Here is a 69,122-nt window from a genome sequence, read left to right as displayed (position 1 = left end):
TGGAAGGACAGATAAAGTGCTTCTCAGATAAGGTCAAGTTCAAGGAGTTCATCATCACCAAGCCCTTATTATATGAAATGCTAAAGGGACTTATATAAGAAAAAGATGATGAAAAATATTAACAGTGAAAGGACAGCAATCTCACAGTTATTAACAACCATACCTAAAACAAAAGCAAAGCTAGACAGCTAGATCAGCAGTGGAACCATAGAAATGAAGAACGCATGGAAGGTTAGCAACAGGGGAGCCCTAGGGGAGTGGGAGGAGGAGAAGGGGGGAGAAGGTACAGAAAATAGCATAGATGGTAGGTAGAAAATAGGTAAGGGGGAGGGGCAAGAATAGTGGGGGAAATATAGAATCTAAAGAACTTGAGACACGTGGTTATAAACTAAGGGGGGGAATGAAGGGAGGAATAGAACAACTGTAATGGTATAATCAATAAAATATATTTAAAAAAAACAAATTTAAAAACAAAAAATAACCAGAACTTCCAGAAAAGTGAACTGTATAGAAGCTTGACAACCAAGGAGTTAAAAAAAAATTCATCTAGACTGGTAGGAGAGGTGGAGACAAGTAACTGGGGCAGAAAGGACTGGTGGCCAGGCTGCGCCTGGCAGACCAAGCGGCCCCATATCTGCATGTGGAAAAACTGGGAGGAACAACTGGGGAGTAAGACAGACCCATAACCCAGGGTTCCAGTGCAGGAAATAAAGCCTCAAAAACTCTGACTGTAAAATCCTGTGACAGTTGTGGTGGCAGGAGAAACTTTCAGCCTCACAGGAGAGTTCCTTGGAGAGATCCACAGGGTCCTAGAATGTGCACCCCCCCCCCACCAAATCAGCACCAGAAGGGCCCAATTTGCTTGTGGGTAGCAGGGGAGGTAACTGAAGGCCAGATGGAGCCGAGCAAGTGGCATTGTTCCCTCTCTGACCCCTATTCCACATACAGTGCCACAACGCAGCAATGTGAGTTGTCCTGCCCTGGTGAATACCTAAGACTCTGCCCCTTACTACATAACAGGCATTCCAAGACAAAGAAATATGGCTCAAATAAAAGAACAGATCAAAGCTCCAAAAATAGAACTAAGCAATGAAGAAAGAGCCAACCTATCAGATGCAGAGTTCAAAACACTGGTAGTCAGAATGCTCATAGAAATGGTTGAGTATGATCGCAAAATAGAGGAAAAAGTGAAAGCTATGCTAAGTGAAATACAGGAAAATGCACAAGGAGCCAACAGTGAAGGGAAGGAAACTGGGACTCAAATCAACAGTTCCGATCAGAAGGAAGAAATAAACATTCAACCAGAACAGAATGAAGGAACAAGAATTCAGAAAAATGAGGAGAGGTTCAGGAACCTCTGGGATAACTTTAAACGTTCCAACATCTGAATCATAGGTGTGCTAGAAGAACTAAAAACTTTTCTGAAAAAATAATGAAGGAGAACTTCCCAAATCTGGCAAAGGAAATAGACTTCCAGGAAGTCCAGGAAGCTCAGAGTACCAAAGAAGCTGGACCCAAAGAAGGCCACACTGAGATAAATCATAATTAAACTACCTAAGATTAGCCCTGGCTGGAGTGGCTCAGTGGATTGAGCACTGGCCTGTGAACCAATGGGTCACTGGTTTGATTCCCGGTCAGGGCACATGCCTGGGTTTCAGGCCAGGTCCCTGGGGGCGGGGGGGTGCAGGAGAAGCAACCACACATTGATGTTTCTCTCCCTCTTTGTCCCCCCACTCCCCTCTACTTAAAAATAAATAACTAAAATCTTTAAGAAAATAAAACAAATCACCCAAGATAATGGTAAGGAGAGAATTTTAAAAGCAGCAAGAGAAAAGGAGACAGTTACCTACAAAGGAGTTCCCATAAGACTGTCAGCTGATTTCTCAAAAGAGACCTTGCAGGCATGAAGGGGCTGGAAAGAAGTATTCCAAGTCATGAAAGGCAAGGACCTACATCCAAGATTGCTCTATCCAGCAAAGCTTTCATTTAGAATGGAAGGACAGATAAAGTGCTTCTCAGATAAGGTCAAGTTCAAGGAGTTCATCATCACCAAGCCCTTATTATATGAAAAGTTAAAGGGACTTATCTAAGAAAAAAAGATCAAAACTGTGAATAGTACTCACAACTATCAACAGCTCAACCTAAAAAAACAAAAACAAAAACCAAAAAACTAAGCAAACAACTAGAACAGAAATCAAATTACAAAAATAAAGATCATATGGAGGGTTACCAGGGGGGAGGAGGGGGGGAAATGGGGGAAAAGTTATAGGGAATAAGAAGCATAAATAGTAGGTACAAAATAGATCATTTTGGAGGTTAAGAATAGTTGGGAAATGGAGAAGCCAAAGAACTTTTATGTGTGACCCATGGACATGAACTAAGGTGGAGTAATGCTGGTGGAGTGGAGGTGCAGGGTGGATGGGAATAAAGGGCAGAAAAAAAGGGGACAATTATAATAGCATAATCGATAAAATATATTAGAAAATAAAACCAATAAACATATAGCAGACTATGACTGAAGCTGATGTTGATTTCAAGATTACCAATGGTTATTTGTTTTATCTAGTCTGGGTTAGTTAAAAAAATTATATTTGGATAAACTTCTTATGCTCATCAGGTCCACCAAATGTAGAAGGAAGATTATGGAAATCATGACCTGTGAAACCTGTGACTTGCAGACAAATGACTTGAAGGAAGTGGTCAATAAATTGATTTCGAATAGCTTTGGAAAAGGCTTGCCAGTCTATTTGCCCACTCCATGATGTCTTTGTTAGAAAAGTCAAAATGCTGAAGAAGCCCAAGTTTGAACTGGAAAAACCATGGAGCTTCATGGTGAAGGCATCAGTTCTGGGAAGGCTGCTGGGGATGAAACGAGTTCCAAGGCTTAATGAGCTGATGGATATGTGACCCCAGTCCAAGAATCTGTTTAATTCAGACTTTTCATGGTGACACACAAAAAATTCTATTTGTGGACCTTGGCCATGTAGCTCAGTTGGTTAGAGTGTCTTCCTGATGTTGCCAAGGTTGCGGGTTCAATCTCTAGTAGGGCGCATACCAGAAACAGCCAATGAATACACCAGTAAGCGGAACAACAAACTGGTGTTTCTCTCTCTCTTAAAAAAAAATCAAGAAATAAAACATTTTAAAAAATCCTGTTTGTGATTAAAAAAAGGAATCTAGTCACAGCAGCTATCAACATAGTAGAGACCTTAGACATCATTAAGCCAACTCGCTTGACTTATAGAATAGTCCCAAGGAGATAAAATTTTCCAAGATGAGAATTAAGGAGCTGCTAGTCCTGTGGGCTCAGAGACAAGAAAATTGCCAAACAGTATCCTATGCACTCTACACATTCCTTCTCCTTGCCCAAGGCTCAGATCTCTCATCTTCTGAATCAACGCTATTGCATACTGTAACATACATTTTCTCTTTTCCTTCCAGACTCACTTTCCCCCACCCTTTCTGCTTCAGGAAGTTGTCCTGAATGGACTACATCAATGCAAATCAGTTTTTATGGAGGGAGCTCTCCCTATAGAACTGTCCCCTCATCTCATCTTTTTGGGCTTAGAGGTGATCACCACAGATCTGTACATACTGGGGTAATGCAACACTGTGATTCATCTCTGCCTACTTTTAACTTTCACTTTATTAAACTCTCTCCAAATGATTCTAATTTGACTGTGCTATTGTTTCCTGCCAGGATCCTGACAGATACATCACACAACTTGTTACAAACTGGGGAATTCATTGGAAGTGTAAGAAAAAACTTCCTGTTCCCTAGAAGTTTACATTGAGGCACTTAAATGACACCAGCCATGAAGTGGGAATGCTAAATGGGCCTACAGAGACAACAAGTACTAGAAGGAATTCCATGACCTCAAAAACATGGACAGTTTCACACAAATGAAGCTTTGAGTTGTGCAATGGGACTATAATTTATTTGGGTCCTACCATGTGCCACACCCACAATGGCCATGATTAATATACTGTATTAAGAGATTAGGAATAGTTAAAAGCCAGCAACGTGGCAAAGAAAGCCCATGCTATTTCTACTATACACAAGTTCTCCAAACTTAGGTATAACTTACCTCAGGAAAATGCACAGGATTAATCAACAAGGTTTTTCTTGGGACTTCCGCCAAGATGGAGGTGTAGGTGGAAACACTGTGCCTTCTCCCACAACCAAGTTTGAATACAACAAAGGTTTAATAAACAAAGACACAGCCAAAGAACAGAAAATTTAACTATACGGAAGTCCAGCAACAATGAACCCTTCAACCAGGGCCGGTAAGAGGGGCGGAGGCAGCAGCGGAGCAGGGTCGGGCAGGAAAGATCCCCCAACCCAGGCACACAGGCAGCCGAGGTAGCAGCACGGACCCAGTGAGGGTGCGGGGCAGACTGACCACGGTCACACATTCGCACACAGATAAACCAGCAGAGTGAGCAGTGAGACGAACTGCGCAGGCCCCAGCGGGCAAACCCAGTGGCGGAGGGCTGACTGTGGTTGCACATTCTCACACAGTGGGATGGAATGCGTGGGCCCCAGCGACGGTGGCAGCTGCAGCAGCTGCAGCGGCAGTGGGAGGTGGCAGACAGGACCACCATTGCTCCTCTTTGACCCTGCCCCCACATACAGTGTCACAACCCAGCAACTAACTTGCCCCACCCTGGTGAACACCTAGGGCTCTGCTCCTCATATGTAACAGGCACAAACAGTCCAAAATATGGTTCAAGAACTCAAAGCCCCAGAGCTGATAAACCTATGTGAAAAAGAAATAGCAAACCTCTCAGATGCACCTCTTCAGTTGAAAATACTGGTGATCAGGATGCTCACAGAACTGGTTGATTATAGTCACAAATTAGAGGAACATATGAAGGCTAAACTAATTGAAATGAAGGGAAATACACAGGAAACCAATAGTGATGGAAAGGAAGCTGGGACTCACATCAATGGAATGGACCAGAAGAATGAAACATCTAACCAGAAAAGAATGAAGAAACAAGAATTCAAACAAAAATGAGGAGAGGCTTAGGAACCTCCAGTACATCTTTAAACGTTCCAACATCCGAATTATAGGGGTACCAGAAGGGGAAAAGAAACAGCCACGAGTGGAAAACATATTTGAACAAATAATAAAGGAGAACTTCCCCAGTCTGGCAAAGGAAATAGACTTCCAGGAAATCCAGGAAGCTCAGAGAGTGCCAAAGAAGTTGGACCCAAGAAGGAACACACCAAGGCACATCATAATTACATTAGCCAAGATTAAAATGAAGGAGAGCCCTGGCTGGTGTAGCTCAGTGGATTGAGCGCGGGCCTGCGAACCAGGCGATCACAGTTCGATTCCCAGTCTGGGCACATTCCTGGGTTGCGGGCCAGTTCCCAGCGGGGGATTCACGGGAGGCAACCGTACATTGATATTTCTCTCCTTATCACCTTCTCTCCTTCCTTTCCCCTCTAAAGATAAATAAAAAATAAATAAAAATCTTAAAAAAATAAATAAAATGAAGGAGAGAATCCTAGAAGTAGTAAGAGATAAGGGGACAGTCACCTACAAAGGAGTTCCCATCAGACTGTGGATTTCTCAAAAGAGACCTTACAGGCAAGAAGGGACTGGAAAGAAGAATTCCAAGTCATGAAATCCAAAGACCTACATCCAAGATTGCTCTATCCAGCAAAACTTTCATTTAGAATGGAAGGGCAGATAAAGTGCTTCCCAGATAAGGTCAAGTTGAAGGAGTTCATCATCACCAAGCCCTTATTATATGAAATGCTAAAGGGACTTATATAAGAAAAAGAAGATGAAAAATATGAACAGTGAAAGGACAGCGAACTCACAGTTATTAACAACCACACCTAAAACAAAAGCAAACCAAGAGGACGGCTAGATCAGGAGTGGAACCATAGAAATGAAGAACACATGGAGGGTTAGCAACAGGGGTGTGGGAGGGGGAGAAGGGGGAGAAGGTACAGAAAATAAGTAGCATAGACAGTAGGTAGAAAATAGATAGGGGGAGGGCAAGAATAGTAGGGGAAATACAGAATCTAAAGAACTTGAGACACATGGTCATAAACTAAAGGGGGGGAATGAAGGGGGGAATAAAACAACTGTAATGGCATAATCAATAAAATATATATATAAAATAAAGAAAAAGTTTTTCTTATTAAAGACAACAATCCAGTGGCATTTAGTGCATTCATAATGTGTGCAACCACCACCTCTAGTTTGAAACTAGATATAGTTCCAAAATATTTTCATCTCCCCAAAATAAAATGCTGAACCCGTTTCCCCTCACTCAGGCCACTGCAATCACCAATCTACTGTCCGTCTCTATGCACTTACCTATTCTGGGTTATTTTGTAAGTGGAATCAGACAATGTGACCTTTTGTGTCTGGCTTCTTTTACTTAGCATAATGCTTTTAAGGTTCAGCCTCAAAGCACTGTAGCATAAATCAGTAGTATTTTATGCCTTTTTATGGCTGAATAATAATCACTTGTATGGGCATGTCACATTTTGAAACACGTTTCTCTCTTTTGGTTCTTGTGAAAACTATTTATATGAACAAGTGTCTACACTTGTCTACAAGTGTTTGTAAGCAACTGTTTTAATTCTTTCAGGTGAATACCTACAAGTGGAATTGCTGAGTTATTTGGTAATTATCTTTGACTTTTTGAGAAACCATAAAGCTGTTTACCAAAAGGGCTGAATCATTCTTCCTATCAGCAATGAATAAGGGTTCCAGTTTCCAATTTCTCCATATCTATAATCAGCCAACCTTTAAAACTTAAATTTTCAAAAAGCTTAAACTTAAAATATATATTTTAAAAATGCACTACAGCATGAGGCACAGAATGAATGTTTATCATAGAGGTTAAGCTGAAGCTCTAATTTTATAAATGCTGGAAAAACAGGCCAGAAAAGCACAGAGACTTGCTCTAAGTCAAAGCTAAAGGATGCTCTAACAAGATGGGGCCAGGTGAGAAGAAAATATTTTAGTAGCATTTTATAACTACACCTTCAAATTTACTTACTCCAAGCATCCCTTCAAGTTCCTGACATCAAAACTGTTTCCACTATGTTTTGGAGGATAAACAAGAACCCCAGTAGAAAACGAAAGAGAGAGATGGCTTCCAAAAGGGAGGCCAGCCACTTAAGATATCTGAGCATGAGATTAGCCAAATAAATGACCATTTAAGGAAATCTCCCAATCTTCCTATCTTTGTTTTCCCAGAAGCCTTTTCAGTCCCACTCACATTTCAAGACAAATCAGATTGGTATACCCCAATCCTTTTAATGCCCTAAATTCTTTCTCCAAATATTTTCTAAGTATTTATTGGTCTGGGAGGGGGAAAGGGTACTGGGGTGGATTTTCAGGTGCATGACATTTCCAGGGTGGAGAGAACAAAAGCTTCTGGTGTGGCTTCCTGCTTCAGCACTCCTGTCAGCAGGAACTCAGGTGAGAGGATGGGCAGCCCAGCCCGAATTGGTGTGTTGCATCGAGGAACATCCTGGGAGCATGTGATCACAACTCTCTGAGGCTGGGGAAGACAGACAGCACAGATAGAAAGTCAGGTGGAAAAAGAACCCTAGAAATAGGTTTAGGACCCACTCATCGGTCTAATCATCACTAAAATGGTACCTCCTGATATGATGCCGCATGAAGCATACTGCGTTGTCTATGAAGTACTCTTACCAGAAGAGTTGAACCAGAATTTATTCAAGCTTTTAAAATTAACCATAATTTACAGGAAATATAGAAGATAGAAGAACAAGATAAATGATACAACCAGGGAGCAAAAAGTCCAACAAAAGTCTAGACAGAGGAACATTCTAAAGGACAATTAATCTAGTTTCTGTAGAAAGTCAGAGGCATAAAAAAGGCTGGGTGGGCCCTGGGTGCTGTGGATCAGTGGATTGAGCACTGGCCTGTGAACCAAGGGGCTGCGGGTTCGATTCCCAGTCAGAGCACATGCCTGAGTTGCAGTCCAGGTCCCCAGTTGGGGGCGTGTGATAGGCAATTAACTGATCAATGTTTCTCTCTTACATCGATGTTTCTCTCCCTCTCCCTGACCCTAAAAGTAAACAACAACAACAAAAAACCCCTACATAACTAAAGGAAAAAAAAAAGAAAATGTACATATTTCTTAGAGATATGTACTTTAAGTATATAGGTAAAAATATGTTTGCAGTTTTCTTTAAAATAATTTAGTAAAGAAGATGGGGGGAAAGGGGGATAGAGTAAATGTAGCAACATCTAAATTAACCTCAGTGATTGGTATATCGAGGCCCACTGCATTATTCTCTCTTTTTGTGTATATTTGAAATTCTTTAAAATACAAAATAAAACTAAGTCTAATTGATATCAGCAGAGCTCCTCTCATTCCTATTCCTTTCTGTGCCATTCTTCCCAAACCCTCTCACTACTGTGTTCTCATGTGTACTTCCCCAGATCTAGAACATTCCTCACCCACCCTTACCTTGTAGGACCGGGGCATGCTGGGTAGGACAGTGCCTCCACAGCAACTGATGATCTCTGCCATCTGAGGTGGAGGTGGCTGGACTCCAGGGGTCACATGAATCTCATAGCCCTAAGAGGAAAAAAATGGTGGAGACAGTGGAGAGCATACCAAGAAGCTGTGCACTGTTCGGGAGAAGACAGTCTCTCACCTCTAGAAGCCTTCGCTCACGAGCCCGGCTCAGAGAGTCACGGAGGCTGAAGCCAAAGTTCTTTTCCTGCTCAGAATCAGTCACCACATATTCATCCGGGGGCAAGAAACAACCAGCCTTGTGGGACTAAGGGTGGCAGCAGTCAGTATCAAAGCTCAGGCCAGCCTGTCACCTAGTCCTGCTGCCTAGCAGTTACAGGGAGCTCACAATGTGTTTCTGAATGAAGTCTTCTATCTGACTCACCCTTGTGTTCCTGCACCCCCTCCCTTGAGTGCTATGTGAGCAGTCTTCTATGGTTACTTTCTCTATAGATCTATCATCTCCTGGCCTCTTACCTGGTGCAGCCAATCCAGGGAGAGGATAGGGATCCCCCGCCCCAGGGCACACAGGAACTTGACTGTCCGGCAGATTCGATCAGTTACCAGGTGGGAAGCTTCTGCTACTGAGCTGGCCAGACTTCCCCCCAGGGCCAACACTGCCTGCTCTCCTCGGGCATCTACCACTCCCGTGAAGAGCACCTGTGGAAGGGATTAGCCTAAATTGGTCACAGCAACCCATGCAACAGTGCTTATCTCCTAAAATCCCCTAGGTCTCCCCCATCCCCCACTTCTGCTCCCATAAAGCACAAGGCCCCTTCTCTCCTACTTTGGGGGCTGTGGACTCCTGTTTAGGTTTGGTCCGACGGAGGCTGCGGCCTGGCACTCCCTTCAGCTCCTCAGCTTGGCCTTTCTCTCTCTTGCCTGGCCCTGGAATGACTACATCCTGGGATTGAAAAGGATCTTTGTGAGGATTTCTGAGTCCCCAAGCCTTTTCCCAGCTCAGTGGCCCCAGTCCTCTTCTCACCTCTTCCTTCTCTGTGGGGTCTTCCTCTTCCTTAAGGAACACTGTCTTCTGTTGGACTTGCCCTCTTTGGAGCCGTTTTTGAAGTGGGGGTGAATCCACAGCACTGAAAGGCCTCTTGCGGTTTTGAAAGGCCTTAGGCTGGATCTTTGGAGTGAACTCATATCTACCTCCTGTCTCTACCTTTTGGATCTGGGAAACATGAGTGGATGCCTCGGGAAGCTGGGCAAAGGCAGGCTTAGGGATGGCCCTAAGGGACTTGGATACTCTCACTGCTCCTTGCCTTTGGTTCCTTGAGGATGGGAAGTTAGGTTCAAGGGGTGCAGAACAGGGTTCATAGATAATGGGAGTTGTGAGGGACCCACTCTTCCTAGTGGCCCTTGGCCTCCTGCTGCAATTGGCTTGAGGGATGGGCTCAGGGGAAATAGGTTGGTCTGCGGAGCCAGGAGACTGGAATTCAGGGGTGGCAGGAACTGGCACAGCCCTTCCTGTCCTCAGTGTCCTGCTCTGCCCACTCTGAGCTATGGTGACAACTGGTTTAGGGGTCTTGACAGAGGACCTCTGTGTCCTGCCCCGAGTGGCCCGAGATGTGGGCTCAGGGGTGACAGGCTGGTCTTTGGAGGTGGAAGGATGGCACTCAGGGGCTGTGGGGACAACTGGTTTAGGGGTCTCGACAGAGGACCTCTGTGTCCTGCTCCGAGTGGCCCGAGATGTGGGCTCAGGGGTGACAGGCTGGTCTTTAGAGGTGGAAGGATGGCACTCAGGGGCTGTGGGGACAACTGGTTTAGGGGTCTTGACAGAGGACCTCTGTGTCCTGCCCCGAGATGTGGGCTCAGGGGTGACAGGCTGGCCTTTGGAGGTGGAAGGCTGGCACTCAGGGGGTGTGGAGACAACTGGTTTAGGGGTCTTGACAGAGGACCTCTGTGTCCTGCCCCGAGTGGCCCGAGATGTGGGCTCAAAGGTAATAAGCTGATCTCTGGAGGCAGAAGGGTGGGATTCTGAGGCTACAGAAGAAACTGGAGAGGATGTCACCTTGGAGCACCTCCGGGGCCTGACTTTGGGTTTTACATGAAGAAGGTCCAACTCTGAAGACGAGGGACTCTCTAAAACTTCTTGGCTCCCATTTTGCCTGGTTCTGGGAACTGGTGGTTCTAAAAAAGGTGGAGAGGGAGCAAAGAGGGGCTGAGGAGCAGGATGTTTCTGGTTCTGACAGATGAGGGGGTTTTGGCCTGGGGCTGAGGCTTCAGGTACCATCGGAGGCACACAAGCGTCTAGGGATTCTGGATCACCCTGGGGAGACATAGAAGCAAGTGAGAGAGCAAGAGGCAGAGGGAAGAGAGATAGGACTGGACACTATTCTTGATGCTTGTTACAGTGAGAGTACGCTCACTGGCTTTTCTGTCTCTGACCATCTTCCATTGGTCTGGGAATGTCCCAGGTAGGAAGCAGTCTCCTTTCCCATGAACCTCTCAAGGCCAATACAGTGTTGTCAGCATATGGGTAATGGATAGTTGGGAAGAGGGAAGGGGCCTGAAGAAAGGGATGTTCTTAATCAGGCTGAGACAGAGACAGAACTGGGAAACAGATATATGGAAAATAACAAGTGCTGAGGTAAAGAGACAGAAGCCAACACTAAGGAGTGGAAAATGACAACAGTGGAGAAGCTGGGGAAGAACAAATGAAAGCAAAGTAGAGGGGAGATAGAGAAAGCAGCTCTCACCCTAGAAACTCTCTCTGCAGGTGGCATCTTGCAACTCAAGTGGCCTAGACAGAAAGTAAAGACAAGTGTGGCTGAGGTTCAAGCAGACAGTTACTTAGGGTTTACCTTAAGGGCTGTGTGACACCTTGGGTCCCCTCCCCACCGCTTTCACCTACCTCTCCGCCACCTCCTGTGGCTTAATGGGGCTCCCCTTCTTCCACCTGACTGGCTCCCAGAAGCTATTAGGGCTGAAGAGAGTCCCATAAGGTCTCCTGCCCCTCCTTCAGGTTCCAGTGTTGGGCTGGAGGCCTGCCCTTTCTGGTCCATGCTCCCTCTTTTTGTCTCCAGTCTCTCTGCACCTCCCTCCAGTATGACCTTAGGTATGCTGACTTCTAATCCACCTGGATCACACTTTCTCTCTGGTGCTGGTTTTTCTGCTTCTCTGTCAAATACTTCTTTTGTAAGAGCCTGCTTTACTATTTCTTGTAATTCCTTGGGTGTCTCAATTTCTACCTTCAAACTCTCTGTATCCCTTTCCATAAATCCACTTTTCACCATTTTATTGGACTCTTTTCTCTGAGTGTCTCTAGCTAACACCTGTTTTTGTTCTCTGTCCTTTATCATCTTGGTTAATTCTTCCTTCCTCATCACATTTTCTCTCAATCCTTCCAGTGGCAGTGTTTTGGTTTCCCTTCCTAATGGCCCTCCCTCCAGGGTCAACCTCTCTGCTGACTCTCTTGGTATACTCATGCCTTTCTCTGCAGTCTGCATCCCTCTGCCTGGAATCCCCAGTGGCTCTGTGTGAGGTGGGCTTTCTGGATGTTGGTCTTGAGGTGTTGCCCTAGGTGAAAAGGGGCAAGAGCCATGAGCCTCAAGGTGGGCAGCAACAGGCTGGGTATCTGAGGCCTCAAACTCTCTTAGACAGAATGGCTGTGTAGCCAAGACCTCCCATGGTTCATCCAGGGCACCTGGAAGTAGAGTCAGAGAGAGGGAGAAAGAGAGGTTGAGAAGGTTAAGAGATTAAGAAAGGATTAAGATAAATTCATGAATACTAAATCTATATGAGTTATTAAAGAAAAGCTGGGAATAAGGATATTTGTAGCATTTAATGTTTCTCTCAAAAAGTAAGACCATAGCCATGGCTGGTGTGGTTCAGTGGACTGAGTGCTGGTCTGTGAACTGAAGGGTAGCTGGTTTGATTCCCAGTCAAGGCATATGCCTGGGTTGCAGACTAGGGGCAAGTGGGAGGCAACCGCACATTGATGTTTCTCTCCCTCTCTTTCTCGCACCCTTCTCCCTCTCTATAAAAATAAATAAGTAAAATCTTTTTTAAAAAATTAAAAAAAAAGTAAGAACATACTTTCAATTAAAAGCGCTCACAGAAGCCTCTTAAAAATATGCTAGACAGCCCTGGCTGGTGTAGCTCAGTGGATTGAGCACGGGCCTGCCAACCACACGATTGCAGTTCGATTCCCAGTCAGGGCACATGCCTGGGTTGCAGGCTGGTTCCCTGCAGGCCAACTCCCAGCAGGGGACGCAGGAAAGGCAACCATACATTGATGTTTCTCTCCCTCTCTCCTTTCCTTCCCATCTAAAGATAAATAAATAAAATTAAAAAAAAAAAATGCTAGACAGCCCTGGCTGGTGTGGTTCGGTGGATTGAGCATGGGCCTGTGAATCAGACAACCGCAGTTCGGTTCCTGGTCAGGGCACATGCCTGGATTGCAGGCTGGTTCCAGGTGGGGTATGCATGAGAGGCAACCATGGGTTGATGTTTCTCTCCCTCTCTCCTTCCCTTCCCCTCTAGGAATAAATAAAATCTTAAAAAACAAAAACAAAACGCTAGACAAATTGCTCTATGGGTCTCTAAATTAATGACTTTTTTTCCTAGTAAGACGGAGAAACATCAGCAAATAAAGTACATGAAAGAAACACGTAGAGGAAGAAACAATGATGCAAAGTTAGGGGCATGGAGGAGGACAGCTTCTTATACCTGGGGCCTGGAAGCACCACAGGAAGGGGCAGGCTCCTGGGGTAAATGGGAAGGCCTAGGTGGATTCACCCTCCAAGCTCTGGGCTGCTGTGCAAAGAAAATGGCCTGGGCAGAGCTCCTCCAGAGAACTCCAGTCTCCTGCCCTGCCTGTGCCAGCTTCCACACCCTTCAAAGGGCACCAGTTTAATCTTATCCCAGCTTCTGCTCATGTACCAGCATCCCCATGACACAGATGTCCTCACCTCCCATGCTCTGATTCTCTCTCTCCACAAAGCACTGAGTAGCTTGTAGGTCTAGATTTTCAGAATCTGGTGAGGGAGAAAGACAGGATAATAAGAAAATCATATCTGACCCATAACACCTCACTTTTTCTCTACTTTTATCTTCCCAATGGACTGAATCTCTGTGTCCCACCCCACATTCTTTCAAAACATTTTTTAAAACTTTTATTAGTATTTATTTTATGCCAAATTTACTTCCCAGCCAAAAGTTTGTGTTTCTTTAGTTTCTCCTGGGGTACCTTTTTCTTCTGTGCAAACACCCCTCCGGTTTAGGAACAATCTGCTTTTTCAGTAAGATCATCTCAGTATGACAGGGACAGCTTATGCATCAGTCAACCCATCCATGAGCTCTGTAAGTTCTGCACTGCATCTTGGGAGCTTATGTGCCCAATGACTGAAAAATCTACTTCTAGCCCTGGTTGGTGCAGTTCAGTGGATTGAGCGCAGGCCTGCAAACCAAAAGGTCTCAGGTTCGATTCCCAGTCAGGCACATGCCTGGGCTGCAGGCCAGGTCTCCAGTCGGAGACATACCAGGGGCAACCACACATTGATGTTTCTCTTCCACTCTTTCTCCTTCCTTTCCCTCCTCTCTTAAAAAAAAAACCTACATCTAAACTCTTAAGTTCAGCATTACTCTTTGTATTTTTAAGCACGTGCGGCAAAAATTTAGCACTCTTTTGAGGTCACTCACCCTATGTCAATTCCCACTGTCTGGCCTGGGCAAAACTACCAACTCCACCATTGTATCAATGGAATGGGACATATTACTTCTTTAAAGTGGCATCTTTCACATACTTGGTGGCTTGTTGAATATGCATACCCTTGATGGCCTGGTAGTTTCACAAGTGTTCTTAAAGTAAACATGAAGAGTTGAACCTCTTGATTTACATAATTTTGTGAGGTTTTCTGGGTCACATGAATAGTAGTAAACCACTTTTTAGAGGTCACTTCTAGCTGCTTTCAGGAAGATACCACTCCACATTCTTTTTTTTTTTTTTTTAAAGATTTTATTGATTTTTAGAGAGAAGGGAAGGGAGGGAGAAAGAGAGGGAAACATCAATGTGTAGTTGCCTCTCATGTGGCCCCCACTGGGGACCTGGCCTGCAACCCAGGCATGTGCCCTGACTGGGAATCGAACTGGCAACCCTTTGGTTCACAGCCCATGCTCAATCCACTGAGCTACACCAGCCAGGGCAGCCACTCCACTTTCTTATTCTAATACTACATTGTGATGGTATTAGGAAGTAGGGCACTTGGGAAGTGATTAGGTCCTCAGGGTGGAACCCTCATCAATGGGATTAGTGCCCTTATAAAAGAGACCCCAAAGAGTGCCCTTGTGCCCTTTTGGCATTTAAGGACACAGTGAGAAGCAGGCCACCTATGAACAAGGAAGTGAGCCCTCATCAGATAATGAATCTGCTGTTGCCTTGATCATGTACTTTCCAGCCATTAAAACCATGAGAAATAAAGGTTTATTGTCTATAAGCCATCCATTCTGTGGTATTGTTTATAGTAGCCCAAATGGACTAAGTCCCCCTATAAACTTTCTTTATCTTAGGGGCCAAGGGAGGAGGGCAGGCCAGCACTTACCATGATGGTTGTCTCCAGAGTCCTTCGTCATGTCCACATGTGGTTCTCTCCCTCTTTCTCTGGGGGGCTGGGCAAATCCCTTTCTCTGTGGCTGGGTGGGTTCTCCTGGAGTACCTGTGTCTACCAAGAGATCTGTTACATTCCTCCTTGAGACAAGATGGTCCTGCTCCACCTGTGCTACAGGTGGCTCACCCTGGGCCCCTGCCTCAAGAGCTCCCTCCTGCTGAAGAACAGATGCAACCCACTCTGTCCCAACAACCCTTTCTGTTGGAAACTGACTCTTTCTTACATCAGCATCTGCTTCACTGTCCCCACCTGGAGGAGGCCGGGCTTCCTCTAGATGCATCACAGGTAGCTCTGTTGGACCCCCTTCTGCTTTCACATTTGTTTGATTTGTCCATGATACAGGCACCTGATGCTTCTCTGGAAGTATAACAGCTGGTCCTGGGGGGATTTCCTCTTCTACTTGTGTGCTGATGCCCACTTTGGTAGAGGCTTGGCTTCTTTCCAGGTGGACTTCAGGTGAGCTCTTATCTTCTTTCACTTCTCTAACACTGGCCCCGAAAGGAGGTTGGCTCTTTTCTGAATATACTTTGTCTGTGTAACCCTTGGGAACATATCCTCTCTTTTCTACTGGGAACTTCTCCTTCTCTACTTCTGTGTCACTGTCTCTCCCAGAAGAGGTCTGGCTTTGCTCAAGCAAAGCCAGAGGTTGGGCTTGGTCCTCTTCCATATCTGTATCTTTGTTCCACATAGCAGCACGGCTTTCTTTCAGATGTGCTAAAGTGAGTGCTGCTGACACTTCTTCCTCATCATCTGTATTGCTGTTAATCACCATAGAGGTTTGGCTGCGTCCCAGAGGGACTGTGAGTGGGGACTCAGTCTCCACATCTGTGTCACTACTAGCCAAGCTCTCTTCAAGATGTGCCAGGTCAGGTCCCCCAGGACTCTCTGTACTAACTCCATGGAAGATTTGCCTCTTCTTCACAGGAACTACAGCTGGGGTTGCAGGAATCTCTTCTTCTTCCATGTCAGTATCACTGTCTGTGAAGTCAGAAGGCTGGGCCGTTTCCAGATGAACCTCAACTGACCTTCCTGGAGGCCTGCTCTCATCATCCACACCTGTCTCACTGTCCTCTTTAGCAGGTTGGCTTCCCTCAAGAATCATCCCAACTGGAACCACCCCACTGCTTGTATTCCTCTCAGCTCTTGTGTCATTGTTCCTTTCCTTCCCTGAATGCTGATTCATTTCACACTGGATTTCAGTTGTGACAGCTTTAGGCTGCTCTGTCTCTTCAGTGGCATCTCTTGTGGCAGCTGAGCAGGCCTCCCCTAATGCTGGTTGTGGACTTTCTTCCTCATCTGTGTCACTGTCGAAGTTGAAGGCACAAGGTAGCCCAGGGCCATCTGGGGCAGAAGAAGGCCCCTCTTCATCACTATGAAGGGAAGAGAAGAGAAAGAGTTTATCGAATCTATTTCCCAGGAAGGGATACATGACTCAACTGAGGGCTCCTGGAGGGCAGAGACAAGGTAGTATTTGTTTTTCTATCTCCAGCAATTAGTTCTCCATTTGGCACACCAGAGGTGCTTAATGAAAATTTAGCTAGTGAAAGTATGTGTACCTCCCCAGCCCTCACTTCCATGATAATTCTCTCTCTTAGAGATGGATCCTTTAGTCTGGGGTTCCTCCTCTTTTGGAAGACTCAGGTATCTGGCCCTTCAGCAATTACCTCTCTGGAACAACTGTTGTCAAAAGGGGGAACATGGTCCTTGGTTCTTCCACCATACACCTTTCAGAAAGAGGATCTGCCAAGGGTAGAAAGAAGTAAGTTGACAGTTTTTCACCATCCCCATCTCCTTACCTACCCTCCCAATACACACACTTACCTACTTCCTCTTCTGAGTCCTCAGCCAACAGATTCCCCCAAGGTTGAGTTCCTCCCTGTACCTTGGGTGTCTCCTGTACAGTTAGGGGGCCCCAGGAGACAAAGGGCAGGGAGACATCCAGGCGATGGTACTGGCAGGGCAAGTCAGCAAAGACAACCAACTCCTTGTCCCTCAGACGATGACTCACCCCAGGGTTCAAGAACTTAGGAGGCCTCAGGATTTGCGTACCATTGAGGCTCCCACAATCCTGGAGAACAGGTGCCTTGTTCCAGGCCAAGATTTCAATTACTGCATGTTGTTTGGAGATGGTTGGAAAGGGCAGGGCTACAGTGCAATCAGGCATTCTGCCTATCACATTCTTCCCGAGGTATAGTGGGAAATCTAAGAATTAGAGAGGCAGGTAGGTTTCAAGGCCACATTCCTGGCCTGTTATTGAGAAAATTTCTGGTTAAGTACCCAGCTACTCACTCAAAGTTCCCACATGCATTAGAAAAAATAAAAGGCGCTAGGACATTTAAGTATTGAAGAATATATATAATATATTATTCATACTTAACATCCACCCATCCATACTAGATTTTTTTCTATTGTTATAAAATGTACATAAAATAAAGCATTTTAACCATTTTTAAGTGTACAATAAAATCACCCTCAGTGAGTCCAGTGCCTTTGCCTGGAACAGTCAAGTCAATCAGCCCTCTCTTCTCTATTCCCAGTAAAAAGTTTTGTCAGATACCTGTGAAACACATACAAACTTCTTACAACCCTCCAACTACTTCCCCACAAAAATAAAAGGCCTATAGCAGCACTCATACCCCCTGACCTTTTTCTGGTCCGTGGACACTACTGAAGATACGCAGTCGCCCTAAGGGCTCCAAGCTACTCCCCAATGAGTCACTGGGTCTCTCTGTCTCCTCCTCTTCTTCAACCTCCCAGTTAATAGCCTGAGTATCCTCCATGATCTGGGAAGGAAACACACTGCTATCATTTCTATCATTGGCTCACACATAGTCTTAGCAAGGAAACTCAGAACTGGGGGTAAACCTGGATAATTAGAGTTTGATGCTTCTCTTTATGCTAAACATTCTGTTGTTAACCTTCTAAAGCAAGTAGATGTTCCTCAACTTACAGTGTAGTCACATCCCGATAAATCCATAAGCTGAAAATGCACTTAACTTAACCTAACCTACCCAACATCATAGCTTAGCCTAGCCTACCTTCAAGGTGCTCAGGACACTTACATTAGCCTACAGTTCAGCAAAATCATCTAACGCAAATCCTATTTGATAATAAAGGGTTGAATATCTCCTGTAATTTATTATGTATACCACTTTTGCAATACTGTAAAGTCAAAAAGTCATAGCCTGGAGAATACCTGCATATAAAAACATACATATTGCTCTGGCTGGTGTCACTCAGTGGATTGAGAGCCAGCCAGCAAACCAAAGGGTTGCCAGTCCGATTCCCAGTCAGGGCACATTACTGAGTTGCAGGCCAGGTGCCCAGTAGAGGGAGCACAAGAGGCAACCACATATTGATGTTTCTCTCCCTCCCTGCATTCCTCTCTCTAAAAATAAATAAATAAAATCTTAACAAAATAAAACATACTGGGGTTCTGGCCAAGATGGAGACATACATAGATATGCTTTGCTTCCTCGCACAACCAAAAGAAAGACAACAACCAATTTAAAAAAAACAACAACCAGAACTGCCAAAAAATTGAACTGTATGGAAGTCCGACAACCAAGGAGTTAAAGGAGACACATTCATTCAGACTGGTAGGAGTGGAGACAGGCAGCTGGGGTGAAGAGGACACATGGCAAGGTGGCGGCTGGCGGACAGGGGGTCCCACCTTCTTATGTGGATAAGCCAGGAAGAATAACTGGAAAGCAAGACTGACTGCGCAACCTAGGGTTATATCTAACAAATATCTACCCAGCAAAGCTATCATTTAGAATGGAAGTGCAGATAAAGTGCTTCCCAGATAAGGTCAAGTTAAAGGAGTTCATCATCACCAAGCCCTTATTATTTGAAATGTTAAAGGACTTATCTAAGAAAAAGAAGATCAAAACTACGTACCGTAAAATGGCAACAAACTCACAACTATCAACAACTGACCCTAAAACAAAAAGAAACTAAGCAAACAAAATAGGAACAGAATTACAGAAATGGAGATCACATGAGGGGTTATTGGGGGAGGGGGAGGGAGGAGAATGGGGGAAAAGGTACAGGGAATAAGAAGCATAAATGGCTGGTACAAAATAGACAGGGGGAGATTAAGAACAGAATGGGAAATAGAGAAGACAAAAAACTTGTATGTACCACCCATGGACATGAATAAGATGGGGGGAATGCTGGTGGAGGGGGATAAATGGGAGAAAAAAATAGGATAACTGTAATAGCATAATCAATAAAATACACTTAAAAAAACACATTTATATAGACATTTTGAGAAGCAATGGTTAGCTTTACTATATATGATAGTTTTCATTGTTTTTTAAGTATTTTCTATTTTTACATGCTGATTTGCTTCCCACTAAATTGGTTTCAATATTCACTATTGGATTGCAACTCATAGTTTGAAAAACACCATTTTAAAGGGAGGTAACTTTTGCCAAGCATCAATTATGTGTTGATAATTGTGTTATGTGTCAGGCATAGTAGCCATATGAGGCCAGCATTTAGGAAACTAAGCCTAAAAATATTATTTGTTCACGGTAAAACAGCAGGTAAGTGTAAAGGGTAGGAATAAATGTGCTTTTGGCTTCAAAGCCCATGCTTTTTACTCTTTACTATGCAATCTCAGTGTGATCAGAATAAACTGACTCATTTAATTATCTAAAGAACCCTGTAAAGTATTATTATGTTCTATCTCTTTGCTAAAAAAACTGCAACACAGATAGGTTAAGTAACTCACCCAAGATCATCCAGATACTGCCTCTCCTCTGTTTAATATTCTTTGATGGCTTTCCATGCTCTCAAAATAAAATAAAATTTAAACTCCTTAGTAAGAGCCAACATGATCTGAACTTGATGACCTCAGCGCATTCCTCACCCTCTCCCACCCCCAAAAGCCACATGGGCTTTCTCAATCTCTGAACACGCTGTCCTCATTGCCCCACATCTGCATGCCTTAGGCCAGCTCCTTGGCTCTTGGCTCCTAGTTTTCCGGTCTAACTCCTACCTATTCTTTCCCACTCAGCTCAAAGGTCACTTCCTCCGCAAAGCCTTTCCTGGAGTCTTCCCCACTTCCTGGTGTTCCTAATGTATTCACATGTTCCACAGTGGTCAATGGACTTGTATCTATCCCGACACTTCTCACCATATTGTAACCATTTCTGCCTTCACATACCCCCTGGAGAACTTGACCAGCAGAACTGTGTCTTTTCCTGTACCACCCATCATGTTCGCTCAAGAGTAGTTATTCCGCACCTGGTACCGTTCAAAGTATTAAAGATACATTCACGAACCAAACATAAAATTAACCCTGCCCTCCTGGAGGTAACATCACCGAGTCTACTGATGAAAGAACCAACGGAAGTGGGTAAAAACTCATAACAGGATGGGTAAAATTCACTTAGAAAGATGCCACCCTAGGGAGAAACCGTTGATAGGGAAATTGGGAGGCCTCCAAAGGAGAGAGTGCTAACTCTGTCCTAATGACTGGCGAATTCTGCGGGTGCCCAAGACCCTTGGCTCCAACCCAAGAGGCCACCACCTTTGATCCCCAACATTGTGGGTTCCCTCCGCGCCCTACGGTCTCCCAAGTGTCCTCATACCTAAACTCGAGGCGGGGCGTCAACAAGGATGAGTATTACAATCCGAGAAGAAACTCCCAAATCTTCTCCACCCAGTCCCACCCAAAACATGCCCCTCCCACACCCCAGAGAAACAAGATGGCAACCCAAAAGCGCGGGCGCGGACCCCCATAAGTCACCTACTTTGAGCCTCTGCGCGCGCCACCAGTAACGGCCGCGACCCAGTGGCGCGAGCGCGCCAGCCTTGGTCAGAGTTGATTCGATGATTGGTTCCAGCCGCTGTCTTTCACAGTTCCGCGGCGAGCAGACATCGCGGAGGCCCAGCCAACAGCCAGCGCCCCTTCCTCGCCCCGCCCCGCCCCCTACAGCCCAAAGGGGCGGGTCTTCACGTGCCTGAGACGGATTGAGAGAGGCGGCCGTCGCCGTGGGCGCACACAATAGCGCAACTCGATTGGGCAGTTCCAAGGATCCACCCAGGACCCACTGCCCACTTCCCGCGCAGACATCCAATCGGCGACCAGAGTCTCGCTGCTGGCGGCGCCTAGAGCGGCTTACCAGAGTCGTCGCCGATAGTTTTTGGTACGTCTAGAGTGCTCCTCATAGGGCTTTCCAAATATGGTGGTTGCTGAGTCACGGAAATGAGAATGGCTTGCGGATTGCTGTCGTGGCTGGAGGCTGCATTTTGGAGAACAGCCCGCAGGCCTGGCGTTCGAGGACTCCTGGTTGCAGTGGGAAGTTCATTTCCTTTGATTTGTTTTTCATGTCTCCCTGAGAATGCAGCCCTGGTGGATATTTTGAGGTCGTTTTCCTAAAGCAAAGATTTCTAGCCATCTTAAAGGCTGCTCAAGAAGTGATCAGGCCTTTAAAGGCCTTTCAAGAAGTGAAGGAAGGATAAAATAATCTATTTTGTTATGTCATACTAAAACAAGAATAATAACAATTTGACTTGTGTATAATGTAGAGTTCTTTTTTCATTCATTATCTCACTTCATTCCGACCAAAAAATCCAATAGGTAGGAGTGATAGGGGACTTAAGAGTTGGAAAACTAGTTTAAGGTAAATAATTACAAGCCCAGCAAGTAATGTATATATTAAATTTTTTGTTTCAGAAACTATAGATAAGTCCCATCCTGGCTCCTGGAAAAACAGCCGGCCTCCTGGGGCACTGCTAAAGATTACCACCTGGGGACAAGTGGGGACATCCAGGCCATGGTGTTTCAGGGAGAAACAGGCAACCACCCCTGGGAACAGCTAACTGCCTAGGACAGTAATGTTGCAGTTTCTTCTACCTGACCCTCCCCGAATTTCAAAACTCCTCACTGCACCTTGTTTATTCCCTGCTATAAAAACCTTGGCCTGGAAAGAGAAGACAAGATGGTCTGTTATTGTATGAACCCACCATCTCAGATCACCGGCCATCTGAATAAAGTGCCTATAAAGATTCAAACGCTGTCATTGCTTATTGGGTTTGGTAGTGACAGGCAGCCCCAACGTAGGTGTCTTCCGGTTCCAGAAGTAGATTTTTACAGAGGTAATTGAAGCTCTGCTGAATTAAATGACTTTGCTAGGTTCGGTAGAGACAAATTGAGACAAGTTCTTTGATTCTAAATTCTAAACTCCACTGCCACAAAAATAACTTGCATTATGATCATGCCCTAAAACATTTTTAAAAATTCCATTTTACAGTGGGTAGAGGGGTCTTACACAACTTAATGTTTTTTTAAGGTTTTATTTATACGTTTTTTCTTTCTAAAAAAGAGAAACATCAACCTGTGACTGCCTCTCACCCGACTTGGGACCCTAGCCTGCAACCCAGGTATGTGCCCTAGACTGGGAATTGAACCTGTGACCTTTTGGTTCACAGGCTGGCACTCAATCCACTGAGCCACACCAGCCAGAGTTTATTTATACATTTATATAGAAGGGGAAGGGAGAGATAAAGAGGGAGAGAAACATCTATTGGTTGCCTCTCATGCCTCCAGCTGGGGACCTGGGCTGCAACCCAGGTGTGTGAATGGAGCTGGCAACCTTTTGATTTTCAGGCCAGCACTTAATCCACTGAGCCACACCAGCCAGGGTCTAATGTTCTTTTATTTATAAGATGACTGAGAGATGTATATTGAACCCAATGTGAATTAACAGTGAAGACCTTGATATGTCCTCTCTTACAGTGCTTACTTACCACACTCCATTGTTCATAACACTTTTCACCAAACTGCAAGGTCCTGGAGGCCAGGGATATAATTCATAATCATTTTTGTATCCCTAGCTCCTGTTTTGCAGGACACTCAAAATCAAGTGAATTAATCCCAGAGGAAAAAAACCATGCCATTTTGATTTGAGCCCATCCAATTTTGTCTCATGAATACCTCCTCACCCATTATAAAATTTAAATCCTGAGGCTCTTGAAAGGTTGCAATTGCCAGCCACTAAGTAAAATCAGCAAACTGAAAAATTAGTGACTTTATCAAAGTGTTTAAAGGCAGGCTTTCATTGGAAAGACAATGAAATTGTAGCTGGCAATGTCATCCCATAGTTATGTTTGACAAAACCAGATTCTTCAATGCTGCTCTAAGGCCCAGATCTACAGGGACAGAGATTTCCAGCTTCATAGATACCAAATACCAGCTTCTCTAAACCACTCCATTTATTCTTTGAACATCCACACAATTACGTTTCTATTCTGCAATGCCCTTGCTGCAATTTTGTTTCGCTTTCTAAATATTATCATTAGAAAACTCCCAAGGAAATAGCAGGAAGGTAACCCCTCCTTCTTCCTGAGGCATCTGGGGAGCAGCGGTTTAGTGTTCATGCCTTCCATTACCAAAAGGCCGGTTGTTAGCAGAGCTGGGTGCCACGTTTCTCCAGTTTTCGCTGAGCTAAGCAGTCCAATCTTCCCTCGAGCTACCGCAGAGGGGAGCTTTCAGGGCGTGGCCACCCCATTTTTCACCGCCTGGCACCCTAAGGTTCCCAATTCCTGCAGCTCCGAAAACGAGTGCCTGTTTGCATTAAAAACACACACACACACACACACCCCTCAGTCTTAGCGGAATGTTATCTTGGGTAAGGTCATTTCATAAAACGCCAATAATCAAAACCCCCAAACCCAGCATCCACCCATTCCTCCCTTCGTTTTTTTGCCTTGTGTTCAACAATGGAGGACTACAACTCCCAGAGAGGACTGTCCTAGTTCACTCAACCAAAGACCAATGGTCGTCCGCTACCCGACAGGCGTCGACTAATCAGGGCCAGCTTCATTGAGGCTTTGTCTAGGAGCGCTGCGCGGGCCCGTCTCCCGCCTCCCCGCCGGCGCACGCGCGCCCCGCCCTGCCTGCCTTGTCTCCCGAGCCCAGCCCTCTTCTTTCTCCCTCTCAGAACCTTCCTGTCGCCGCGTTCGCACCGCGCTACTCCAGCCTCCGGGGCACGTCTTGTTCTACCTGCCTGTGAGCAGCAGCAGAGAAAAAAAATTACATATTTTCTTGCCCCATTTTTTGAGGCGAGCAAAAATTTTTAATTTGAACCATGAGGGAAATCGTGCACATCCAGGCGGGTCAGTGTGGCAACCAGATCGGTGCCAAGGTAAGGACTTTTAAACCTCTTTTAAATAAATTTCTTTTTGAAAAGAAAAACACCCAGATAAACTATGAAGAAGGGTAGTGGGCTGTTTGCACTCTCCAGCCTTAACCAAACTTTGCCAAAAAGAAGTTTTATATGTGTAATACACAATTGTAGCTAGAATTGCTTTTGAAAAGTAGGAATTATTTTTCTTGGCAGAGTCATTTTAGGGAAGGTATCAAAAGCACCGTTGAGGTTTGCGGGGCTGGAAGACCGAGGTTCTGAAGGTTTTACTTAAAGGTAGTCTCCTAACGGTCCGAGGGCCGGGGAAAGAGGGAGATGCCGAAACTGGCGGAAACAAAGCGAGGCGAGGCTCCTACATGTGGAAACCCTTGGCGGGGTTTCCTAGGCCAGGCCAGTGGGGGAAGGGTTGAGGCTGGGGGAGCAGCTGCAGAGCTGCGGACGCAGTGCGCCAGGGTGTGGGGCACTGTGCGCTGCCTTCACAAAAGACCAGGGATCTCCTCTGAACCCCATGGTGCTCCAGTGGCGGGCCAATAGTTTTTTGTGGATGGAAAACTAATATGAGCTGGATTTATTTTGCTGCCTTTATTTCCCCTTAAAGAGACCCTTTTAGGGGCTTGAATAAGATAGAAAAAGGGGTCCTTCTCTTTAAAGGATCTCTTGAGGCTAAATAATAGTGGGAGAAAAGAAGAGAATCCTCATTTAAAGGAAGAGAGGGAAAGCTAGCCAAGGGATAAAATTCCGGGGCGAATCCCCCCCCCCCCCCCCGCGCGTCTACAGTGTAGCGGGGTGGGGTTGTGGGGTGGAGGAAGTGCGGCCACTACGTCGCAACAGCGGCAGGCCCCGGGCAGACACTGCGCGGCCCTTTGGGCAACTAGGGGGCGCGCTAGCTCGAGCTAGGCCGAGTCTCTCACGATGTGATTTTGCGCCTTGGCCCCGCCCACACACGACGCCTCCCTTTTGTCAGAGGCCTTGCCCTGAAGTCGTGTGGAGGGTTAGGGTGGGCAGCTGCGGCTGCTGGTTTCTATCCGCTCTATATGCCCTGCGTGGAGGGGCGGTGCCGTGTGTGGAGGGTGAGGTGTGAGCCTATGTAAATCAGGTGGGCCGCCTCAGTCCATCCCACCAGTGCCTGTAATTGCAGGGCCCTTCCAGGTGGTCATCATTTCACATCCCAAGTCGGTTTTCCTGGAGGTAGATGTTTTTTAGGGGAGGGGCGTGGCAGGCAGTTCGAGGGGATGCCAGTTTGGAGTTAAAGTGATGGAGGCAGGGGCATAATTGGCTGGGATCTGAGCAGTAAGGTTTCATTTCGCTTCCCCCCAGTTCTGGGAAGTGATCAGTGATGAACATGGAATCGACCCTACTGGCACCTACCACGGGGACAGCGACCTGCAGCTAGATCGAATCTCCGTGTATTACAATGAAGCCACAGGTGAGGGAATGAGCCCCGGAAGATCAGGTTCCATCTTTCCTATTTCTACGGTCTCTTTCCATTCCTAGGGAACCCCTTATCCTCTTTGGATTAATCCATCCTTTCCCTTTGGAGACTTTCTTCTGTTTTAATTTCTCACCATGGGGGCCAAAGACTAGCTCTGCTGCCACCTAGCAGCAGCACCTGGAATAACAAATTTGGGTTTCTGGCTGTTACCGAGCCCCAATTTATTTACCTTCCGCTAATTTTCACTCCTCTACTTTTTCTTCCCTGTAGGTGGGAAATACGTTCCTCGAGCTATCTTGGTGGATTTAGAACCTGGTACCATGGACTCTGTTCGCTCAGGTCCTTTTGGCCAGATCTTCAGACCAGACAACTTTGTTTTTGGTAAGTTATATAGATATTTGTAGATAACCATCATATTCAATTTATGTGGGTGCAGGAGGACAGCAAGAGTTAGAAAGTTATTATTGTATTGGAGAGTTTTTATAGGGCCATGTTTTGATATTTCTAATGGGAGGTTGCAGGAGTGACTGCCTTACATGGTAAAGTATGGGTGGGGGGATATAGCACAGTTGAGGAAGAAATCCCATCTACCTAAGTAGATCCATGGGTATTACTCCAAGAGTTGAAAGGTGATTGTGTATGTATCACACTTTACTAACAAAGCTTGCCTCCGGACCTCATTCCAGGTCAGTCTGGGGCAGGCAACAACTGGGCCAAGGGCCACTATACAGAGGGGGCTGAGCTGGTTGACTCAGTCCTGGATGTGGTGCGGAAGGAGGCTGAAAGCTGTGACTGCCTGCAGGGCTTCCAGCTGACCCACTCACTGGGTGGGGGCACAGGCTCTGGAATGGGCACCTTGCTCATCAGCAAGATCCGTGAGGAGTATCCTGATCGCATCATGAACACCTTCAGTGTTGTACCTTCACCCAAAGTGTCTGACACTGTGGTTGAGCCCTACAATGCCACCCTCTCTGTCCATCAATTGGTAGAGAATACTGATGAGACCTACTGCATTGATAATGAGGCTCTTTATGATATCTGCTTCCGCACCCTCAAACTGACCACGCCAACCTATGGTGACCTGAACCACCTTGTCTCAGCCACCATGAGTGGGGTCACCACCTGCCTGCGTTTCCCTGGCCAGCTCAATGCTGACCTTCGCAAGCTGGCAGTCAACATGGTGCCCTTCCCACGCCTCCACTTCTTCATGCCTGGCTTTGCCCCTCTAACCAGCCGTGGAAGCCAGCAATATCGGGCTCTCACTGTACCAGAACTCACCCAGCAGGTATTTGATGCCAAGAACATGATGGCTGCCTGTGACCCCCGCCATGGCCGGTATCTCACTGTGGCTGCTGTCTTCCGTGGGCGGATGTCCATGAAGGAGGTGGATGAGCAGATGCTTAATGTGCAAAACAAGAATAGCAGCTACTTTGTGGAGTGGATCCCCAATAACGTCAAGACAGCTGTATGTGACATCCCACCTCGTGGCCTGAAGATGGCAGTCACCTTCATTGGCAACAGCACAGCCATCCAAGAGCTGTTCAAGCGCATCTCAGAGCAGTTCACAGCCATGTTCCGCCGGAAGGCTTTCCTGCACTGGTACACGGGTGAAGGCATGGACGAGATGGAGTTCACCGAGGCTGAGAGCAACATGAATGACCTTGTCTCAGAGTACCAGCAATACCAGGACGCCACCGCAGAAGAGGAGGAGGATTTCGGTGAGGAGGCAGAAGAGGAGGCTTAAGGCCACTTCCATCACTCGGGCTTCTCAGTTCCCTTAGCCTTCGTCTTCAACTGCCCTTTTACGCTCCCTCAGAATTTGCATCTTCTGCTGCCTCTTCTATTCTTTTAGGGGTGTTCTAGAACAGTGCTTGGCACATAATAGGCACTCAATAAATATTTGTTGCTTGTTGAATGTCTCCTCTCTCCTTCCACTCTGGGAAATCTACATTTCTGCCATTTGGGGTAATCTTGTATTTCTTCCTGGTACCCATTCCTCCCACCTGTCTAGTTAATATTTCCCTCTTTGTTTTCAAGATAATTCTCCAAGAAGCTGGGTCGCATCCAGATTCCATTTAGGACTGGGTGCTGAAAATACCATCTTAAGCACATGTGGTTGCTGAGCGGAAAGGGACTGATGCTAACTCTAGCAGGTAGAAGTCCCTGCAAGAAACAGGTGGGGTTTCCCATTCTAGAGCAGTTTTGGAGAGTGGGATTTGGGCTGTTCTAGTTTCTAGGTATTTTTCCCTGCTCCACTCTCAGTTGGGAAAGGTGTGAACAGTATTAACTCAATTTTCAGTCTCTTAAGCCTTGTTCTGAGTTCTTTCCTTTGTAGGGGTCTGCTGTTTTTTGTCAAGTGGGATCCTTTCCTCTTCCACCTCACATTGATTGCATCCTTTCTCTGGATAGAGAAGGAGGTAAAGGGGGAAGAGTGACTAGCCTTGGTCCCTAAGCCTCCAGGAAGGCTCTCCCCATCTTGACCATTTCTTATCCAAAAAGAAATAGTCTGATATGTGTGTGAAAAGGTATGTCCTGCCACCCAAATGTTGGGAGTCATTCCCTGGAGGAGAGGGGACAGGACACCCTCTGTCTTTTGGCAAAGTCTAATTTCTTTTGCTGTTGCTCCCACACTCCTTGATGTTAGCCTATCCTATACTTTAAATTTTAGCCTTAAACTTGCTTTTTTTCATATTGAAAAAAGGACATTGCTGCCGGAGCCAAAAATAAATGGGAATTGAAAAAAAATTGCAAGACTTGTGCTCATTTAGGTGGCTAGTTCACTTACACATATACTGTATTCTGTATGAATTGATAAGAATATCCTTAGTACTTAATTGATTCTCATGTCTTAATCCCTGGTACCTAACCAGCCCCNCCCACCCCCCCCCCCCCCCCCCCCCCCCCCCACACACACACACACCAGTACCAGTCTTCAAAGAGAGGGGAATGAAGCATGGATTGGTTGCCCTCTATGCGCCCTGACTGGGGACCAAACCCAACCCATAACCTAGACATGTGCCCTGACCAAAGAATTGATCCTAAGACCCTTTAGTTTGCAGGATAATGCCCAACTGAGCCACACTGGCTTGGGCATCATTAGCAGTCTTAACTGAGATACAGAGCTCAGATGCAGCATCTAGGAATTGGGGAAGAATCGTGAATGTGAAATGGTGCATATGTAGTCCTAAACCAGCAGTGCCTTGGAACCTATAGAATTGCAGGTTCTCAGGCCTCATGCAATGTACTGAACTAAAACCAGGTTGGATCCCAGCAGTCTTAGCTGTTCCATGAGGGTTTCTGAGTCAATATAAGGTAAAGGTAATTAGTATGAGATACCACATTATGGTCCCATTCTAAGCACAATATTACACTTAACTCTCATGCTTTCAAATTGCACAAGATGTCTTAAAGCAACCCAGGAAATTTAATCCAGTTTCCCTTGGCCATATTTTCAGTAATTCTGGGGACTAATGGAATTCTCCCACTCCTTTCACATCAGCATACTTTCTGTCCATAAGGACTAAATCAACTTTGGGGGGAGGAATTCAGGTACAGGTAATTGCCATTAAAAGCCGACTGGAAGCAGCAAGCTATATTCTAGCATTCATTTTGAATGAGTTGTTTTTCCTTAATTGTTCAAGTATAAATACTTAACAGCAACTTATCTGACAAGTTGAGAACCTCCAGCTATATCCCTGTCTTGGTCAGAAAATAATTCCAGACAACAGGCTCAGTGTAGTTTAATTAGGAAGTTGGGGTAGGGTGGCGTTATCAGAATGCTGGCATGGAACTAGGTGGGGATGGCAGTCTTGGTGTGGGCCTGGGAAGGGGAGCAACCCTTTTCTTCCAAGGCAAGGCACAGGCTATTTGGCAAGGAGAGATGAAGGCTGGAATCCCTCTGTTAAAGGACATGCTCTGGGAGACCAGTTGAAGTGCATGCAATATGGGGACCATTCAGGCAACTTGAACCATGAAGCTAGGCGTCTGCGAAGGTTGAGGGCTCAGGCTGTTCGTAAAGGCTTGTGGTTTACCTGGCAAAAAAAACCCAACAACAAAAAAAACAACCCCAAACCAGTAGATGACAAGGGAACCAGATGCCATGTTCTCCCAAGCTCCACCTGGACCAAAGGGTTGCAGGGAGGACATGCACAACCAGGAGTCTTCCAGTTCCCCCTTCCCACCAAGTATACTTTACATTTATTATTTGTATTAGTTTCTGGTGCAGAGCACAGGAGGAATCTGCTAATTCTTCTGGCCCAGACCCTCTATAGCTTACAGTCCACTACAGGCCTCAAGGAGGCCCAAGGAACCTAGCCTGAAGGTCAATGAAATGGTCTAATACATATATGTATATATATATATATTTTTTTTAAATTTAACACACTTATGTGGTACACAGTATGTGCCAGGCAGTGTTTTAAATACTGTGCAAATATGACTCATTAGTTGCTATTATTAACCTGTGAGGAGACAGGTATAGAGAAGTTGAGGATTTCTCTGAGGTCACAACATGCACTGGAGTCAGGATTCACACCAAAACAGTCTGGTTTCAGAGCCTGCTGTCTGACCTCTACCACAACTTTCAGGTGAATAAATAGGCACCAGGAAAATCAGTGATATGCCTTGGAATTGTCAACACACTGCTGCTAGTTCCTGGTACTAGACAGTCAGCCTGGGTTTTGGAAGCTGGGCTTCCCTGGCTGTAATGACATGAACTAAGATATTTAATATGTTGGAGTTTGGTTTCTTTACTTTGTACTGCATCACATACCCCAGGAACCCAGCGGTTCTGCTCCACAGCCCCTACTCTGGAGACCCTCACCTGGGAGATGCTGACACCAGTGAGTCTTTCTACACTCTCCGGCAGGTGGCTCAGGATGTCCAGGACTTCCCCGGTCACTTTGGATGCCCCCATGGCCCCACTTCCACTGGACACCAGTGTGATCTTCTTGGCAGAGGTCAAGGGACCACTGATCTCCTCTGCCACCTGGGAAGTGAGACACCCACTTAGCGCCTGAGATCCATCACACCCCTCCTAAAATTGCCTTCCTTACCCTGGGTTTTTAAAGACCTCCATCCTACTGATCATCTTTCCTCACTTTGGTCACTGGTTTATAACTCCCACCCCCAGTTTATGGTTCCCTGCCCTGGTTCTCCTGGCACCCAGCATACAAACCCCAGACCTGGGGCAGCTTCTCTAGCAGCATGTCCAGCTGAGCAGCCTCCTGGTACAGCTGGAATGCTTCTGCCTTCTTGGCCATCTGCTCAGCCTCAGCCCGGGCCCGGGCCTCAATGGCGAAGGCCTCAGCCTCCCCCCGCATCTAAGGAAGATACAGGATACTGTGATACTAATGGCAGCAGTTAAGGGCAAGAAACCCCAGCAGCTCATCAGCAATACCCACTCCCCACAAACCAGAGAGAGCCACCTCTTAACTCACCCTCACAGACTCAGCTTCTGCCTCTGCCTGCATAATCAGCTGGGACCTGGGCAAACAAGGGGAGTGGAGGAAGAAGCTGAGGCCTTTGCTCCTGAGAGAAAGGTTCTGTACAGGTGGCAGAGGCTCCTACCCCTGGAGTTCCACAGGAGGAGTCCAGGTAGTGAAGGCCTCAGCTCTTCATTTGGGGGCACCCAGGTGGTGAAGGATCCCGGAAGAGCCTGGGAGGGGGCATTTACTTCTCTGCCTCTGCTAGGCGTTCCAGCTTGTAGCGCTCAGCTTCTGCAGGCTTCCGCACACGGGCCTCCAGCTCCTTTTCCCTGCGGGCAATCTCCTGCTCCTGTACTGCCACCTGCTGGGACCGTTCCACCACCTGCACTTGCACCCTTTGCTCCTCGATCTGCTGCTTTGTTTTGGCCACCTGCAAAGGAGAGATGCTCAGCATCAGAGCTGAAGGATGGAGAGAAATCAGGGCAGGGCTCCAGGGTGGGATATAAAAATAGAGCGGGCCCCTGGCTGGTGTAGCTCAGTGGATTGAGCGCGGGGTGCGAACCAAAGTGTCACTGGTTTGATTCCCAGTCAGGGCACTGTGCCTGGGTTGCAGGCCAAGTCCCCACTTGGGAGCACACCAGAGGCAACCACACATTGATGTTTCTCTCTTTCTCTTCCTCTCCCTCTAAATATAAATAAAAATAATATCTTTTTTAAAAGGAGTTAAAAAAAATAGAGCAGGTACAGGGAGTGCTCCCCGGTCAGCTCTGCCAGCCCAGTGGGGTCCATTTCTGGTACAGATCCAAGGCAACATCTGATCAGAGCCAGTATCAACCATCAGGAATTACACAGGCAGCCTCAGCGTCTGACATGGATAGGCCTGGGACCACAGTCCCTGTCTCCCTCAGGCCAGACATAGGGTCCCTACATGAGCTCCAATTGTATTTCTCCAGTGTCTTCCTATAGTGTGTGAGCACCTGGAGGGCACTGAGCACAATGCCATCTATTTTCCTCCAGTCTAGTTCAAATCTATCCCCTTCACTCTCCACCTGTGCTGCTATAACCTTAGCGCAAGCTGCCCTTAACTCCAGGCCCAACTACTGCAATAGCCCCCTACTTTCTTTTAGGGGGGCTGGGTGTATGTGTGTATGTCTCTCTTTCATTTTTATTTTTGTACATGGTACAAATTCAAAAGGAGATACACAGTGGGAAGTAGGCCTCCATATTTCCCTTCCCCAGAACAACCACTGTGACTGCTTCTTGTGTACCCTTTCAGGGGCACTCTACAAACTTACAAGAATGTGCATATAGAATGCCTCTTAGGCAGATTTCATTTTCTTATTTACTTATTTTTTAAAGATTTTATTTATTTATTTATCTTTAGAGGGGAAGGAGAGAGGGAGAGAAACATCAATGTATGGTTGCCTTTTGTGCATCCCCTGCTGGTAGTTAGCCTGCAAGGAACTGGCATGCAACCCAGGCATGTGCCCTGACTGGGAATCGAACCGCGACCCTCTGGTTCACAGGCCCGCGCTCAATCCACTGAGCTACGCCAGCCAGGGCATTCATTTTCTTATTATAGAGTACAGGGAGAAGACTCTTGCCAGAATGTTGGTGAGGAGAGGTACAGGGGAGGAGCACACTTCCTTCTCTCAATGCTCCCACTCAGCCATGCACCATCCCTGTGCGTGTCATCAACACGAGGGGATGCCCCTGCCTTCACTGGGCCCGTGTGTTCACTCCAGAGGAAGAGTGCTTCTGGCTATAGCATCCTGTACTGTCTAACCTGGAAACGTCAAGCCTGTTCCAAACTGGATTAGTTGCTTCCCACTGCAGTGTACTGGATCACCTGTCCTATGCTGGAGGACATAGGACAGGTGCCTCCCAACCCTTACGTTACCTTTTGGGTGAAACTTAACCTCCACCAGCTTCCCTGGAGAGTATATGGGTAGTAGGTTTTTTGAGAACTTCTTTCTCTTTTATTCTACCCTTCTAACTGAATTATAGTTATGTTGAGTTCAGGTTACTATGTTGAATTCATTTTATCAGAATTTTGAAGGCATTGCTCTATGGTCTTCTACCTTCTTAAGAAATCTGAAATCATTTTGATGCCTGATGCTTTGAGATGTCTTTCTCTCTGGAAGCTTCTAGATCTTTCCTCAGTGTTCTGAAATTTCAGTGATGTGTTTCAGTGTAGATGTTTCCCATTAATTGTGTTGGGCGCTTGGTAGGTTGTTTCAATCTAGAAAACTAACATCCTTCAGGATAGATAAACATTTTGCAATTTTTCATTTGGTTATTTCCTCCCATTTTCTTTGGTCTGTTGGAGGTATTGGCCTGGCATCTAATATTTTTATCTACAGCTCCACTCCCCCATCTGCTTTGATCTATTTTTCTGGGAGACTTTTTAGAGTTTCTCTTCCAAAGTGATTTTTAAAATTTTTATTTAAAATTTATTTATTTTTAGAGGGGCAGGGAAGAGAGGAACAGAAACATCAGTGTGTGCTTGCCCCTCATATGGCCCCTACTGGGGACCTGGCTGGCAACCCAGGCATGTGCCCTGACTGGGAATTGAACCAGAGAGGCTTTGGTTTGCAGGTTGGCACTCCACTAAGCCACACCAGCCAGAGCCCAAAGTGATTTTTTTTAAATTTCTGGAAAAAAAAAAAAAGGTTCTGCTGCCCTGGCTGGTGTAGCTCAGTGGACTGAGCACGGGCCTGTGAAGCAAAGGGTTGCTGGTTCGATTCCCAGTCAGGGCACATGCCTGGGTTGCAGGCCAGGTCCCCAGTGGGGGACACATGAGAGGCAATCACACATCGATGTTTCTCTACCACTATTTCTCCTTCCCTTCCCCCTGCTCTCAAAATAAACAAACAAACAAATATTTTAAAAATTTTATGCCATCTTCTTAATTTCTAAGAGCTTTTTTTGTTTTCTGTTCTATATTCTGACTTTCTGGATGTGAGTTCTTCTCTTACTGAGCATATTAGTTCTTTAAAAGCTTTCTTCTCCTTGTATGGTCTGTGTCCTTCACATGGCTCTGCTCCATCTCCCATGTTGTGGGGCCCCTTTACAGGTCAGTTAATCCTTGGCTGTCTGCTCATAGTGCACAGGGTCTATAACCCTGAGCGGAAGCTCTGGGTTGTGGGGGAGGCTTGTGGACTTAGAGCTCCTCTCTGGAGTGATCTGGGCAGGCCATCTACTGAGAAACCTCTGATTCTAGATCTTTAAGTCTTTCCTTTTGAATTGGTCATGTTCCCTGAGCAGTTTTCTGATCTATTCTTTGGAAGTTGGAGATTCTGGGAGCCAAGTGAGGTGAGGGGTGAGGGCAGGCTGTCAACATTGAGCTTTCAATAAGCACACAGTCAGTTCATGTCCCCATTGCTGGTGAAGTACCAGGCCCTCAGCTGTGTTGGGCTAGCCCCAGGTCACATCCTCTGGTTTATTCTCAGCAGACAATAAACTTCCAGATGTGTATGGGTGTACTCAAGACTCAGCCTACAGAAATGGGGGAGTAGTTGAGCTGCCTGGCAACCAGAGCGACTCTCACTGGGTTGTGCAAGGGATTCTTGGGGAGAATATTTAAAAAGGAGCACTTGGAAACCAGGCCCCAACTTTTTTGGATCTCCCCTCCTTCCCAGTGGTGGGGGTTGGAGGTCCTGAGCCCTGGACATTAGGGACAGTAAGGAGGGAAGGGAGGAGGCTCAGTCCTATCAGTGGCAGACCCCTGCCCCACACCTCTCCTATGCAGGAACTTGTCCAGCAAGGGCATGCCCACCCCCCCTTCCCCGCGTCAACATCTGTAAGCCTTGACTCTTCCTCTAGGCAGGTATATAAAGGGTCACCAGTGCTGGCAGGTGAGCACCTGTAGGAAGAGCTCAATGCACCTGGAGTAGGAGGCCTAGAGGCAAAGACTCTGAAAGATGCCTGAAGCTAGATGGCGACTGGAGAGCAGCTAAGCCAACTACTTTTACAATACTTCTGGGTGGGAGAAGAGGTTCCTGGCGCAACCTTGAACTGAGCTGGCACAGGGTTACAGGGTGATTTTTCTTTTGATGTCTTAGGCCAAAGTTTATGTGCCTTATTCAGTTATACATCTTTTGTTCTTGCATTATTTTCAGTTCTTAAATCTATGTAGTAGTTATAATGATAAATATTTAAATAGCTTTTTCTGATTGTTAAATAAAAGATTTCTTTCTTTTCCACCGAACTACATCTTTGGAGTTTTGCCTGATAGGCAGTGAGTGGCAGGATGCCCCTGCCAAACACACACACACACTGACTGGGTCTGGTAACACCGGGGCAGAGAAGGGATCCAGGGGCAGGGAGCTAGCAACAGAATCTAACTGAGAAGTCATGCTTCACCTGTTTTTCCTGATTTCAGTGGTTTTCATCACAGCTCCAGGCCCATGTATGTGCCAGCTTCTGAATCTCAGATCATGTCACGGTTTTCTTCCCGGCACCTTTGTTCTCAGCTGTCTCAGACATGCCTAGTCAATTACCATGGCTTTCCAGCTTCCAAAGTGATGCTATGGTTTCTATTCCTTCTGTTCCCATTCTCTCAGTCTCTCTCTTTTAAATCACTCTATGTAGTTTTAATGAGGTTTTAGCTGCATTTATTCAATCCATCATCTTTAAAAAATCTTCCAAGTTGTCTCTCTGCTGCCCTTCTCTGACAATCAATTCTCCACACAGCAGCCAGACTGATCCTTGTAAAAACATAAATGGGACCACAGCACCTCCCTGCTTAAAGTTCTCTAATGGCTTTCCACTGTACTTTGAATTCTCTTCTAAGTCTCTCATGGCTACCAGAATTCTATGTGACCTGGCCTTTCCTGCCTCTCCCTCTTACGGCACACTAACCATATCAGACCAGAAACCTCCTTTCTGTTTCTGGGACACACCAAGCTCTTTCCTACCTCAGGGCATTTGCTTGTGCTGGTCCCTCTGCTAGCCACTAGCCACATATGGATATTTCAATTTTACTTAATGTTAAATAAGATTTAAAATTCAGTTCCTCAATCACAATTTCACAAGCCACATTTCAAATGCTCAACATTAAAGCAAAGTATAGAACATCTCCATCATTAGAAATTCTATTTGAACATTCCTGTTTTAGAATACTCTTACCCCACAACTCTACATTGCTGGGTCTTTCTTAGCTTCAGGTTGTTTCCCATATTTGCTCACAGCAGCTTTCTCTGACCACCTCTGACCTAACCTAGCAGCCCCCACTGCTTTCATGTCCCTATGTATTTCCTATGTAAACCCAGGACTTCCCAGCTTCCACACTTACACGAGGCACTTGTGAAGTTCACTGACTTGATTGTTAGCTGTGTTCTGTGTTATATTGTAAACTCAACGAGAGCAGGATTCTTTTCTGTCCCTCTCATACTTACACCCTCACCTCCCAAACAGTGTCTAGCACATACTAGGCGCTTCACAGATATTTCTTGACTGAGTCATCATTTTCTGATTACCTAGCACAAAGCCCGGCACAAAATTAGGAACTGAGAGAAGTTCAACAGAGCCTAAACCAGCCCAATCTGTTAACTTGCAGACAAAGAAAGCCAAGTTTAGAGAGTCAAGGACCTTATCTATAGTCCCACTCATGCTAGTGGTTTCACCATGTTACTGCTTCTCAGACTGCAGTGTGCACATGAATCAGCTATGGAGCTTGTTCAAGTCCAGATTCTGGTTCAGTCTGGCCTGCGGCCTGAGACTTTTTATTTTTAAGAAATAATCCAGTGCTGCTGCTGCTGGTAGGCAGAGCATATTTCAGGTAGCGAAGCACAAGCCAAGAATTTATCCCCATAACTAAAGATGTTATGCACCTCAATAGGCTCTTAGTCTGTACCAAATCTTGGCAAAAATAAAATTTGTAATATTGCTATTCTTTGGGTAAAGGTTTCAAAGTACAGTTGAATAATGTTATGTACGGTAGTTCTGTTCTATAAAGTAGCCATAAACACTGAATTAGCAAATACTTATTTTGTTCCTATGGGAAGTACGGGGTTATGTACCTATGAACCTCTGGTCATAACATTTTATCAGCAGATCAAATATTAATCTTGTTTTATGTGTTTCTGTTTAAAGTCACCTTATATGTAATGAATATTGTTGGTTCATTATCGATAAACATATGCCAACAGCACTATGACTCCTGCCTCAATGAAGCTCATCTAACAAACGTGTTTCCTCCATACAGCATGTCACAGCCTCCTCGCACATAGGAAAACTAGACAGCACTTCAGCACTATGCTTAGGGGCTATTTCATACAGAGAAATCACCGACAAAGAACACAAAAATGTGAAAAATGTGGCAGGAATGTACTATGAAGACAACACTGTCTACAGTATAACAGTTGAAAGAAAGCAGAACATCTTGTTCAACATCAAGTGGGAACTGGGCAACAGGCAACTCAGATTTTCACTTCTCTGTGCATGTCTGTAAATGACCACAAAAGTGCTACAAGTACTGACTTTGGAGTTACCAATAAATTTTAGTGATTAGGTGCATTTTCAGTATGGAATCTGCAAGTAATGACAATTGACAGTATCTACTTGCAATATGCAGGGCTGCCTTTAGCTTTACTTTTCAGGATTCAAAGCCCAACTCCATGTTTTCTTCCTCACACCCTTCTTCGATTACCAGCGCTGCCTTGCACAAACGAGTAAAAGGCACCCCTTCCTCTGGGTGGATGCAGAATCACTGGCTCATGTCAGAATGCACAGTTTGGCAAGTGGGACATGGGCTGGACCTCAGCTCTGGTTCACCTGCCCATCCAGGTGTCACTGCACAGGGCACAACCTGCTCCAAACACATGACCAGCCCTCCTGATCATATACCTTCTTGACTTTTTGTTTGCTTTTTAGCTGAAATGTTTGTCTTTTAAATTTTCCCCATATGGAGGAGTTCAGTTAGAAATGGAGAGTAAAATATGGGGATCAGAGTTAGAACATAAGAGAGTGGTAGCCTGAGAGAAATGGTGCAGGGGCAAGGTCCCGCCTAGCCACCTGCCCAGTGCGGTGGCTCTGACCTGAAGCTGATAGGCCAGGTCTGCCTGTGCCCGGCGGGTGTTGACCTCAATGTCGTATGCGGCCTTCTTCAGCTCATAGTCCCTCTGTGCTTTGGCCATCTCAATCTCACTCAGGTATTGAGCAGACACCTTCTCCTGCTTGGCTTTGGCCTCCTGTCCATACAGAGATCAGGCAGGGAGTCAGAACCGGGAGGTAAAGGTGCCAGGGGTCAGCCTGTTCTACACCAGGCTTCCCTGCCTTTGCCCCAGCCCTGGCCTCATCTGTTCTTCTCCCAACCCATTTCCACCAGCCCAAGTCAGTTGTGCCTCTCCCACCAAGTGCCCAATAAGCCCACAGTGTCTAAGTGACCCCCTATCTCTCTCACTCGAATCCCAGCATCTCTCTTGGCCTCCGCTTCTCCAATCCGAGCATCTTTTTGGACTTGAGCAGTTCGAGCCTTTCCCAACGAGTGCAAATAGTCCTATGGGAGGGATGTAGAAATCGGAGTCCTTGGGAGGTTTAAGAGAAGAGAGCAGGTAAACAGAGGGGATCAACTGACTAGGTTTACCTGATCATCGTGAATGTCTTTCAGGGTGTAGCTGACCACGCTGATGCCCATGTTCACGAGGTCTGAGGAGGCCACTTTGAAGACCTGCTCTGAAAATTTCTGCCTGTCCTTATAGATTTCCTAGGACCATGGGATAGTGGGAAGAAGGAACGTAAGCTCTCCAATCTTCTGGCCCCTGTCTCCCACAGACTAGTTCAGTCCTTAGGCCCCCACTGTGGAATCCCTTCAAGATGTTTCCCTGCCATCAGGCCTACCTCCACAGTCATGTGGGCCATGATAGCCCTCTGGTGGCCCTCCAGTGTTTCCAGGGCAATTTGGGCAATCTCAGCCTCAGTCTTCCCCAGGAACATCTGGCAGGCAGCCGCCAACATTTCTTTGTTCTGCCCCTGGATTTTCACCTGCAGCCAGAGGAAGGGTGGGGAAGAGTTAGGTGGAGGTCTCAGGAAGCCAGGGAGGAAGCAGGGAGACCAGAGAGGAGTCAGGTGCCCTGGAGGTGAGACTGGGAAGGGCAGGGTCACAAGATCCCTAAAGTCTGGGGACAGAGAAGGTCATAGGGGAGTGGATTTTGGGGAAAAGGCTCTAAAAGCCTCACCTGGGCAATGCCAGTGACTGAGATGGGGACCCCATGGCGAGTGTAAACCTTTTCACTCTTGACATTGAGGGTCAATGTGTTGAGAGAGATCCTACAGGGCAAAAGAAGGGTTGACAGTGAGAAAAGGAGATGAGAGAAAATTAGGGTCCCCTTCCCTGGCTCTCTTCTTGCCCACCTCTGAATCTGCTGGATGCAAGGCAGGACAAACACTCGACCCCCAGCCACCATGACAGGGGGGCTCCGGCAGAAACCTGAAAGACGAAGGTGAGCTGTGATGGCGGGGGTAGAGCTTTGGCATATGGAAGACTATAGAACTGGAAGAAGAATGGGGGACAATCCCCACGAGAAAATCTGGGATCTGGAGAGGAGGCAGCCTGGGTCTGTCAAGGGTAGCCTCTGGAAATCACAAGCTTGCAGCCCGGGGTGGGTGGAGGCGGGTAAGGGCAGAGGCCAGGCTTGCAGGGGTTTGAGGGTCTAAGAACATAAGTATACTTACCGGAGACCACCATGGCCTCATTTGGGCCACAGGTGAAAAACATGGTTCAAGCAGGAGCTGGGGGAGAGGAAAGAAAGCCTTTGCGGAGGGGGCTGGGGCGCTGTGGAGTCCACAGAAATGACTGTTTCCCTTTCCCATTGGTCCCGCCCATCCTGCAGCACCACGACCCAGTCCCTCTGCACTCCGGATTTTGCTAAGCCTTTCCCCTGTGAAATCCTGCAGACCCCCAGCGACTCCCTCNGCCACAGGTGAAAAACATGGTTCAAGCAGGAGCTGGGGGAGAGGAAAGAAAGCCTTTGCGGAGGGGGCTGGGGCGCTGTGGAGTCCACAGAAATGACTGTTTCCCTTTCCCGTTGGTCCCGCCCATCCTGCAGCACCACGACCCAGTCCCTCTGCACTCCGGATTTTGCTAAGCCTTTCCCCTGTGAAATCCTGCAGACCCCCAGCGACTCCCTCTGGTCTGCTTGCGGCTACTGCCTGCGTTCCCGCCTGCAGCTCGGTTTCTCCCTGATATGATAAACCTCTCCGGCGCCTAAAGGCCACCAGGGCTCCCACCACCCTTCTCCTCCTCCGCAACCCGACTCCATCTTCTATCCCCTCCTACCTTCTCAGATAAGGGCGGTGGTGGGGGAACCTGGAAACGAACCCGCAGCCACTCGCGTACGACCTTGCACAAGCCCAACTCACCGCACCTCCATCCCCGCGCCCTCCCCCACCCAGCTGCACCCTAGGGCGTTGGCAACCCGCCCCCGCCCCCAGCGGTGACCTAACTCGCGCCTCGCGCTGGGCCCGCCCCTCACTCCCGGCAGGCCCTTCTCCAGGGCCCGCCTGCCCACGCGCCCGGCTTCCTCGCCCGCGCTGGGCCAGCTTCCCCCCACTACCCACGCCCGGAAGCTTCCTGCTTCTCCCCGGGCGCGTGACGTGACCTCCGTGGGCCCGAAGCCCCGGGCAGGGGACGTTGCCTCATTTCGGCTTTGCCCCGCGGGCACTCCCGGAAAAAAGAAAGACTGGGCCACGAAAGTGTGCGCCGGTTCACCGGATGCTGGGTGCGGAGGCCGGGGAGGAGGGGCCGTGGCCGCGGGGAGAGGGGAATCGCCGCCAGCCAAGATACTCTCAAATGACGGCCGACAGTAAATCGAGTTTATTTGTGTTCACAGAACATACTGGCGACCCCACAGCCGCCCCCTTACAGCCCCGACCCTTCACCATGTAGCCACCTCTTGGAGGCAACTTCGAGGAGACCGAAAGCCAAGGACCTGATAACCAGCGGTCCGCCTAAGCCTCACAGAGGAGACCCAGGGGGTTCAGAGGCTGGAGGACGGAGAGCTGACCCCCGAGCCGGGCGCCGTCCGTGAATCTCACCAAGCTCAATATAGAGACCTGCATGTGCAGCAACGGGCACGTCTTACACCCTCGTATAAATTAAATAAATATCAATCCATTCCCCTATCACTTAGGGGGCAGACATAAATACACATAAATATTAATTAGGAGCAATGAGACTTAACGCCGCCCTTCTCCCCTGCCGGACCTTGCCCGGCGTATCCGTGGCGGCTCCCCTGCAACACTGAGTGCGAGTTGCCTCGTTGAGTCCCAGTTTGGGCTACTCTCTCGAACACCAGATACGCCTGGTGTTTCTTTGCTTTTTCAAGATTCTTGTTGGGGAGTGTGGAGAGTCAACGGTTAGAAGGCGGCTGGTTGTTGCTGGAGAAACGTGTTGAGGTCCAAAGTGTAGTCCGAGGGCTCTGTAGTCAGATTAAATGGCTCGAGGACTGGGGGCGCAGGGGTGGGCGCGGGGGACGCAGGGCTGGCGGCATCCTCCGGGGCCAAGGGCGCTGGCACACCTTCTTCAGCCATCAGGATCTGGCAGAAGACGATGGTGAGCAGGAGAAAAAGGAGCTTTTTGGCAGGGTTCGGGTCCTCGGCAGGCAGCTGGCGCCGGACCTGAGAGGAGAGAACAAAGGAACAGGTTGCTCGGGACCCCGACGCCCGGCCACCCCCGTCACTCCCCCCCAGCCACCCACTTCGGCGACACTCACCAGTCGTGGGTAGAGGACCCTACGGCTCCGCTTTCGGTGTCCGCGGGAGGTGCTGGTGCGCGAGGCAGGGGCCACCGCCGGCTCCGGGAGAGGGTCAAACGTGAAGATCTCAGGACCCGAGCCCCGCCGGGCTCCCGGGCTCGTGGAGGGTACTGGGGTCGGGGCCCGCAAGACGGTCATGGTGGGGAGGGAACTGCGAGAGTGACACATAGCAGCTGAATGAGAGCAATGACGAATGTGGCCCCACAGCCTCCCAGAACTATTTTAAGTGCGGCCCAGGACTGGGCGTGCCCGTCTCAACTCCACCCCGCTGGGAGCGCCGGGCTGTGGCTCTCTGGAAATTCCGACGATTAAGCAAAGGAACGAGGGTGGAGACTTCTAAGGCCTGTGCAGCTGTAGTTGCCCAAGTTTGTGTTGTGGGTGAGTTGTTGGCGGAGTTGGGCGAGATCCCGAGCTGTGGGCACGTGTCAGGACATGTGGCAGCTGGAAAAGGGCCCACAGACAGCTTTAGGAGATGGTTCAGCTACAGCCTCCTCATCTCTGGGGAGGCAGCAGGATATACTTAAGGAAGTCTGGCCACCCTGCTAGAAAAACTGACCCAGCAAAGCCAAGGAGCCACAGTTACACAGGTATCTTCACATACTTGTGGATACACATAGAAAACACACACCCCAAGGGGGAAATCGTTGTGGAAATAGCCGAGTACGGGAAGAAAAATGAACTCAGCTCACATAGACCCAACCCTGTGGGTGTGAGCATACAGGAAACACACATACAAACATTCACACACACACACACACACACACACACGATGCTGGATGGGTGGAAAATTTTTCCTTTCTTCTTTCTAGGTCCTTTGGTTGGTCTAATCATTAAATTGACATAAGACATTAACAGGAAAAAAGACAAATTTAATTACATACTTAACCGGAGCCCACGAAGACCTAAAACTCAAAGATGCTCAAGTCACTGAGGCTTCTGTGCCGTCCTAAGGAGTGGGAGCTGCGGGTTCACTGGGGAGCAGGGCAATGCACAGGAGATGAGAAGAGCCCTGAGGAGCAGGCAAGTCTTTCAGATAAAAAGGTCCTCTTTGGTAATAGCTCTCTTCCTGGTACAGGCCCCTAATAAATTCATTTAGAGAGTTTTGGGAGAAGTCAAAAACTTTTCTTGTGTCTGCTGGGTCTTGATGGCCTTCAATTCAAAGCAAATCACATGCAAAGTGGCACATTTTGAGGTGGCATATTCTGCCCCCTTCAACATGTACACCACACACACATGCCACTCAGAGCAAAGGTGAAGACTACACAGGGACAACAACCCAGCACTTACCTACTTGGATGTTCATACAAAGTTAGGACAGAAGATACAAAGGTAGGCAGTTAGCAGTCTCCCAGATTTGCCCCTTGATCGGTGGATCAAATAAAATTCATGTGAAGAACATTTTAAAGTATGAGGCATTATGCAAATGTTGTGTGGTAATGGTAATTCTCAAGAAAGAATTGACACATTTTCCTAAGTGCCTTAGAGACAGCTGCTCATGGACATACTCATTGGGTATTCACTGGCACCAGGCACACTGTTAAAGGCACTGTGGAGAGCACTGAGGCTGGTTTCAGTGTGTGTACTGCTGAGTGAGGCAAGCCAGATACAGTGGATACCTCAGGTTGGGCCTGCCCAGAAGAACTCCTCGAGGGTCCTAAGAAAATGGAAGCAGATATAAGGAGACGCCCAAAAGCCAGTGTTCAGTCCTGACCAGTGGGGCTCAGTTGGTTGGGTGCTGTTCCACAAAGTGAAAGGTTGCCAGTTCAATTCCTGGTCAGGGCACATGACTGGATTGTGTGTTCTATTGGGATACTTATGAGAGATAGCCGATTGGTGTTTGTCTTTTACATGGATGTTTCTCTTCCTCTCTTTCTTCATCCCTTTTCCATAAATAAATAAATAAAATCTTTTTTTTTAAAGCTAATGTTTGCTGGTGTTCACAATCAGGCCGGGCTTCCTGGAAGTGTGGCATATGAGATGACCTTGAATAGTGGGTGGGCTACCACAAAGTCAGATGTGGAAGATGACTATGAGAAAGAGAACGGAGTCAGCCTTGAGCTGGAAAAGTACAGCATGTGTCTGGGGAACCACAAAGAAAACAGTCCTGGAGTGAGTTCCTATAAGGGAGTAATGGGAAGTCACAAGGGCTGGGAAGCAGTTGGGCAGAGTGGGGACAGCTTAGCTGCCAGGTCAGGAATCTGAGTGTGACCAGACTAGGGAGCCTATGGAGCACAGGGTGACATAACAAGAAGACAATTAAAGCTGGGAACTGAGCAAGGTGAGGAGCATGTCCTGGGTGCTGAGACGGGGAAGGAGGCTGTTGAAGAAGTGCAAGTAGAAGGTAGTTAGGGCTTGAAACGGGCCATGGCAGAGGGACCAAGAGGAGAGGTGGCTCTACGAGATGTTCTTAGCGTGAAATCACAAGAATGTGACAGTTAAGATGGGTCTCATTCGTGTCAGGGAGCATGAAGAGTGGGTGCTGATGGCAGAGAGTAACAGGGGCAAAGGTGACTCCAGAGATTTGAAATGTCAGGCTTAGATCTTTATAGTAGATCCCATGGTACCTTGGGACATGGTGAGTATATGTCAGACCTCTCCCATTAGAGACTGTGTCACATGTCTTTGTGTCTGTCATGGAATGCAGCACAGTGCCTTGCATGTAGTAGTTGCTCAAGAACCTTTTTAAAAAAGATTTTATTTATTTATTTATAGAGAGAGGGGAAGGGAGGGAGAAAGAGGGAGAGAAACATCAGTGTGTGGTTGCCTCTTGCACGCCCCCTCCTGGGGATGTGGCCTGTAACCCAGGCATGTGCCCTGACTGGGAATCCAACTGGCAACCCTTTGGTTCACAGGCTAGCACTCAGTCCACTGAGCTACACAAGCCAGGGCTCAATAATCTTGATAAATGAAAGATGAAAATTTAGAACTGAAAACACATGCACTTGTTGGGTTGCTCCAAGTTTTTGAGAAATAGATACATTCCTTCAAACTCTCCACATTGACCCTCCCTCAGCTGCTGCTAAGGTGCTCAGTCCTTCTGAGGACACTAAGGCTGTGTTTGGGTGAGGCCCTCACTTCATCCGGCAACTAGCCCTGTAACAGGTTGCAGCCAAGAGGGGGGGCCCAAACAGGGATTTGGGATGGGGTCCAGAACTCAAGGTGTCCAGGAAAATATTAGAAAGATATATAGGATGTCCCTCCCCCTCCCCCCACAGGTGTGAGTTGGGGGAAGGGACACATGAAGGAGGAACATGCAGAGCTGTTTTGTACAGCTAACCTCTGGCATGGTCATTTAACATATCTACAACCTTTAACTGGTTGCATAGATATGTTAAATAGCTGTGGCCATACTTTGAGCCAGGGGGATGTAAGTGACTTCCACCCAAGATGTAACTGGAGGACAGCTCCCCCTGGTTACAGCACCTGCGTGAGAGCTTGGAGAAGACTGGCTCCACGCCATGGGGCCACACCTGCCCAGACTCACTATGGCAGCCCAGTAAAGCTGGAATAATACGGGAATGCTGGCAGGAGTAACTGGTTGTAGGAGGAGTCAGAAATGGGGCTGCAGAGGAAGAAGGTTGGTGCGGGGATTTAAATCCAGACTCAGCAGCCATGCAGGGGAGAACCACGAGGCTTTGGCAGAGTGGGGACCCCCTGCAGCTTTGATGAAAGTGAGGAACACGTGGCTTTGGGGTGCTCCCTTTTGCCACGTGGCTTAGGAAGCAGGAGAGACTGCCTGGAAGAAAAGGGGTGAAAGGACTCTTGCTGGTGGACCATGAGAAGATGCCACATGGCTTTGGATTAACTGAAGATCCTGGTAGTGACACAACTGATGGTGCTGGGAGCCTGAATCATGGACTTCTACTTCTTTTCCTGAGATACGGTACCCCAGATTAGGGCAGAGGGAGAAGGAAGGACTGTGTGCGTCTGTGAGTATCCTAAAGGACTTTAATATTTTAATGAAGACTTTAAGTCACTACTCTAAGTTTGTATAGCTTTAAATACATATTTCCTTTCCTTTTCACAAATCTCTAACATTGAGCCGTCTTTCCTCTGGCAGCAAGCATAGCAAACCTAGTGGGGGGTCCTTTCGGTAATAGTGTATAGTACTGCCTTGGCCCTGTTCTGTAACAGCCCCACTCCTGGCAGCACTCATCCAGCATTTGCCCACACCATGGCCTCTGTCTTGGAGCTCACCTGCATCTACTCAGCCCTATCCTGCAGGAGGCTGAGGTGACGGTGATGGAGGGTAAGATCCAAGCCCTCATCAAAGCAGCTGGTGTAAATGTTGAACCTTTCTGGCAGGCTTGTTTGCAAAGGCTCTGGCCAATGTCAACATTGGGAGCCTAATCTGCAATGTAGGGGCTGGTGGACCAGCCCCAGCACCAGTGCTGCACCAGCAGGAGGCCATGCCCCCTCAACTGATGTGGCCCCAGCTGAGGAAAAGAAAGTGGAAGTAAAGAAAGAAGAATCTGAGGAGTCTGATGATGACATGGGCTTTGATCTTTTTGACTAAACTTCTTTTGTAACAGGTTCAATAAAAAGCTGACTCTAAAAAAACCAAACCAAACAAAACAAATCTGCCCCTCCACCTCATACATGGATAGCATCTTAAGAAAAGCTGGGACAATTCTTACACAGACTCCAAACAAGAAACACCTAAGGGCATTTCTCAGCCAAGACTGTGTGGGGATGCAAATAAGCAGACAGCCTCACAATTGGACTAGAAATTAGTACTTTACTGCTGTGAATATAATTGCTTCCTGGGGCTATAGGTGACATTACTTTATACCCACTATTCCTGTCTAAACACATGGAACTTAGCATTACACACTTCTTCCTGACAGGCATAAAACACACCTCCTTAACAAAGACCCATACTTTTCCCACACCTACCTTTCACATTTGCTGTCATCCTTACATCTATACCCAAGCACAGCGAGCCTACACACCTTCCTAATGTTTATTCCAAGGCAACTTGCCCACTACACAACTCCCAACATAAATGCATGACTAATGGCATGTGTGAACCAGCCCACATGCTCACAGATGTAAATTGGGGGTGGCAGAGAGTGGGGTGGTTCCCCAGATCGGGAGTTCATTCTAGGCAGGTGAGGAGAATTAAGGGAGGATGTCAGGTTTTTGACTGGCCATTACCTTCCACCTCTGGAATCAGGATCTCCAGCTGGGCCTAGTTATTTTCACTGTCCTTTTGGCACACACAGACCTTAATTTGTGGTGAGACCAGAATGGGACAAAGAAAAGAAGCAGAGAATCTGAGAGTTTGCCATTGCCTCTTTTTTTTTTTAAAGGTTTTATTTATTTATCTTTAGAGGGGAAGGGAAGAAGAGAGGGAGAGAAACATCAATGTATGGATGCCTTTCATGTGTCCCCCACCAGGAACTGGCCCGAAACCCAGGTATGTGCTCTGCTGGGAATCAAACCGCAGTTGTTTGGTTTGCAGGCCCGCGCTCAATCCACTAAGCTATACCAGCCAGGGCTGCCATTGCCTCTTAACCAATGTGATCCCCATTCCTGCTACCCTCAGAGACCCAGGGCTCTGCCCCATCCACCCCACCCCTCCACACAGGAAGCTAGGGAGAGGTGGAGAGTGAATCATTAATCCAATAAGAGGGTTCAGAAGTGAGGGCTGAGTTAAGGCCAGAAAGAGCCAGGGACTGAGATCAGAAGCTGAACTGGTTCTCACTGCCCTAATCCTAGGAAAGCAGGTCCTTGGGCTCTTCCATTTCTAGCTCTCCTCCCCCAGGATTACCGTGTTCCTTCATTCCGCTGCTTGACCTCCCACTCACCTCTTTCTTAGCCCCTTGTTGTTGTTGTTTTTTATAACACTCACCACCATGGGTAGTCCTTTTATATATTTGTGTAATTTTTTTTATTGCGTGTTCCCACTGGAATATAATCACCATGGGAGTGGAGGCTACAGGCCCACATCTGCCCTTTCCTTACAATATCTTTGTGATATCGCCCGTACAAGGCCTTTCGCCATTTGGGGCTTACATTTGGGGCTTTATAAATTCTTCAATCCCTCTCCTCTTAGGAGCTACACTCAGCTTCAGAGTCGTCTCTTTATATAGCTGTGACCCTTCAGAGGACCCCACCTCTTCAAAGGGCAGGTTACAAGATGCTCAATTGAGGCTCAGGGTGATGTGCCTGGATCAGGAAGAACTGTGCAGGCAAGGAAGGCAAAGTTCTGACCCTCACCTTTTCTAAGTCCCTTAGAACTTACACCCTCATCCCCCCAGGAGCTCAGGCTAGAAGGGGGGACAAAGGTAATTGGAAGGAGACACCCTGGGGGAAGGAGGGTGACGATCATTGGAAGTGGGATCTTCTGAGACAGGGAAGCAGGGACACAGGGACCCTGCAACAGGGTCTTGGGGTTACAGAAGGAAACCTGACAGCTCTTAGCCGAGTCTGGCCTTAGGAGAAGCCCGGCAACTGTTTTTTGAATTGAGGTAGGTTTGAGATAGAAGGGAGACACGGGCTGGCCAAAGAGCACATTATCATCTCTTGGTGTTAGAGGAGGCTGGGTTTAAATTCCAGCTCCTCTTCTTACTAACTCGTGGCAGTGGGCCAGCTACGTAACTTCTCTGAGTGTTTCTTCAAATTGAAAACTGGGCAAATTGGCCTTAAAATTAGCCATTGCAAGAATTAAGACTATGAATACACTAAAAAAAATGAATCCACTGCTTCTATGAACATAGAGGATGCTTCTGTGGTGGCCATCACTGTGACCCTGGGAAGAGGGGCTGCTTTGGAGCGGATGTGGACTTCTCTGAGTCAATCCAGGAGTAGGAGGCAGGGATGAAAAAATGCCTCCAAGTGCTAAGGTCATCAAGAGATAGGATTTCTTTTCTGTATACCCCGACCCCCACCTTCCTTTTCCACCTCAGGGTGGGTAAAAAGCCCTGAGGCTTTTTCTCTTCTCTAGAGGAGCAGAGACTCCTCCTGCATTCTTAGCTCTTGTACAGCCAGTACCTGTTCTTTCAACCCCTCCCCCCACCCTCAAGCACACACCTGCTGGACAGGACAGTTCTATCCAGAGGTGTGGCAGTAGGGTGGCTGGTGAGTTCTTGGCAGAGAGTTAATAAATGACCCTTGAAGACTCTTTTGGGCTTTAGGAGAGCCAAGACCAGGCCACAAAAGAGTAGCAAGATGCCTGGAGCACTCAGACATGGTCACAAAAGAACATGGTGTTCCTCCCCTAGGATGCAGCACAGCCAGATTTAGCCACAGTTCCCTGGGGACTGCTGAGAGTAGGGAGCTGGGAGAAGGACCCAGCACCCCTGTTCTTGTATCACTACTGGTTTTCTAGGGCCCAGGGGTTGCAGCTGCTCCTCCTGGCCTGTTTACAACTCAGTGAGAGCAGGACTTCATCCATTTTGCTTGCTGCTCTGTTTTCAGTGTCTGGAACAGTGCCTCTCAGTGCAGGCTGCCTGAGAAGGCTGGGAACGGAGGGCTCTGTAGTTCCTTAGGGAAACAGATTGCATCTCTCTGAAGACCACTCCGATGTCAGCATTGGAGAATATGACTGAGATTTAATTCCAAGTATAATCATGGACGAAAAGTGCAACAAATAAAGTAAGCAAGTCTCAGCCATTGTCCTGCATTTGCAGATGCCCTGTACTTACTGATGAATTGATCTGTAAAGTCAGGGACTTAGATTAAAGCCTCTCTAAAGAGGCTTCCTCCTCTGCAAGCCCATGATTCAGCAGAAACTCTCATGTTGCTTAAACATCAGACCTGCCTCCCTCCTACTTCCAAAGTGCTGTTACTGGCCTTTTTCTCTGAAGGTTGGGAGGGCCCAGGCCCCATCCTCCCAGTTAGGCCTGTGGGGTGGGGCAGGTACCCTTGGCTAGCCCACCTAGAGCTCCTGGTCTGCTGAGTGGGCCAGAAGGACTGGGGTTGACCAGCTATCAGCGGGTATTCCCTGCCCAGTTTTCTGGGAAGGGAAGATGCCTTGTGAGACTCAGAACCAAGTTAGGGAAAAAACAAGCTCACTCAACCCCTGGCACCCTCATGAAAGCCTGGCTTTGACCATGAGCTCATGAAAGAGGAAGCTGGGTGGGGCAGGCAGTAGCCCTGCTTTCCCTCCTCTTTTCTTTCCATAGCCTCATAAACTTCCTAGAGTGTCTGGACCTTTTGCTGCTGTAATCCTGGCTATGGGTGGCCCTGGCCCTTTTATGACCCTGTCTTAGATGACTGCTCAGTGGTTTCCCTTTTGGAAACCCTGCCCAGCATAGAGGGATTGCTCACTAGAGAAGGCTGGAAACACCATTGTTTCCCATTGGCTCTGTTGACCTCTTCCACCATGGACCATGAATATTTGTGTTTGCTCCTGGAATCTTACATCTTGAAACAGACCAGTGGTGCTAACCTTGGAAGCCTGAGTCAATGGGTTGTTTGGAAGCCAGGATCCCCCAATTTATGAAAGAAACAGAGGGTCCCAAAGGGCAAACAGCCGAGCTACGCTGGGGGCTGCTCTATCTAGTTGAGACTTACATAATACTTTTTATATTCAAAACAATCCATTAGCAGAAAGGCACCTTTTTTTCAATGGAAGTGATGGCCGGGATGGGCCCTTCTCCCTTCAGTGGGCCTTCTATGCCTTCCCCAGAGCTTTCTTATTCAAAGATGCACTTGACCATGTCAGTGCTGGCTTCTCCCATGCTTCTCGACTCTCCGTGGGGCCTACAGTGACCTCCCAGCCTGAGGCCAGGAAGCTTTACAGGCTTCTCTTTCAACCCATTGCTTTCCCCATTTCTGAGATGGGGCATCCTGTCTGATTTTGTGTTCTTTCTCACACTGGCCAAACTCTTACTTTTCAGACCCATTACACAAGTTGTTTCCTTTTTCTTCCCCACCCTCCTTGGAAACCCCCCTCTGACCCCCATGCAGATTAGTTCATTGCTTTGTACACAAATCTCTTGAAACACCAAATGCAGCATATTATAGTCATTTGTCTGTTGATCTCTCTGATTGCCTGGATGTGCACATGACATTGTGATGCAGACATCTTGATGCCAGGGACTTTTTGACAAGGCCAAACAAAGTTATTAAATTATCAGCATTTAAAGAAAACCAGTAAGAAACATAAAAACCAGATATTCTCAACTCGTTGTATTCATCCTGTCTCTGACTCTCATCCTTTTGTCATATTTCTGTGATTCACTCATGTTCTTGAAACAGTAGTTCTTTCCTTTTGATTTCTGAATAATATCCCATTGTTTAAATATACTACAGTTGATTTATTCATTCACATCGATGGATACTCATGTTTTTGACTATTATAAATAAAGCCACTATGAAATTCATACACAACTCTTTCTTGAGTAGATTTCTAGAAATAATATAACTCAGTATATGTTTAACTTTATAAGAAAGGCCATGCTGTTTTCTAAAGTGGTTTACGCTCTGACAGGTCTGTTTTAAGGAGGCTGCATCAGAATGTTCTCGCATCAGTAAATGCTTGCATCAGTCTGCCAAGTCAAAGTGTTTTCTTTGTCAGAGAACAGGTTTGCATGCAGCTTTTGTCAGGGGGCAGGGATGGGCTGGGATGAAGTCATCCCTGAAGTTGAAGAACAGGCACATCTCAGCAGTTTCAAGGACCCAGAGGTAGCTCCAGGAGTACAGCCGTCCCTGCCCAGACCACCCTGTGGCTCTGTGTCTCTGTGTGCTAGTCTCAGTGTCCACTGTGTGGTTTGGCCGGGTCACCTGGCCCAGAGTGAGGTAGTGCTAGCCCACACTGCCTGGACTCATGTAGTGCCTGGTAGGCACTGTTCTGAGTGCTCTACATGAGTCAGTTCAATACATCTTCAAAAAGCCCTTTCTTATTGTTATCCATATCCTTATTTTACAGATGAGGAAAACAAGAGGTTTGATGATAGGGCTCACTTTCTCAAGATGGGAGTTAGGTTAGAACCCTGGTCTATCCCACTCCCAAATCCAGCTGCGTAGATCATTGCTCAGAGACTGGATGCTGGAGCCGGTCCACTTGGAGTCACCTCAGTGTTCTAATTCATCTCGTTTTCACAGAAAGCTTCTGAGAAGAGGGCCTTTATATCATTTACTTCCTAGGCAGAGGCTTTACACAGCAGGAGAGGGGCAGAGGTGGTGTCCGGGATCCAGAGACAGAGCTGCCAACTTCTATGTTTTCCTGAGTCTTAGCAACCCTCGCTATTGTTATTCAGCTCACTGCCCCAGTTCTTTGTGACTTGGCCATTTTACACTGCTGTGATGTTTGTATCCTTGCAGGTTTTACTTCCAAACTCTGAATGGGTTGTGCGCACACATCTCAGGGTAGAATGACCTAGTTGGGTAGCCCTGTTGGACTGACTCACTTCTGGCTAAATAGTTGGCCTCTTGCCAGCCCTTGGGAACTGCCTGTAGCTCAGGCAAGGGTCCTAATTTAGCAGTGGAACTGAGGAGGCAAGGTTCATCTGCAGGGTGACCTATGATGAAGAAATCTTCTCTAGCCCTGGATGGTGTGGCTCAGTGGACTGAGTGCTCGTCTGCGAACCAAAGTGTGGCTGGTTTGGTTCCCAGTCAGGGCGCGTGCCTGGGCTGTGGGCCGGATGACAACCAGTCTATGTGTCTCTCACACATTGATGCTTCTCTCCCTCTCTTTCTCCCTTCCTCCCCTTCTCTCTAAAAAATAAGTAAATAAACAAATCAATTAATTAATTAATAGAAATCTTCTCCAGCTACTCTTCTTAAGAGGACATTATGTAGCCAGAAGACACATTAAGGCCTTGAGGTCATCTCAAAAGATCGTTTGTTTCCCTGACCAAATGCTGAGGTCCTCACGTGAGAGTCTAATCACTGAACCTACTGTCAGTGCTTAGTAACTGCAACTGACATATATTTGGTACTCAGTAGATTTTGGCTGAATGAGTGAATGATTGAATAAAAAGACCCAGATTCTCTTAACTTAGCTCTGTGCTGTTCCATGTGGTAGCATGTGGCTTTTTAAATTTTAATTAATTAAAATTTAATAAAATCTAAAATTCAGTTTCTTATTTGCACCAGTCACATTTTAAGAACACAATAACCAACTGTGGCTGGTAGTTACCACATTAGAAAGCACAGATAGAGCATCTCCATCATACAGGAAGTTCTGTTAGACAGCACTGGACCAGGTGACAGATGGGGTGAGAGAAGGCAGAATTCTACACTGCAAAAACACTTATTATAGGCTGATGGTTTTAATCTGCTTTTGCCACCTTAGGAACAGTTGAGATCAGTCCTCTCTCATTACATTATGTCACATCCTACCCATCCAGAGGTCTAGAAACCACTTCTTCAGAAATCTTCATTGAAAAAAGGAAGCGTGTTTCTGATCACATCCATGACCAAAACTTCTGTGAAAAAGAAGCCAGTAGAATGAAGGAGGAACTAAAGCCACCAAGTCCTTCTATCATAGGCCACATGGAACTAACCCATCTAGGGTGCTTTGTTCTCATAATCTCACCCAGTCCTTCTGACAGCTCTGTAGGATACAGAAAGCTGTGAAAATAAGGGGCTGTAAGTCTCAGGCTTGTAAAATGCTGGAGGCTGGTCCCCAAACAAAGAATAGTAGAAGGCAGAAAGATAGATAAAATATAGGCCTCGAAAAGTTTCTAACCTAGTGAAGGGAAAATAAGAAACAAACACATAATAACTATATAGCTATAACTGAACACATACACACACCTATGTATGTACTTATATGTATCTATTATATACATTATATGTATGCACATACACATAATAACATAATAACTAACGTTTGTTTGCTATATTAGAACTTAAAAAGTACTTTTCCTCACACAAGGACCCAGCAAATCACTGAGCTGAATGTCAAATTAATGGAATGTTGATGCAGAAAGCAAGCATTTGAGGAATTCAGAGCAGGGTCAGATCACAGAATGATGGGTGATGGGAAGCTTTGATTGAGGCACAGAATGAGCAGGAACTCTGGGCAGTCTCACAAACCCCAAGTACCACTGCTGGCTTCCCCACTAGAAACCTTCCAGGCAATTCTCCATTGCCTGTACTTCCTAAATAAGACCATTGTGAATCCATTGCACACCTGGAAGATAAAATGCAACCTAGTGGATATTTCTGGGCTTTGACCATCCAGTCTCTGCTCTCTGATAAATGCTGACTATGAGTACTTAGCATTTTATCTATGGTCCTCCATCCTCATACTAAAGAACTAAAACATACTAAAAACCAAAAGCAAAAATAACCCAATTTTAATGCATTTTATAGTGACTCTAGAAACATAGAGTAACTCTAGAGGAAAAATGGCTTGAGTTGCCTTTCATAACTCTGTGATGAGCACCCAGTGCTGTGTCTTGAACACTTTACTGAACACTCGAGCTCACAGAACGTCAACTCTGCCCACAACTCCTGCAGCGGAGACACAGTGAAGTCCAGCTCTGCAGTCTGACTGGGCTGGCCCGCCTTCTCCTTACATAGATGTAGTTCTTTACTGGCCAGGAGTGATCTACAAATGTCTTTCTAAAGCTCTGTGCACTGTGTCTCAGCTTCCTTAAATTCTTCTAACCCTTCTACATTTCTTCCTTAGCATTTCGATTTCTTTGGTTTCAGGCCATAGAAACTCATTATGGTTAATTTAAACAGAAAAGTGGTGTATTAGGAAGATACTGGTTAGCTCACAGAATCTAAGGAAAGTTAGAGAATCAGGTTCATGGAACACAGGAACCAAGGCAGCTGCAGGGGATTTGATGGCAAGAATAAAGTCTTGCCTTTGCTACCTGCTGAAATGAATGAGTGACAACTAGTTGTTCCCTCCCTCCTATTTATGTCCATTATCTTAAGCTCCAGTAGAGAGAGTCTAATTAGCCTAGTTTACTAGGGGCCAGGGGAAGAAAGAACACCCTAACAAATAGCTCGTTAGGACTGCATCTAGGTAATTCCATGAAGAACCCAACAACTGTTTTTAGAGATGAGAGAGCGGAAGCTGGGTAGTCAAAGCCCAGAGAATATACACAAGACTCCATTTCTCTTCCTAACCTCCATCTTTTGACTTTTCCTAATTATCCAGAATAGGAGTGACAAACGTACCTTCCAAGTTTATAGAAAAAAATATATAAATAAACCCATTCATACTGGCATTTTTTCCAGAGGGAAGTTTGGAGTTACCCCTCATCCTTTGAGTAAAAGGATTAAAGGAGATAATGTACACAACATGCCTGGTACAGTGCCTGGCAGGTGGCAGGTTTATTAACTGTCATCACATTCCAGCCCTTGCTGAAGGTGTGCTGGAGCCAGCTCATCCCAGACTGTAAAATCTGATTATTGTATTTTCAGGAATTCTGTGGCCAACTGACATGGTATTGGAAGCATGAAGTTGACCTGACTGGGGATATTTATATCACAGAAACTGTTGCAGATCAGGATCCCCATGCCCATCAGGCCAGCAGTTATTAAGCATTCACCAGTATGCCATGCCTCAGAGCCATGAAAGACTGCACGTCATTGAGGGTTAGCTCCAGCTGTGAGTGACAAAAAAAGCAAGCAAACAGAAGTTTACTAGACATAAGTCCATGCTCTCTGATAGAAACAAAGTCTGCATCGGATTGGCACTTTGGACTTGGCTAGTCGCTCTGCTTTGTTGCCTCATGGTTCTGAATATATGGCTTTTACTTCAAGATGTAAGAGCACTACTCAAGCTTCACATCCCAGCCGGTAGTAAAAAATAGGGCAAAAAAAAAAGTACATCTCACTTCCTATTAAGTCCATCGACAGCGGTACCACACCACATTTCTGCTCATATGAAATAGGTCAAAGTAAAGTCACTTAATCATATCTATCTGTAAACAAAATTTGGATCCAGGCAGCTGTGGGTCCAGCTGGAAACTGATGTGGTTGTGGATACTGGGAAATACCAGTGGGAAGCAGGAAATGGCTGTGGAGACTGGGCAATGGCTGTCAGTACTGGGAGACAGCTGTGGATACTGGGAGATGTCTGTGGGTAGCTGAAGATAGCTATGGATGATGGGAGACGGCTGTGGATACTGTGAGATGGTTGCGGATACAGTGACATGGCTGTGGATACTTCGAGATGGCTGTGGATACCAGGAGACAGCCAGCAGCATCTCTTGCTAAGAGGCACAAGGTAGGAAAGTGGAAGAGAGGAGACACTGGTGCTGGTCTGATGAAAATGAGTGTGCTTTGTGGAACTCTGTGAGAGTTGAGGTAAGTTTCAAAAAATGAGGTGGAAGCCAGATCTCAATGAGGGTCCAGAAAAGCAGGCCAAAGAATCTTTATCTAGTGCCATTAGAAATAGGAGGCATTGAGACTTCCGCCAAGATGGAGGTGTAGGTGGAAACACTGTGCCTTCTCCCACAACCAAGTTTGAATACAACAAAGGTTTGGAGAACAAAGACACAGCCAAAGAACAGAAAAATTGAACTATACGGAAGTCCGACAACAATGAACCCTTCAACCAGGACCGGTAAGAGGGGCAGAGGCAGCAGCGGAGCGGGGATGGCATGAAAGATCCCCTGACCCAGGCACACAGGCAGCTGAGGTAGCAGCATGGACCCAGTGAGAGTGCGGGGCAGACTGACCATGGTCACACATTCGAGCACAGATAAACCAGCAGAGTGAGCAGTGAGACGAACCGCGCAGGCCCCAGCGGGCAAACCCAGTGGCGGAGGGCTGACTGTGGTGGCACATTCTCACACAGTGGGATGGAATGCGTGGGTCCTGGCGACGGTGGCAGCTGCAGCAGCTGCGGTGGTGATGGGAGGGGGCAGTCGAGACCGCCATTGCTCCTCTTTGACCCTGCCCCCACATACAGTGTCACAACCCAGCAACCGACTTGCCCCACCCTGGTGAACACCTAGGGCTCTGCTCCTCATACGTAACAGGCACAAACAGTCCAAAATATGGTTCAAGAAGAACTCAAAGCCCCAGAGCTGATAAACCTATGTGAAAAAGAAATAGCAAACCTCTCAGATGCACAGTTGAAAATACTGGTGATCAGGATGCTCACAGAACTGGTTGATTATAGTCACAAATTAGAGGAACATATGCAGGCTAAACTAATTGAAATGAAGGGAAATGCACAGGAAACCAATGGTGATGGGAAGAAAACTGGGACTCAAATCAATGGAGTGGACCAGAAGGAAGAAAGACACATTCAACCAGAACAGAATGAAGAAACAAGAATTCAAAAACAATGAGGAGAGGCTTAGGAACCTCTAGAACATCTTTAAATGTTCCAACATCTGAATTACAGAGGTACCAGAAGAGGGAGAGGAAGAGCAACAGTGGAAAACTTATTTGAACAAATAGTGAAGGAGAACTTCCCCCATCTGGCAAAGGAAATAGACTTCCAGGAAATCCAGGAAGCTCAGAGAGTGCCAAAGAAGTTGGACCCAAGAAGGAACACACCAAGGCACATCATAATTACATTAGCCAAGATTAAAATGAAGGAGAGAATCCTGGAAGTAGCAAGAGATAAGGGGACAGTCACCTACAAAGGAGTACCCATCAGACTGTCAGCAGATTTCTCAGAAGAGACCTTACAAGCAAGAACGGGCTGGAAAGAAGTATTCCAAGTCATGAAATCCAAAGACCTACATCCAAGATTGCTTTATCCAGCAAAGCTTTCATTTAGAATGGAAGGGCAGATAAAGTGCTTCCCAGATAAGGTCAAGTTCAAGGAGTTCATCATCACCAAGCCCTTATTATATGAAATGTTAAAGGAACTTATCTAAGAAAAAGAAGATGAAAAATATGAACAGTGAAAGGACAGCAAACTCACAGTTATTAACAACTACACTTAAAACAAGAGCAAACCAAGAAGACAGCTAGATCAGGAGTGGAACCATAGAAATGAAGAACACATGGAGGGTTAGCAACAGGGAAGTGGGAGGAGGAGAAGAGGGGAAAAGGTACAGAAAGTAGCATAGACAGTAGGTAGAAAATAACCAGGGGGAGGGCAAGAATAGTAGGGGAAATATAGAATCTGAAGAACTTGAGACACGTGGTCATAAATTAAAGGGAGGAATGGTGGGGGAGGGAGTGTGCAGGGTGGAGGGAAATGAAGGGGGGGAATAGAACAACTGTAATGGTATAATCAATAAAATATATATTTAAATTTAAAAAAAAGGAATTGGAGGCATTTAATTTTAGGGCAGTGGAGCTGTACCATCAGAGGCACTTAAGAGTTTTTAACCCGGTTCTTAACGGCTGATGGAGAGAGGGAAAATGGGAAGGGGCAGGGAAGTAGAAGAGGCGGCTTGATTTCACAATCCAGGTGTGAGGTGATGATGTGGGGGCATTGGGAACGAGGAGGAAGAAATAAATCAGAGGGGCTTTTGCTAGACGGTTGGTGTTGGGATGGCTGGCTGGCCTAAAAGAGAGTTTCAAGCTGGCGCCCCAGAGACAGGATTAGAGATGGGTAAACAGGACAAAACACTTTGGGAGGTGTTTTATGTTGGGTCACCTAGGAGCAGAGACTGGCATGGGACTTTCGTTCATGGGATTGATTTGGGGAGGAGAAGGTGGGCTGAGCCACACTCTGAGCCCTTACGGAGGCTCTTGGCACAAATGGCATCATTTGGCTCCATCGTGAGGGGAAAGGGCCTGGTGTTCTGCAGTCCTGCATCAGTCAGTCATTGGCAGAGGTCTGTTCAGAGTATGTGTAAGGGGAATGGCTTAGCTCCCATTTGGTATAGGGCAATTTTTCAGAAAAGGGGACAGCTGTGTGTAGCTATTAGACGGTATGTCCGGCAGCTGGGAGAGGGTCTGGGCGAGACCCAGACAGCATCCTTTATAATGGGTCTATTTTGGGTGTGCTGGATTTGAGGTATTGACACATAACTAGTGAGTAACTGGAAATACAAGGTAGGAGTTCAAGTGGGAGGATAGAACCAGATATGCAGGCATTGGAGGGGAGATAGGCACATAGATGAGTTTCAACATGAAGGAATGAGCTCTTCACGGGTCATCAGTAGAGAGAGGGGAGCTGCCTTCAGAAGGTAAGTGGGTTACACCTAGTGGGAAGGTGGGTGGGAGATGAGGGACGCATGTATAAAGCAAAAGAGAGATGAGAAGAAAAGCATGTTACAATAGCAGCTGACCTTATAGTACCACTGGAAGTGAAGAGAAGGAATGGAAAGGGAATGAGTACAGAGAAAAGGTTGAGGGTTTTTTTTTTTTTTTTTTTTCAGTTGGGAGGTTCTTTTTGCCTTTGAGGGAAGTCTCACAGCAAGGCAGGATTAGAAAGTACTTGGTGAGGGCTAGCAGTGCTTTCCATATTTGATGGCCTTTCATTCTGGCTAAGTCCCACTTCCTCTAGGGCACTTTTGGGTTCAGTTCATATGTTGTTCAATCTTGCTTGTCCTAAAGTTACTCTATGATTGAGTTACCTGATGTTACAGAACAGATCATCCCAAGACTTAAAGCATGAAACACTTCTGTTATGTTCATGGTTTCTGTGGGTCAGGAATTTGCATGGAGAACAGTGGGGTTGGCTTGTCTCTGCTCCACAATGTCCAGGGTCACAGATGGAAGACCCGAGACCTGGGTCTGAAATTGTCTGCGGGGCCCTCCACTCAGGACTAGTGGCAGACACTGGCTGTTTTCTGGGTTCCTTTGTTCCTCTGCCTGTGGTCTAGACTGGGCTTCTATGTCATAGTGACTGGGCCACTAAGAGGCATGGACTTACTGAGAGGCATTTTTTTTATGATCTACTTTGTTTTCCCCATACTCCACTGGCCACAGTACAGTCACAGTACCACCTAATTTAAGGGGAGGGAACATGACCGCACCCTGAAGTGTCAGTCACTTGGCAAGAAGAGTGTAGGGGAGGGACACTCATTTTTGGAAATGTGATCTGCCACACTCAGTCAGAGCTCTTCATCTGCTTCTCATCAGTAGCCCCATTATTCAACAATCATCGATGATAACAATGGCTTGAGTAACTTCCTGGGGGCAGGATCAAGCCTGTGACTTTTGCACAATAATGCATTGGCCCACACAGATACCTATGGAAGGAAGAACTTTCAAAATCCATCACCTATTTTTCAGACATGTTGCATCATTTGATCCTATACTAGCTCTCATGACTGTTTCACAGCTGAAGACACTGAAGCTTAGAGGGTAAGTGGGCTGCCCCAGATGACCCTGCTAGCAGGGGCTCAGCGGTGACACAAATCCAGGTCTTCTGGGCTGAAGTTGCTTTTAAGAAGAACTAGATACCTCTGAACAGCATATGAAATTCCTCAGGGCTGGTACTGCTTCTTCAAGGCCTTGCCCCTCCATTCTCAGAGCAAGCAGCACAGGCCAACCACAGGGCTATGGATAAAGATCCCTTGGGCACTTACTGGCTGGTCCTGCATTTGATACTCAGGTTTATATCATGATGATTTAACATGATCTACCTCTTTTCCTGTGGGAACAGGTGAGGGCCAGGACAGTATCCCTCATGCTCATCCAGCATCTGGGCTAGGTAGAAGGCCAGCATGAGGTTCCCTCTGTGCAGGCCACAAGCAGGCAGCACCTGCATTGGGGGGAGGGTGGGATGGTGAAGTGACTGGAAGACACCAGGAGAATTCAGGTGGAGCAATTAGACAGTAACCTGGCTTACAAGGAACATGGTTGAGGCAGTTCCTGAGGTCCAGGTCCACGGGGAAAGGAGAGCCAGTTTCTGACCCCTTGCTAACTCACATCACAGCCCCCAAATTCTTCACAGTGTCGGGAAAATCCTGGCAAAGAGTCTGGTGTGGGTGGCAGGGTGCTTATCTGGATGAGCACTGGGTGGGAGTAGGACTTAGAACCTGCATCAGGCCTCAGCTTTCAAAATCCTGTATCCTACCACCTCACCCTCATACCAATCTTTGACTATCTATCTCTTTAGAATTGTCCCTGGCCTAACAGTTTCCTTTTCAGAGTTTGCAGATCAGGAAGGACCTTTTGAAACCACAGTTTCCACTTCTGCTGTGGGGTCAAGGAGGCATGGGCAGCCTAACCCCTTGATGCCTGGGAGGTGACAGAGTGGCTTCTCCTCTCCAGCACCAGCCTGCAGACCATCCGCTCCCCTCTGTTAAATGCTTATTCTTGCTGCTCATGCCCTTTATAAGTGGCTCCCAGCCCTGGGCTCACTTTCATGGACCATGGTGGGCCAGCTCCCACTGCGTCACTTGCAAGTCACCCTTGCTGCTCTGTTCCAGCCCTACCAGTGTGTTTAGTGCTCCCCCCATGCAGGAATTACTCACTGTTCATGCTACTAACCCTTCTGGAATGTGTCCCCCATGACACTCATTCTCCCTACATCCTTTACTATTTTGTTAAAAACTAACAGTGTTATTTTCTCCCTCTGATGTTCAAAATAATAGATGTTTGTGGAAAAATCTGTAAAATACAAGTTGTATACAAAACAAGATTAAAAGTTGCCATAATTCCACAGCCCAAATACAGCCAACGTTACCATTCTGGTGGGTTTCCTCCCAGTATTCTCACCAGGACCCTTCCTGCCCATGTTTATTCTTCTTCTGTCTAAAAGTCTCCCCTTCTCTTCCTCTCTTCCCTCACCATTCTGTGAGTAAATCAACTCATCCTTATTTTCATAAAGGCCATTGTCTCAGAGAAACCTTTCATCTACCCCTGAGTTAGTCCTCCCTATTACACATTCACAATGCCAGTACTTTTCCTCTTAACGGTCACCAGAACTAGAAATGAACCATCCTTTTTGACCCGGTGTGTTACCTGTTAGTCTTAGCTACTTGACTAAAGGTCCATGACTAGCTTTGTTTATTCTACTGAGCCTCCCATCTACCATAGTGCCTTGTGTACAGAAAACACAACACATCACACCAAGATGCCTTCCTAGAACAACCACGTCTTCCAGCATTTGGAACTAATTACAAATAAAATTAATCAATTACCATTTGTCTGATACGGTCCCAGGTACAGGAGATTCAGTTTTTCTTCACTTTTATTGTTGATAGTATTTCAGATGTTCCCCTCCCTCACCATTCAGCACTCTTGGTTCTTTCCCTCAAGGAGCCCTCTGTTCTCTGAGGGAGACCTACGTGTAAGCAGGGCATTCCAATGCATCCTTCAGTGTGTGACGATCAATAGTGTTACGTAAAGCATAGAGGAAGTCCCTAACCTAGCCTATTGTTTTAATTTGTCCTGGTTAATGTGTTTAGTTCATAGAACTATAGGATAATAAAACTGGATGGTATCACAAGATCAACAGGCCCATCTCTTCCTGTAAGATGAGGAAACTAAAGGGGACTTGGCCGAAGCCATTGAGTAATTTATTGGTGGCAGATCTGGGATTAGAACCTGTGTGATGAGACTCCCAGCCCAGTCCTCTTTCCACTGTTCCTTACTCCCCATCTCTCTCTTCCTCCCATTCCATTCATCCCAAAGTCTGTTGATTTTCCCTCATAGAGATCTCTCCGTCTGTCCACTTATCCTCTTCTCCATGTCGACAGTCTCCAACCTTCCATCATTTCCAGCCAGCTATCTGTTTCTCTGCTTCCATTCTTGCTCTGCTGAGATATCTTCTTCACTTACAGCCAGAGTGATCCTTCGAAGACCTAAATTCAAGCACATCTATCCCCAGATTAAAGTCCCAGTGGCTTCCCATCAAGCTTCTAGAAATAAGATCAAAATATCATAGAGTAGTGGCTTAAACAACACAGACTTATTTCTCACAGTGCTGGAGGCTAGAAGTCCAAGATCCAGGTGTCAGCAAGGCAGGTTTAATTCCGAGGCCTCTTCTCCTGGCTTGTAGGTGGCTGCTGTTTCTCCATGTGTTTCTGGGACTTTTTCTCTGCATACACAAGGAGAGGGGGCTCTTAGTGTCTCTTCTTCCTCTTACAGTGTCACCAATCCCATTAGATCTCATTTGACCTTAATTAACTCCTACAGACCATGTTTCCAAATAGAGTCACATTGGGAGTTATGGGTTTAGCATATGAACTTGCAGGATACAATTCAGCCCATAGCACATGGCCTACCAGGCCTCCCTTGACGTAGCCCACCTTACCAGCCTCTTCTAAGCCTCACTTCTCTCGCTCCTACATCTTGAGTTTCTCTTGTTTACTTGAAATATCCAGATCTCTTACAACTCTAACCCCTCCATCACATTCCCTTCTTCCTCTGCCTGCCCTTCTCCTGTTTGCTCTTTGTAAGCAAGTGAATATTGATTTGCCCCCTTTTGCCTTGAGTCCACTAAGACATCATACAATATGCTTGGAACCTCTTTTTGAACCACCTGCTCTTTTGAGAGCTGAGAACTGAAGACAACCAAACACAAGACAGAGTATACAACCCCTTTTCTGAGCCAGGGATGGGAACTTCATTCCTGCTTCATTGCTGAACTTTCTCCTTTGGACCCATATCTTGGCCTTTCAATTTCTGCTCAGGGAGACCCACTGAACTCCTTCCTTGAGGGACATGGCTCTCCCTTTCCTGTCAAGCAGTAAACTCAGGTCCCCTGTTTAGCCAGCTCTGACGTCTTGTATTTTGGTTTGCCACTTTCAAGTCCCAGTTTAAATGTCAGACTCTAGGCCTTCCCCTTCCCCGTCCTGTGTTTAGTCCTCTGGCTGTACATCACTATGGTGGCCTGTATTACACCTTTTTAAAGAGTCACCCCTTGTTCTGTAGGTTCTCTGTTGGTCCTTCTGAGCTCTTCGGGGTGGGACACATCTTGGGTTGGTTGCAGTGCCCTCAGATAGCACAGTACCTGGCACCCAGGAAGCTATCAGTAGCTTCTACTAGTAAATGCTCCATAAATATCCATTGGCCTGGGTTGTCCTCAACTAGTTTCTTAAATAGTATATGCATTTTGTTGTCTAAATTGGACTGAAGTTTCTCAGAATGGCCTCTGTCTGGTCCACTGTGCCCATCCTGGGACTCTTTATCCAAGAAACATCTTACAAAGATAACTTGACCAACAGATAGTCTACTTGAAGAAATGTTCAAATTTAAAAGAATATGTTATGTAGCAGGTCAGTTTATTATGAATTTAGTATAACAACAATCTACTGAGAATTAAACAAAGCAAAAGAATTCTCCTTTCCCTCCCCTGCACAGCCAGGACTTTGTTCCTTTGTCCTCACCCTCAAGGAGGCTAGCTTCTTGGAGTGTCTTAGAAGGAAAGGCTTCCCTTTCCTTCAGGCTGGATGGGGTCATAAGAGAAACCTACCCCTAAGTAGGCCTGGTTTTTGAAAAGTGCTGGCTTTCTGGTTTGAGAAAGGAGGTATGGGAGTTGTAGCTGACCCCTTGGTTGACCTCTGGGGGCTGAGGAAAGAGAGGGGATGCAGTTGCTCCAGGCCTCTCCCAGAGCAGCCTCTTAGGTGGTACTGGCTGCCATGCCTGTGAGAACTGAGCTGGAGTGCTCTGGATAGGGCTTTTTAGAGCCTTGCCAAATATCCCCCAGGCTCCAAGCAAGGCTATGGAGAAGCACTAAAAATATCACAGTGCCCCATCCCCAGTGTGAAAAAAAAAGCACTATATGAAACCAAAACCAGCTTTAGGGATGTATATAGATTTGTGATTTTTCTCTAGGTATGTAACTACTTTGATGTTCTCCTCTCTCTCCATCTCTTCCTTCTCCTCCTCCTTCTTAAATGTAAAATTATTTTGAAAGTTGTTTTTTTTTTCTCTCCTGGCTTTGCTGTTGCCATCCTTGGGTGATCAGGAACTGTCCAGGTCAGCTGAATGGCCTGATTCTAATGGACCCCGCAGACACGGGGAGGGAGCAGGGGGTGGTCCAGGAGCAGACTCTCCGCTGTCCCCACAGGGCCGCAGATGTCTCCACACTCCTTCCTTCTGTGACCCCAGAGGGACAGTCTGAACATGTCAGACACTCGAATCCAGTCAGTGATGGTCAGGGCTGAAGCCCAATTTGATATGAGCAAGTCCACCAAGACACAGGACAGCCTTTGAGACCTGAGAGTTACGAATCAGTGACTGATTCCTTTATACCTGTTTCATGTGTGGAATTCATGCTTGCATACACCCCAGTGTTTCTGAACAGGCAGAGAAGGAACTAGTAACAATGATGGCTTCTAGGAAGTAGAACTCAGTATTCTTTATTTTTTACTGAATTAAAAAAAAACACTGAACAGACATTATTTTTATAATAAATATGTACTTTGAAAATTAAAACAAAAACAATAAACTCAGATTGATAATATCTTCCAATTTCAAAACATAGGACAGCTGGAGAATGCTTCCCGGGAAGGGTGAGTGGTAGGGCCCAGGCCTTTGCTGTGAGAGGGACCAGTGATGCCATCCAGCTGTGGTGTGTTCACTGGGTTGCAGAGAGGATGCCAAATATAGAGTAAGCTGGGAAGTACGCCAGGATGGATCAGGGCTGGTCCTAGAACATTCCTTCATTCTGTCAGTGAGCACATACCTCTTCCCTAAGTTGCAGGCACCAAAGACACAGGAGCCAACATAGCAGACTGGGCTCCTTGGGCCCTGGATCTGGAGTCTAAAGGAGCATATAGTGGGTCACAACGTCCCAGCAGGGAAACAAGGAGGGCAGTATGGTGCCTCCAAGGCCCCGGGCAGGGACCGGGTCAGGATGCAGGAAGACACTGTGCCTTTTTCAGGGCGTCTTGGTCGTAAGCACCTCCTCTCAGGGTCTCCTCTCTGCTGTACAAGGAATTAGAAGGGTTCATTTTAATTTAAAAAGACTTTTTCTTAGTTAAAAACTTTACTTTGAAAATTAATGCGTAGTAAAATTGACTTTTTAAATATGTGCTTCTACACCACAGTTAACACACTAAAACTCATGCAATGACTACCACAGTCGAAACAGAGAACCTTCTTCCCATGGCCCCAGTCCCCCTCGTGCTGTTCCTGTAGTCACGCTCTCCAGCCCGCCCCCGCAACTCCCTTGCTATTCTGATCTATTCTCCATCACTATAGTTTTATCTAATGGAATAATATAGCTTGTAATCTTTTGAGACTAGATTTTTTTCACTCAGCAAAATGCCTTTGAGGTTCATCCAAATTGTTGCATGTATCAATAATTTATTTCTTTTTTTTGTTTCTGGATAGTATTCCATGGTATGGATACTGCCTTAACCCTTTGAACCCAGTTTTGAGCAATTATTCTACAACTGAAGCTGTAACACTTAGTGTAAAGGACTTTGTATGAATACATTTTAAATTTTTTAATGCTCACCTGAAGACATTTTTTTTTCATTGCTTTTTTAGACAGAGGAAGGGATAGATAAACACATTGAGAGAGAAACATAATTGGTTGTCTCCTGTATGCATCTGGGCTGTGGACGGTACACATCTGGACCATGGATGGAACCTGTAACCAGGGTATGTGACCTGACCAAGAATGAAACCTACAACCTTTTGGTTTTGGGACCATGCTCCAACCAACTGAGCCACACTGGCCGCAGCTGTATGAATATATTTTTATTTCACTCAGGGGGATTATTGAGTTATATGATAAGTGTATTAATTTTATAAGAAATTGCCAAACTGCATTGATTGGCATGGCTCAGTTGGTTGAGCATCATCCCGCAAAGCAAAAGATCTCTGGGTTTATTCCCCATCAGGGCACATCCCTAGGTCACAGGCCAGTCACCAGTTAGGGGCATGCGAGAGGCAACAAATCAATGGTTCACTCACACATCAATGCTTTGCTCCCTCTCTTCCTCTCCCTTCCCCTCTCTCTGAAAATATGAGGTCTGTCCAGAAGGGATATGGCCACGTAATATAAAAAGTAGAGACATTTGTTGAAGAAGATACAAGAAACATTATACATAGGACAATCAATGACCCCTTCAGTCCCCTTCAAAGTAGGCACCTTGGAACCTCACACAGTTCTCTCAGTCACCATCAGCTGCCCCATCATATTTCCCCAAATCTTATTGACAGTCTGAAGTCTCTTCCCTTTCAAAGGTGGTTTTAGTTTTGGGAAAAGCTAGAAGTCGCAGGGCATCAAATCTGAGCTGCAGGTGGGGGCGGGGGTGGGGGCAGGCTGAGTCACCTGGGTGATTTGATGTTTTGCCAAAACACTCTGCCAGGTGTGATGCCTGAATAGGTGTATTGTTGTGATGAAGCTGCCAATCACCAGTTGCCCATAGCTACGGCCTTCTGAGTCATCCGAATAGTCTCTGGAGGAATGTTCAAGTTTTCACTCCCTAGGGATGAATAGGAGAGAATGGTACTCACAGCAGTGCCCCTCCTAACTCCCTTTCCAAGAAGTATTTCTTTTTATTACTTGTTTTTATTGAGATATAATTGACATACAACAAAGTGTACAAATCTTAACTGTACAGTTTGATTAATCGTTTTATTTGTATTTACTCGTTTAACTGCCATCCTGATCAAGATAGCACCCCTCCCCCCACAGAAGGTTCTCTTGAGAACCTTCTACCCCTTCTGAAATAAGTGCTATTCTGACTTTTATCATCATAAATTAGTTTTGCCTAGAAGGTTTCTAATGACTGTGCTCCAGGTCTTGTGACTTACTTGGTTTTGTCTTGGATATTGTAAGTCTCTAAAGCCCCTACCTTGGAAAGAGATTGCAAAGACCGCACCGGATGTGATGTAGAGGCCAGTGAGTGATGCTGGGCTTCTTATCATCTTACTTCTGGCATGCTAGCAAGCCACATTTCATACTGTGGTCCAAAAACTTGGCAGAAAATGGCAGAAAAGGTTTAGGCACCCTACAAATTCTGTGACATGGGAAGGGCAAAGTCCCAGGAATCACAAGGCATAGGTTCAGCCCCCAGCTCTGACACTTGTGCATGATCTTGAACAAGCTGTATAAGCTTGAGCCTCAGCCTCCTCATCTGTGATGCAGAAACAGCAATGTCTGCTGTAGTTATCATGCTTGTTCGTAGATATGGAATCTCTGTCTCCTTTCAGGCATTGAAGAAGGCTGTATTTTGCCACCCCTTTGACTCAACAATTAACCCTGGCATGACTGGGTAACTTATACTGGCCAATAAAAACACGTGCAAGTTTCAAAAGCCAGCATGTGTTTCCCTATATTCTCTCCTCCTTCTACTATGGCAACAGGCGATGTTCCAGATCTTGGCTGCTCTGCCAGCCTGGGTCCTGGTTTTAGGACAAACTATGGCTCAAAGCAGAACCTCAGCCAACCCTTCATCAATATGTGGCAGGAGCAATAACTAAACCTTTTTTTGCATAAAACCATCGAGCTTTTGGAGTCATTTATTACAGAAACATAACCTAGTTTGGATGATATACTACATTATTAATATTACTAAGATTATATGAAATGAAGTGTATGGAACTTCTGGGTTCCATAAGGCTTGATTAACACAATAAGGCTTGATTCCCTTCCTTTCACCAGCTCCTTTCTTTTTGAGGAGCCACAAACTGAGGGAAACTCTTATCATCCTAGATAAGAAATATGAGAACAGCCCTGGCTGGTGTAGCTCAGTGGATTGAGCGCGGGCCTGCGAACCACACAATCCCAGTTCGATTCCCAGTCTGGGCACATGCCTGGGTTGCAGGCCAGTTCCCAGCAGGGGACTCATGAGACTCAACCATACATTGATAATTCTCTCCTTCTCTCCTTCCCTTCCCCTCTAAAGATAAATAAATAAAATCTTAAAATATGAGAACAGACAGACAACATCTCAACCTGAAAAAAAAGAAGGGGCACAAAGCAACAAAGGGTACAGAAATATGCACAGAGTAAGGAAGAGAAACAAAGCAATAAAGAAGGAGAGATAAAGGACAATATAAAAACAGGAAGAAGGAATGTACAGTGGGTGCCTCAACACAGACGCAGAGGGGAGTCTAAGAAAAGCAGCTGTTACAACTGTTGGCCAGTGCAGCTCCATGGGTTGGAGGTCAACTCATAGACCAAAGGGTTGTGGGTTTGATTCCCTCTTAGGGTATGTATCCAGGTGGCTGGTTTGATCCCAGTTGGTGGTGTGTATCATAAGACAACCAACTGATCTCTCTCACCCCGACTCCCTACATTCCCCCTTTTCTGAAAACAATGAAAACTGTCCTCTGGTGAGGATTAAAAGAAAAAGAAAAACAATGATTGAGGCAAATAGCAATTGTATCAGTTTGAGAGTCAAGCAACACCATCTGCTACAGTAGCCGAACAAACCTGCTTGGCCTCTCTCAGCTAGATTGTCCGTTAGTCTTTCCACCCAACATTTACTGAGCACCTGAATTTATGGAGATGAACAGGACCC

The 69,122-nt window shown here is 46.6% G+C and overlaps 4 protein-coding genes, 1 long non-coding RNA gene and 1 pseudogene across 10 annotated transcripts; 3 read left to right on the top strand and 3 right to left on the bottom strand.

The window, feature by feature from the left end:
* Positions 1–7,272: 7,272 nt before the first annotated feature.
* MDC1 (mediator of DNA damage checkpoint 1) lies at positions 7,273–21,031 on the bottom strand. Of its 5 annotated transcripts, XM_037046844.1 has the most exons (15): positions 20,900–21,028; positions 17,782–17,920; positions 16,959–17,339; positions 16,802–16,877; positions 15,387–16,507; positions 15,072–15,185; positions 13,443–13,508; positions 11,384–12,175; positions 11,229–11,272; positions 9,512–10,798; positions 9,314–9,430; positions 9,004–9,186; positions 8,669–8,794; positions 8,479–8,589; positions 7,273–7,539 (listed from the first exon to the last, which is right to left on the bottom strand). In XM_037046844.1, exons 2-15 carry the CDS (start codon positions 17,915–17,917, stop codon positions 7,372–7,374), a joined length of 4,722 nt encoding a protein of 1,573 aa, XP_036902739.1. In that variant the 5' UTR covers positions 17,918–17,920; positions 20,900–21,028; the 3' UTR covers positions 7,273–7,371. The 5 variants fall into 5 exon arrangements, with proteins under 5 accessions (XP_036902739.1, XP_036902736.1, XP_036902737.1 ...); XM_037046841.1 differs by having other exon boundaries at positions 8,669–8,734; positions 15,072–16,507; positions 20,900–21,031; XM_037046842.1 differs by having other exon boundaries at positions 9,091–9,186; positions 15,072–16,507; positions 20,900–21,031.
* A 3,024-nt stretch (positions 21,032–24,055) lies between these two features.
* Positions 24,056–27,642, top strand: TUBB (tubulin beta class I). Its single transcript, XM_037046845.1, has 4 exons — positions 24,056–24,295; positions 25,613–25,721; positions 25,998–26,108; positions 26,414–27,642. Exons 1-4 carry the CDS (start codon positions 24,239–24,241, stop codon positions 27,469–27,471), a joined length of 1,335 nt encoding a protein of 444 aa, XP_036902740.1. The 5' UTR covers positions 24,056–24,238; the 3' UTR covers positions 27,472–27,642.
* Positions 27,643–29,450: 1,808 nt separating this feature from the next.
* On the bottom strand, positions 29,451–40,521 carry FLOT1 (flotillin 1). Of its 2 annotated transcripts, XM_037046837.1 has the most exons (13): positions 40,434–40,521; positions 39,830–39,886; positions 39,509–39,584; positions 39,334–39,424; positions 38,996–39,139; positions 38,742–38,861; positions 38,559–38,654; positions 38,194–38,346; positions 31,402–31,583; positions 31,166–31,211; positions 30,911–31,048; positions 30,550–30,714; positions 29,451–29,758 (listed from the first exon to the last, which is right to left on the bottom strand). In XM_037046837.1, exons 2-13 carry the CDS (start codon positions 39,870–39,872, stop codon positions 29,729–29,731), a joined length of 1,284 nt encoding a protein of 427 aa, XP_036902732.1. In that variant the 5' UTR covers positions 39,873–39,886; positions 40,434–40,521; the 3' UTR covers positions 29,451–29,728. The 2 variants fall into 2 exon arrangements, with proteins under 2 accessions (XP_036902732.1, XP_036902733.1); XM_037046838.1 differs by lacking the exons at positions 39,509–39,584; positions 40,434–40,521.
* Positions 40,522–40,756: 235 nt separating this feature from the next.
* Positions 40,757–41,398, top strand: LOC118987609 (uncharacterized). Its single transcript, XR_005066612.1, has 2 exons — positions 40,757–40,875; positions 40,987–41,398. It is a non-coding gene; the product is annotated as an uncharacterized LOC118987609 (long non-coding RNA).
* Positions 40,948–42,158, bottom strand: IER3 (immediate early response 3). Its single transcript, XM_037046839.1, has 2 exons — positions 41,869–42,158; positions 40,948–41,773 (listed from the first exon to the last, which is right to left on the bottom strand). The coding sequence occupies exons 1-2, from the start codon at positions 42,076–42,078 to the stop codon at positions 41,513–41,515; spliced, it is 471 nt and encodes a 156-aa protein (XP_036902734.1). The 5' UTR covers positions 42,079–42,158; the 3' UTR covers positions 40,948–41,512.
* A 3,890-nt stretch (positions 42,159–46,048) lies between these two features.
* On the top strand, positions 46,049–46,426 carry LOC118987645 (60S acidic ribosomal protein P1-like; annotated as a pseudogene).
* The last annotated feature ends 22,696 nt before the right edge of the window (positions 46,427–69,122 follow it).

Source organism: Sturnira hondurensis, unplaced genomic scaffold (assembly GCF_014824575.4).
Source record: "Sturnira hondurensis isolate 20B ecotype Veracruz unplaced genomic scaffold, ASM1482457v3 Scaffold0005309, whole genome shotgun sequence".
NCBI classification, from domain to species: domain Eukaryota; kingdom Metazoa; phylum Chordata; class Mammalia; order Chiroptera; family Phyllostomidae; genus Sturnira; species Sturnira hondurensis.
This window is presented reverse-complemented; position numbering and strand designations above follow the sequence as displayed.

What these genes read in the sequence shown, in the direction of transcription:
- FLOT1 (XM_037046837.1), bottom strand. Translation starts at nt 39,872, where the DNA reads ATGTTTTTCACCTGTGGCCCAAATGAGGCCATGGTGGTCTCCG. An exon ending in CAGTCACTGGCATTGCCCAG is followed by an intron (nt 39,140 to 39,333) that starts GTGAGGCTTTTA and finishes CTCTGGCTGCAG; the next exon opens with GTGAAAATCCAGGGGCAGAA. An exon ending in TGCTAGAGAAGCTGCCCCAG is followed by an intron (nt 30,715 to 30,910) that starts GTCTGGGGTTTG and finishes CTCACTTCCCAG; the next exon opens with GTGGCAGAGGAGATCAGTGG.
- MDC1 (XM_037046840.1), bottom strand. Translation starts at nt 17,917, where the DNA reads ATGGAGGATACTCAGGCTATTAACTGGGAGGTTGAAGAAGAGGAGGAG. An exon ending in TGTCCACGGACCAGAAAAAG is followed by an intron (nt 17,340 to 17,781) that starts GTCAGGGGGTAT and finishes TCTAATTCTTAG; the next exon opens with ATTTCCCACTATACCTCGGG. An exon ending in CTGCAGAGAGAGTTTCTAGG is followed by an intron (nt 10,799 to 11,228) that starts GTGAGAGCTGCT and finishes ATGTCTCCCCAG; the next exon opens with GGTGATCCAGAATCCCTAGA.
- IER3 (XM_037046839.1), bottom strand. Translation starts at nt 42,078, where the DNA reads ATGTGTCACTCTCGCAGTTCCCTCCCCACCATGACCGTCTTGCGGGCC. An exon ending in GGGTCCTCTACCCACGACTG is followed by an intron (nt 41,774 to 41,868) that starts GTGAGTGTCGCC and finishes CTCTCCTCTCAG; the next exon opens with GTCCGGCGCCAGCTGCCTGC.
- TUBB (XM_037046845.1), top strand. Translation starts at nt 24,239, where the DNA reads ATGAGGGAAATCGTGCACATCCAGGCGGGTCAGTGTGGCAACCAGATC. An exon ending in GTATTACAATGAAGCCACAG is followed by an intron (nt 25,722 to 25,997) that starts GTGAGGGAATGA and finishes TCTTCCCTGTAG; the next exon opens with GTGGGAAATACGTTCCTCGA. An exon ending in ACCAGACAACTTTGTTTTTG is followed by an intron (nt 26,109 to 26,413) that starts GTAAGTTATATA and finishes ACCTCATTCCAG; the next exon opens with GTCAGTCTGGGGCAGGCAAC.